General features: G+C 36.2%; 9 protein-coding genes across 17 annotated transcripts; 7 read left to right on the top strand and 2 right to left on the bottom strand.

The window, feature by feature from the left end:
* Nucleotides 1-15,139: 15,139 nt before the first annotated feature.
* Nucleotides 15,140-16,992, top strand: LOC18032929 (transcription factor JUNGBRUNNEN 1). The gene is made up of 3 exons (XM_024184976.1): nt 15,140-15,347; nt 16,056-16,366; nt 16,519-16,992. The coding sequence occupies exons 1-3, from the start codon at nt 15,140-15,142 to the stop codon at nt 16,945-16,947; spliced, it is 948 nt and encodes a 315-aa protein (XP_024040744.1). The 3' UTR covers nt 16,948-16,992.
* Nucleotides 16,993-18,486: 1,494 nt separating this feature from the next.
* On the top strand, nt 18,487-22,995 carry LOC18033246 (post-GPI attachment to proteins factor 3). 4 transcript variants are annotated; one of them, XM_006422143.2, is made up of 7 exons: nt 18,487-18,573; nt 18,842-18,936; nt 19,851-20,112; nt 20,217-20,413; nt 21,424-21,611; nt 21,972-22,249; nt 22,633-22,995. In XM_006422143.2, exons 1-7 carry the CDS (start codon nt 18,568-18,570, stop codon nt 22,642-22,644), a joined length of 1,038 nt encoding a protein of 345 aa, XP_006422206.1. In that variant the 5' UTR covers nt 18,487-18,567; the 3' UTR covers nt 22,645-22,995. The 4 variants fall into 4 exon arrangements, with proteins under 4 accessions (XP_006422206.1, XP_006422205.1, XP_024045545.1 ...); XM_006422142.2 differs by having other exon boundaries at nt 21,972-22,270; XM_024189777.1 differs by lacking the exons at nt 18,487-18,573; nt 18,842-18,936 and adding an exon at nt 19,278-19,587.
* A 664-nt stretch (nt 22,996-23,659) lies between these two features.
* Nucleotides 23,660-25,129, top strand: LOC18032749 (probable xyloglucan galactosyltransferase GT17). Its single transcript, XM_006422138.2, has one exon. It carries the CDS (start codon nt 23,719-23,721, stop codon nt 25,117-25,119), a length of 1,401 nt encoding a protein of 466 aa, XP_006422201.1. The 5' UTR covers nt 23,660-23,718; the 3' UTR covers nt 25,120-25,129.
* Nucleotides 25,130-27,861: 2,732 nt separating this feature from the next.
* LOC18032925 (probable xyloglucan galactosyltransferase GT17) lies at nt 27,862-29,956 on the top strand. The gene has a single exon (XM_006422137.2). It carries the CDS (start codon nt 28,318-28,320, stop codon nt 29,731-29,733), a length of 1,416 nt encoding a protein of 471 aa, XP_006422200.1. The 5' UTR covers nt 27,862-28,317; the 3' UTR covers nt 29,734-29,956.
* Nucleotides 29,957-32,317: 2,361 nt separating this feature from the next.
* LOC18031573 (elongation factor 2) lies at nt 32,318-36,651 on the top strand. Its single transcript, XM_006422136.2, has 4 exons — nt 32,318-32,413; nt 33,093-33,122; nt 33,212-33,299; nt 33,671-36,651. The coding sequence occupies exons 2-4, from the start codon at nt 33,120-33,122 to the stop codon at nt 36,109-36,111; spliced, it is 2,532 nt and encodes an 843-aa protein (XP_006422199.1). The 5' UTR covers nt 32,318-32,413; nt 33,093-33,119; the 3' UTR covers nt 36,112-36,651.
* A 2,083-nt stretch (nt 36,652-38,734) lies between these two features.
* Nucleotides 38,735-45,772, bottom strand: LOC18031959 (peptidyl-prolyl cis-trans isomerase CYP95). Of its 2 annotated transcripts, XM_006422135.2 has the most exons (5): nt 44,764-45,772; nt 42,133-43,051; nt 40,483-41,857; nt 40,278-40,361; nt 38,735-39,564 (listed from the first exon to the last, which is right to left on the bottom strand). In XM_006422135.2, the coding sequence occupies exons 1-5, from the start codon at nt 45,269-45,271 to the stop codon at nt 38,881-38,883; spliced, it is 3,570 nt and encodes a 1,189-aa protein (XP_006422198.1). In that variant the 5' UTR covers nt 45,272-45,772; the 3' UTR covers nt 38,735-38,880. The 2 variants fall into 2 exon arrangements, with proteins under 2 accessions (XP_006422198.1, XP_024044804.1); XM_024189036.1 differs by lacking the exon at nt 40,278-40,361.
* A 3,164-nt stretch (nt 45,773-48,936) lies between these two features.
* Nucleotides 48,937-54,142, top strand: LOC18031867 (probable plastid-lipid-associated protein 14, chloroplastic). 3 transcript variants are annotated; one of them, XM_006422131.2, is made up of 14 exons: nt 48,937-49,099; nt 49,389-49,700; nt 49,913-49,956; nt 50,046-50,124; nt 50,211-50,327; nt 50,544-50,726; nt 50,817-50,903; nt 51,465-51,571; nt 51,666-51,753; nt 52,020-52,100; nt 52,183-52,259; nt 52,667-52,802; nt 53,183-53,245; nt 53,415-54,142. In XM_006422131.2, the coding sequence occupies exons 2-14, from the start codon at nt 49,398-49,400 to the stop codon at nt 54,048-54,050; spliced, it is 2,001 nt and encodes a 666-aa protein (XP_006422194.1). In that variant the 5' UTR covers nt 48,937-49,099; nt 49,389-49,397; the 3' UTR covers nt 54,051-54,142. The 3 variants fall into 3 exon arrangements, with proteins under 3 accessions (XP_006422194.1, XP_006422195.1, XP_006422197.1); XM_006422132.2 differs by having other exon boundaries at nt 48,937-49,262; XM_006422134.2 differs by having other exon boundaries at nt 48,937-49,279.
* A 56-nt stretch (nt 54,143-54,198) lies between these two features.
* On the bottom strand, nt 54,199-59,696 carry LOC18031774 (splicing factor SF3a60 homolog). Its single transcript, XM_006422129.2, has 12 exons — nt 59,399-59,696; nt 59,197-59,310; nt 58,911-59,018; nt 58,497-58,639; nt 58,292-58,388; nt 57,904-58,068; nt 56,987-57,058; nt 56,405-56,563; nt 56,127-56,204; nt 55,473-55,604; nt 54,896-55,042; nt 54,199-54,643 (listed from the first exon to the last, which is right to left on the bottom strand). Exons 1-12 carry the CDS (start codon nt 59,570-59,572, stop codon nt 54,497-54,499), a joined length of 1,536 nt encoding a protein of 511 aa, XP_006422192.1. The 5' UTR covers nt 59,573-59,696; the 3' UTR covers nt 54,199-54,496.
* Nucleotides 59,697-60,254: 558 nt separating this feature from the next.
* LOC18031500 (vesicle transport protein SFT2B) lies at nt 60,255-63,396 on the top strand. Of its 3 annotated transcripts, none has more exons than XM_006422125.2 (6): nt 60,255-60,452; nt 60,546-60,599; nt 61,268-61,341; nt 61,799-61,880; nt 62,693-62,751; nt 63,003-63,396. In XM_006422125.2, exons 1-6 carry the CDS (start codon nt 60,354-60,356, stop codon nt 63,079-63,081), a joined length of 447 nt encoding a protein of 148 aa, XP_006422188.1. In that variant the 5' UTR covers nt 60,255-60,353; the 3' UTR covers nt 63,082-63,396. The 3 variants fall into 3 exon arrangements, with proteins under 3 accessions (XP_006422188.1, XP_006422189.1, XP_024037895.1); XM_006422126.2 differs by having other exon boundaries at nt 61,799-61,916; XM_024182127.1 differs by lacking the exon at nt 60,546-60,599 and having other exon boundaries at nt 61,799-61,916.
* The last annotated feature ends 2,546 nt before the right edge of the window (nt 63,397-65,942 follow it).

Below are 65,942 nucleotides of genomic sequence, written 5' to 3'. Positions count from 1 at the left end.
TGTCCGCATCTATTAGGTATCCCGTATATAAACTCGTGTGATTATGTAATTTTTGCGCTAAAGTTTATCGTAGGATTGTAATATTATGATGTTTGTGTAAGAAAAACAAACACAATGAGATAACAATTTATACAGTAGCTAAATAACGAAAACCAGCTATTGGAAATGACAAATGAAAACAGAGAGCAAAACTGAAGAGAAAGGAAACAGAAAAATAAAATGGAACCCGAGGCCTGCACATGGCAGTATCCTTAAAACAGATTTACCACCTACTGGAGTGTTTTAGGTATGCTGGTAACTGTTTCCCAGGATATAACAGGCACGAATTTCCGACTAAGCACATGGTGGAAATTCCGACAAACCACAACAGCGAACTCAATCAGAGAAAACAGACGACGAAGAAGGAGGAAGGGAAAAACAAGTGAGCTTTGTGCTGGTTTTTCGAGTGTCCAAAAAACAGAAAAGGAGGTGCCTATTTATAGTCATGTGAGTATGTAACAGCTTCTTTGTATTGAATTTCCGAATTCAATATATGTTATTAAATTGTTGTAGCAACCATTGAATTTAAACAATTCAATTAAAAAATTGAATTGCATAACAGCAAGAAATAATTGTAAAACTGTTACAACTCATTTGAATTCAAAGAGGTGTGAAACTGTTACACAAAAAATTCAAAAGAAAATTAAAAACGTGCCATGTAAGTTTGGGTGATTTTAGACTAAAATTCGTGTACGCAGGACGCGCGGGCGCACACGAGTTCAACCAAATCGGTCTTGGATTCGCACCCCCCTGCGCACGCGCGTGTGGAGAGAGACTCTATCCTTCTAATTCTTATTCATGCATGGTTAAGTGTTTATATATAAACACTAATCCCTAGGCTTCTTTTTCCCATGTGGGATAAGTCTCATTTCCTTTCAAATTTCCAACTTCAAGGGTGAACTTTGAGAGACAATTTCTCATTCACCCAAGCACCATTTTGAAAAAATAAAATTATATTTTTGAAGTATTAATATAATAGAATCTGAACATCACAAGAATTCTCACTTTCTCTAAGTGGGACCCACTCAAAATGTGCCCTCAAAATAGCATGATATGCTATTTTTTCAACAATCCCCCATATCTTCAAAATTGGCAGTAAAAATAGGAAAACCGCTAAATTTTGACATCAAAACCATTTTTGACTTTAATGATCAAGTTTATTGGATTGATACCTAGCACAGGATAGGTAGGTGTTATCCTTTGAACATTCCCTTGTAATAGTATAATTACTTTACTAGCTGATCAGTAGACGCGATGTCTTTGAACTATTATGCCTAGGGGTGGGCAAATTATCCGACCCGACCCGATCCGACCCGACCCGATCCGAAACATTTCGGGTTCGGATCGGATCGGGTGGTCAACAAAACCCGATCGGGTGAAATTGTCTCAACCCGATCGGATCATGATCGGATCGGGTTTCACCCGATCCGATCCGAAAACCCGATCGGGTTGAGACAAAAAAAAAAACTTGGGCAAAAATTACAGATTTACACTTACAATATCACACAGACACACACACGGCACACTCACATCTCACACGAGTACATGCATTGAATCAGTAACTTACACTCTCACAGAAACAGAATACATATCACATGAGAGAGTACAGACTCACGGATTTACAGTAATTCACAATTTCACATTTCACAAAGTATTCACCGCAACAAAACAATTCAGGAATTCAGTCAATTCACTCCAAACTATTCAGTATTCACTATTCACCGCAACAAAAGTTACAAAACAATTCAATAATTCACCAAGCAAACAACACAAGCAAAGCAATTAAGCAAAGTAACAAGTAACAACTCACAGTCACAAACCCTCACTCACGGTATCACTATCACAATTCACAAACCCTCACTGTCACAGTGTCACACAAAAATCACTGAAACCAGCAGCCGTCAAGCACAAGCAGGCAGCAGCCGTCAAGCACAAGTAGGCAGCAGCCAACCCACTGTCCCACGCTCATTCACGCCTCACGGAGTCACGGCCTTCGTCGCTCACCACTCGCAACAAACACACACGCACAGTTCACGGAGCTAGCTTCAACGGCCACCACACGCAGTCCGATTGAAGATCCACCCAGCAAGCTGCCTCCGATCCACTCGAGTCTCCACCATTGGCATCCACGGGTCACGGCTGTTGAGTGTTAACATCCGGCCACCACACCCATTCACGGTCACGCCTCACGGGTCACGGATCCAGCCTCCAATCTCAAAAGGTCTCTGTCTCTCTGACTCTCTTCACTCTCTGTTTTGGAATTGGAACTTGAAGGCTTGAAAGCTGAAGCCCGAATAAGCAAAGCAAGAGTGCAAGACAGCAAATCCGGCTTTTAAAGTTATTTAAGAGATGGTATATATTATATAATTATATATGCATTAATGATTAATTATAATTTTTATTTGTTATATGTTATATGAGAAATGTTAATTGTAATTTTGTATGTTAAATTGTTAATTATATATAATTATATATTGTTAAATTTTATCAATAAAATAAAAATAATATGGCATTAATTTTCTGTTATTAATTAATAATTGATTTTTTGTATGAATAGTAATGTTAGATTAAAAATAAAAAATAAAAATTATGTTACAATATAAATTATAATTGTATATGTCATATGATATGTGTATTTATAGAATAGTTTCAACATCAACAAAAAATTAACCATTAACCAATTTAATTGCAGTAGTTTCAAGTTTCAACTTCAATAAATAATTAATCAATTTAATTAATTGCATGATAACCATTAACCAATAAGTAAATATTAAGTGGCTAACTACATATAATGTGAGCATAATAAGAATTAAGAATTTAAGATACGGATATGTAATTAATATTATATTATTTTGGCCAATGGATAATTAGATATTATAAATTAAATAATTAGTTTAATTTCTTGGTTTTCTTTTATGGAATATGCATCTTGAATTCTTGATCATATATAAACATTATGGTGGAAAATTGGAAATATCGATTTCAAAAAGTTTCATAAAATTAAATTAACAATTATTTGAATCAATTTGTAATACTAACTATTAAGTAGATTTTTTTAATAGTCTTTTTGTGTTTTAATTTATGAATTAATGATTAATAATTATTTATTTGCATGTTTAGATGTCTGGACACTCAAGATCGAATTCAATAAGTGATGATGACAATCAAAGTGTTCAAATGGAAGGAACTCAAAAGGCAAAGCGGAAAAGACTAGCGATGAAGAAAAGATCTGCGACGTGGAATCATTTTACTTTGCTCGAGAACAATCCAAACAAATGCAAGTGCAACTATTGTGGTAGACAATATCAATGTCATTCAAGGCGTGATGGGATTACAAATATGAGAAATCATATACTGGCTTGCCTTGCATACAAGACATTCCGGGAACAACAAGAGGGAAGTCAACAAAACTTGACAACTGAGGGTGGGGAAGGAAATGCAAGTAATATGGTTTTGGCTAAAGGGTGGAGTCAAGACGCTTGTAAAAGGGCAGTCACCAAAATGATCATTATGGGTGAGTTGCCACTTAGTTTTGTGGATAACAAAGGGTTCAGGCATTTCTGTAGTGTAGCCATTCCACAGTTTGTTATGCCATCTCGGAGAACTGTTGGTAGGGATGTTATGGATTTATTTTTGGAAGAAAAGATAATGTTGAAGAGTTTGATTTGCAACAACAAACAGCGAGTGTCTCTTACCACTGATTTATGGACTTCTGTTCAAAACATGAGCTACATGGTGATCACAGATCATTTTATTGATAGTGATTGGTGTTTGAACAGAAGGATTATTAGTTTCAGTGTGATTGAAGATCATAGAGGGAAAACGATCGGTAAAAAGATTGTAGCTTGTTTACAAGATTGGGGGATAGAGAGGTTGTTTGCAATAACTGTTGATAATGCCAGTACAAATGATGTTGCGGTTAATTATGTGACTATGCAATTACTTGCTTAGATGAATGATGATGCAATTGTATTGGCGGGTCAGTATATGCATGTGCGTTGTTGTGCACATATTTTGAACTTGATTGTTGTTTCGGGGTTGAATGAATTTCATGCTAGTGTTGCCGCCATCCGGAATACTGTGAAGTATGTGAGATCCTCCACAACGAGGCTACAGGCATTTAAACAGTGTGCTCAACAAGTGAAATGTCCAAATGGAACGGTTGTTTTAGATTGTCCTACTAGGTGGAATTCCACCTATTTAATGTTGATGACTGCGTTGAAGTTTCAAGCAGCATTTGATAGAATGGCAGAGGTGGATAAACCGTATGAGGCATATTTTCTCGAGAAAGAAAATAACGTTAAGAGGGTGGGCCTGCTTGGACCTGAGGATTGGGAGAGTGCAGGGCGAATTGTGAAGTTTTTGAAGGTATTTTATGATGCCACATTGTTATTTTCTGCTTCTTTGAGTGTGACTTCTAATCTTTGTTATGATACCATTGGCTTAATTGAGAGCTCATTGACTGCATTAGAGGGAAGTAGAGATCCTTGGGTGGTGGCTATGGCTTATCAAATGAGGGAAAAATTTGATAAATATTTGGAGTCTTCAGGGAAGATAAATAAAATGTTAATTGTTGCCTCTATTCTTGATCCACGAGCTAAAATGGATTTTGCCAAACATATTTTTGAGATCATTTTTGCCAATGATGGTTGGAAAGTTGAAGAAATGACCAAAGCAGTGAAAGATTTGTTGAATGAGCTTTATGATGCATATAGTGCAATGTGCTCTAGTTCCACACCATCGATGTGTAGTGAGAGTGTTCCTAGCGGCAACTACGGTGGTACAAGTTATTCTCCTTATTTTACAACTGAGGTTGGTTTGCCGGAGGGTCCTAGTGGTGATGGTGATGACATTTTCCGAGTTTCTCGCCCTTTCTTTGGGTATGCTCAGAAAGTGTTTGTTCAGAATGAGGGCAAGAGAGTAGTATCTGAGGTGGAACGATATTTGAGTGACTCAGTTGAAGATCCAAGCAATCTTAAGCTCAATGTTTTGCTTTGGTGGAAGGTTAATGGATCAAAGTATCCGATATTAGAGAAAATTGCAAGGGATGTCCTTGCTGTTCCTGTTTCCACAGTGGCATCTGAATCTGCCTTTAGCACAGGGCGTCGCGTCATTGACGAATATCGGAGTTCTTTGACCCCTTGTATGGTTGAGGCATTGATATGTACCGAAAATTGGTTACAAGCTAAACTTTTTGCTAATCCTGTTTACAACCTTCAGGAAGATATTAAAGAGCAGATATTCCATATGGAGCTACATGAAGGTAATATTTTTCTCATACTTTATAAAGTTAAGATGTATTATAACTTTATAAATAGCATCTATATGTACTTAAGTTACTTACTAATTTCATTTTTTTTTATATTTTAAAGAGTTTGTAAGATCACAAGCTTCAACGGTGGAAACAGTGAGCGCTGATATGGGTGTTATGGATATTTGAAAGGTAATTCTTAATATATATTATTATTTATAATTTCATATTATATGTTTAGGTTGTAATTTACACTATAATAATAGACAATAGTTGTTATAGTTTTAATTTATAATTGTTTCATTTATTTTAGACACATTGAAATTGTTGGAATGGTATTACTTAGGAATTAGGATTATTATTAAATTTACTTGATGATGAATGCCATGAAATAAGCCACAATTGACTTATTTTTTTCTTATATTTAATCAAGTACACACATGAATTGGGCATATGTGTTTGTGTTTAATGTCCCTTTATTTGTAATGTGGCTTAAAGAAAGTAGTTAAACGGTTATCTATTATTTTTTCAATTTTTTCCTAAGGGATATATGCTTCAATTCTTCAACTTGGAGTAGAAGAAATTGAAGTTAAAATTTGTCAAAGTGCTTGCGAGGAACGGTGGAGCCGTGAAGGAAGTTGATCTAGATTTACATTTAAACTTTGTTGTGTTTTGGATTTTGGAACTTTGTCATTTGTGTTTTGGAAAATGGAAACTATTTAATTATGTTTAATTTTGTGTTCTAAATATTAATGTTTAGATTTTAGAATTGGACATTGCGCTTTGGATGGAGACTATTAAATTTAAACTTTGTGTTAATTTTAATTTTATGCTTTGTGTTAATTTTTAATTTTGAATCATTTGAATTTAATTCTGTAGTAATTTTCTTTTTTTGTTGGTTGAAATGAATGGATGAATGAATGAGGGAGGATAAGGAAGGTGAGAAAGAAATTTCTTAGTTAGCAAGGTGACAAGAGTGGAAGAGAAATGTCCTTGTTTTATAAAGGACATGCACGTTCATGTTGTTATTTCCAGAATGAAAATGAATCAATCCCTTACGTTTGCTGTGTTTGTCTTTTAGATTAGATAAAGTGTATGCAAAGTGTATGTAAATTTTCTTTTAAACGGTTGTATCTCCACTTCTCCAGAGGTCCCCATGGCAAAAAGCCAAAAAGAATTAAAAAAATAGAAAAAAAATGTTTCCTTATCAAGTATCAAGTATCAACGTGTGGCCCCATGATAAAATTAATGTGGATTCCACATTCCAGTCCACTGATTGAGTTTTGCCATTTGGTAGAGGGTTTTTTTTTTGTGATTTATTATATTTTAATATTAAATTTAATGGGTTTTATCTTTTACTATAAGACATTAACACTTATTATTGTGTCACATAGCAAATTGTTAAGGTTTTCTTTGAATTTTGAACAAACATGACCATAGGATAAGATTAAAATTTGTAAAAAATAATTCATTTTTTGATTGTGAAAAACTTTTGGACAGGAGAAATTCTAGCGTGATGATTTGGGTCTTCATAATCTAATATGAAACCACTAACAAATAATATTTTAACATATGTATATAATTTCTAAATTTATAAGTTATTTTATGAAAAGTCATACAATTTCTTTTTCCTCCCTTTCACTCTCTTCCCTCTAATTAAAGATAATTAATGGAGTAACTCAATTAAAATTACGTTTGATTTCCCAATTGCTAAATTGGCAAATTAATTAATTATAACCCGAATTAATCCGAATAACCCGAATTAACCCGAATCCGATCCGATTACACCCGACCCGAATTAACCCGAATTCATCCGAATAACCCGAATTTAATCCGAATCCGAATTAACCCGCATCCGATCCGATCCGAATTCCACCCGACTTTTTAACCCGATCCGATCCGATCCGAATTTAATTCGGATCGGATCGGATCGGGTTTTAAGTTCGGGTGGGATTCGGATCGATTTTTATCCAACCCGACTAACCCGAAATCCGATCGGGTTGATCCGAACCCGATTTTGCCCACCCCTAATTCTGCCATTAATGTAAACGATCATATACTACACATAGGTATTTCTCCTAACACTGTTGAGTTCTCATGGTTATGTTCGTTTTGGCCTTGGACATTTACCTGGTTCTGCGAGAGTTCCTAAGAGCTGAACCCATAATAGCTCCCTTTGAAGCGGCCCTACTTCTCTCTCACATAGGTGATATCTTAATTAAGAGTAACCCGCATTACTCTGCTCGAATTTTCCGACGCATAAGAATCATTAAGAGCCTAGCTCAACCTTATTCCCCACATGCATCTCTGTTTCATCATAGGAATGGTCAATGGGGTAATCCTCTCAAGAGAATGACCCCCACTGTGATCCAACTTTAAGAGAATGACCCCCACTGTGATCCAACTTTAGTCTTTAACAAATAGGTTGTCCTATTGAACCTAGATCTTGGAATCTCTAGTCAACTAGGTTGGGTTTTCCTTCGTTATTGACTAATCATTCTATGGGTTTTAATCTCATTCCCCTCGATGATTTTTCTACTAGCTCTCTATTTAACCCTTTGGTTAGCGGATCCGCAATGTTATCTTTTGACCTCACATAGTCAATAGAAATAACTTCAGTAGAAATAAGTTGTCTAATAGTATTATGTCTACGACATATGTGGCTAAACTTACCATTATACATATTGCTTTGTGCCCGGCCGATAACTGATTGACTATCACAATGTATACAAATTATAGGCACAGGCTTTGGCCACTTTGGAATACCTTCTAAAAAATTGTGTAGTCATTCTGCTTCTTCACCACATTTATCTAATGCAATAAATTCAGATTCCATTATAGATCTGACAATTACTGTCTGTTTAGAAGATCTCCATGATACAGTTGCACCTGCTAGTGTAAACACATAGCCACTAGTAGATTTTGAATCTTTTACATCAGATATCCAGTTAGCATCACTAAATCCTTCTAATACTTCTGGATACCTAGTATGGTGCAGTCCATAATTACGAGTGTATCGAAGATACCTAAATACTCTTACGATAGCTTTCCAGTGATCAGTTCCTGGATTACCCGTACATCTACTAAGTTTACTTACCGTATAGGCTAGATCCGGTCTGGTACAATTTGTTAAGTACATCAGACTGCCTATTATTCTAGCATATTCTACTTGAGAAATACCCCATCATCTATTTTTCGATAGATGAATACTAGTATCTAATTGAGTTTTAGACATAGTATTATCATCTTTATTAAATTTTTCAAGAATTTTATCTACATAATGAGTTTGACTTAGAATAAGTCCATTAGAAGCCCTTGAGATTTTAATTCTCAAAATGACATCTGCAAGACCCATGTCTTTCATGTCAAATTTAGACTTAAACATATTCTTGGTAGATTTAATCATGTCATCATCACTCCCAACAATGAGCATGTCATTAACATATAAACATAAAATGACATAGTCATTTTCTGTTTTTCTGACATAAACACATTTGTCACACTCGTTGATCTTAAAGCCACTTGTGATCATCATATGATTAAATTTCTCATGCCACTGTTTCGGTGCTTGTTTCAAGCCAAATAATGACTTTACCAATTTACAAACTTTCTTTTCTTGTCCTGGAGCTATAAAACCTTCAGGTTGCTCCATGTAGATTTCTTCATCTAAATCTCCATTTAGAAAAGCCGTCTTTACATCCATTTGATATATCTCGAGGTTGTACAAAGCTGCAACTGCTATTATCATCCGAATGGAATTTATTCTCGTAACAGGAGAATAAGTATCAAAGTAATCAAGGCCTTCTCGTTGCCTATAACCTTTAATTATGAGCCTAGCCTTGTACTTATCGATTAATCCATCGGCTTTCATTTTCCTTTTGAAAATCCACTTATACCCCAAAGGTTTACATCCTGGAGGAAGATCTACTAGCTCCCAAGTATGATTTTGTAAAATGGATTCAACTTCACTGTTAATGGCTTCTTTCCATAAAGCGCCTTCAGCTGAAGTTACAGCCTCTTTGAAGCTTTGAGGTTCACTTTCTAGCAAATACGTTAGAAAGTCTGGACCAAAAGATTTTTCTATTCTAGCTCTTTTGCTACGTCTGACCTCAATTTCTTGTTCTTATTCTTCTGATACTTCATCATTTTCTTCATTTTCAATTGTTGTTTTATGAAATTATCGCAATTCTCTCGATTCCACTCTAGAATTACAAGAAAACACATGTTCAAAGAACGATGTATTTCTTGATTCTATTATCATATTTTTGTGGACATCTGGAACTTTAGACTCATGCACCAAAAATCGATAAGCACTATTATTTTGTATATAACCAATGAAAATACAATCAACAGTTTTTGGTCATATTTTTACTTTTTTATTTGAAGGAACCACTACTTTAGCAAGACACCCCCACACTCGTAAGAATTTATATGAATGTGCTCTACCTTTCCATAGCTCATACGGGGTTTTATCTTCTTGCTTTCGGGGTATCTTATTTAACAAATAATTAACTGATAAAACAGCTTCTCCCCACATATTCTGGGGTAACCCAGAACTTATCAACAATGCATTCATCATTTCCTTTAAAGTTCGATTCTTTCGTTCTGTCATCCTATTAGATTGAGGTGAATATAGAGTCGTGACTTGATGTATGATTCCATTCTGGTCACATAGTGACATAAACGGAACAACATACTCACCACCACGGTCACTCCTTAATTCTTTGATTTTTCTATTAAGTTGATTCTCAACTTCATTTTTGTAGAGAATAAACTTTTCCAAAGCTTCATCTTTGCTTTTCAATAAATATACATAGCAATATTTTGTGCAATCATCTATAACGGTAATAAAATATTTATTACCACCTCTTGTTTGAATGGATTTAAAATCACAAATATCACCATGTATTAAATCAAGTGGTTCGGTGTTTCTTTTAATTATTTGGAAAGATGACCTAGTTAGTTTTGCTTCAACACAAGTTTCACACTTATGTTCAAATTAATTTGGAAATTGGGAATATGCTTCATGTTAATTAATTTACTCAAAGAATTAAAATTAACATGTCTTAATCTACCATGCCAAAGATTAGAAGGCTCAAGCAAATAAGCAGAAGAACTAGCTTTATTATTAATTGTTGGTTTCAGAGTCATTACATTGAGCTTAAATAGCCCATCATTAACATAACCCTTTCCCACATACATCCGATTTTTTGACAAAACTATCCTATCTGACTCAAACACCATTCATAAACCATGTTTGTTCAGCAGTGATCCAGACACCAAGTTCTTCCGAATTTCTGGCACATAAAGCACATCGTTCAGAGTCAGTTCTTTCCCAGACGTCATCTTCAAAATCACTTTCCCTTGACCTTAATCTCAGTCGTAGCTGAATTCCCTATGAATAGCTTTTCTCCATTGATAACTGCTTCAAATGAAGTGAACAACCCTTTGTCCGAGCAAACATGTCTAGTTGCTCCCGTATCAATCCACCATTCTCTCGGATTAAAGCCAACCAGATTCACTTCTGAAATCACTGCAGAGAGGTTTATGTCTGAAACATGTTGAGTGATGTTTTCCACCACATTCGCCTCTCGCTTCTTTTTAGGCAACATGCAATCCGAAGCCTTGTGACCCATCTTATCACAATTAAAATATTTTCCTTGAATTTTTGTTTGCTTCTTAGAAATTCCTCCTTTCGGACCCAATTTTTTTTTTTTAGGTCCATGTTCAACAAAATTTGCCTTTGCCATAGAAATAGCCCTCTTCTTTCTACATTTTTGTTATCTTCCTCAATTCTGAGCTTAACAACAAGCCCTTCAATATTCATCTCCTTTCGTTTATGCTTCAAATAACTCTTGAAATCTTTCCAAGTAGGAGGCAATTTTTCAATAATTGTGGCAACTTGAAAAGTTTCACTTAGATGCATCCCTTCTGCAAGGATTTCAAATAACATAATTTGAAGCTCTTGTACTTGACTTATTACAATTTTAGAATCCATTACTTTATAATCTAAGAAGCGACCAACAATAAACTTTTTGGTACCCGCATCCTAGGTTTTATATTTTCGATCTAAGGATTCCCATAGCTCTTTGGCTGTTTTCTTTCCTATGTATACGTTATACAAGGAATCACTAAGGCCATTCATTATATAATTTTTACATATAAAATCTGAATGGTGCCATGCATCAATTGCACTTGCAACTTGAATATCTGTTTCACCCTCTTTGGGTTTAGGAGCATCCTCGGTCAAGAACCTCGCAAGGTTCAACGTAGTTAAGTAAAAGAATATCTTTTGCTGCCAGCGTTTGAAATTTTGGCCATTGAATTTTTTTGCCCTTTCCGCATGATTGACAGAAATTGCCACAGAAGCTGGTTCCTTCACAACAGTTGGTGCAGCAACAGAAGATGAAACTGGGACATACGGAACATCATCAACGGTTTCAGTTGCCATCTCAATGATTGTTTAAAATCTATTTTAAGATTGTAAGAAAAACAAACACAGTGAGATAACAATTTACACAGTAGCTAAACAACGAAAACCAACTACTGGAAATGACAAATGAAAACAGAGAGCAAAACAGAAAAGAAAGGAAACAGAAAAATAAAATGGAACCCGAGGCCTGCACATGGCAGTATCCTTAAAATAGATTTACTACCTATTAGAGTGCTTTAGGTCTGCTGGTAACTGTTTCCCAGGATACAACGGGCACGAATTTTCGGCTAAGCACAGGGTGGAAATTCCGGCGAACCACAACAGCGAACTCGATCAGAGAAAACAGACGACGAAGAAGGAGGAAAGGAAAAACAAGTGGGCTTTGTGCTGGTTTTTCGAGTGTCCAAAAAACAGAAGAGGATGTGCCTGTTTTTAGTCATGTGAGGATGTAACAGTTGCTTTGTATTGAATTTCCGAATTCAATATATGTTATTAAATTGCTGTAACAGTCATTGAATTTAAACAATTCAATTAAAAAATTGAATTGCATAACAGCAAGAAATAATTATAAAACTGTTACAACTCGTTTGAATTCAAAGAAGTATGAAACTGTTACACAAAAAATTTAAAAGGAAATTAAAAACGTGTCATGCAAGCTTGAGTGATTTTGGACTGACATTCGTGTACGCATGATGCGCGGGCGCACACAAGTTCAACCAAATCGGTCTTGGATTCGCACCCCCCCTGCGCATGCGCGTGTAGAGAGAGCCTCTATCCTTATAATTCTTATTCATGCATAGTTAAGTGTTTATATATAAACACTAATCCCTAGGCTTCTTTTTCCCATGTGGGATAAGTCTCATTTCCTTTCAAATTTCCAACTTCAAGGGTGAATTTTGAGAGACAATTTCTCATTCACCCAAGTACCATTTTGAGAAAATAAAATTATATTATTTTTAAAATATTAACGGAATATAATCCGAACCTCACAAGAATTCTCACTTTCTTTAAGTGCGACCCACTCAAAATGTGCCCTCAAAATAGCATGATATGTTATTTTTTCAACAATTTGTTAGGATGAACTTTATACTTCGAAGTTGGAAGCTAACATGTGCACGGCATATATGTATGTTTTGGGAAAAATAAAATAAAAATAAAACTAAGTTGAAATGCTTTTATTATTGAGATTGTTTTGGGAGAAATTTTAGAATACATCAGAGGTGCCACGCTAGTTAGGGGTGAGCATCGGATCGGATTCAGATTGACCTCCAAATCCGATCGGGTGAAAACTTTACAAACTGATCGGATTTGATTCGGATCAGGATCAATCCGATCGAATTTCATTTGCAATTAATAAATATAGATAACTAAATTTAAAATAAAAAAATAAAAATTGAAAGGCAGCCCTAAATCCTTAAAATCCCAAATCAGAGTAGAAAGAATTGAAGAAGCACTTGCAGGCTGCAGCCGCACGAACCCAGCCAAAGAGTCGAAGAAGCAGTTGCAGGCTGCAGCCACACGAACCTAGCCAAAGAATAAGAGAAGCACTTGCAGTCGCACAAACCCAGTCAATCGCTTTGAGAAAAAGCCAGCTAGCTGTCAAGTCTTAAGTCGTGGATGAGCTGCACGGGTTTCAATTTCACTGTGGCTGGGTTCGAGTTCAAGATGAGATTTCAATTTCACAATGACTTTGTCTTTTATTCTAGTTTGCTGTTGAGAGCGAGTTGCTCGGGAGAACTTGATGATGACGCTTGTATATTGAATGTGAAGCAGTGGGGTTTTGATTTTGTCCTGAAAAAAGGAAAGAGCAGAAAAGAAGGTGAAAGTAAGAGTGGCATTGGCTTCGTTTGGTTAGATTCAAGATGAGGTTTTAGTTCGGGCTCAAGATGATGTTTCAATTTCACTGTGGTACCAGCTGAAGCCGCAAGCAAAAGTTGAAGTCCAAACCCAGCCACTGCATTTTTTTATTTATTGCATGGGTTTCCAATGGAGTCGGATCCAAAGCTTGTGAGATGCTGAGATTTTGACTTTCATTTTTTGCATTTCTTTTCCCCATTTGCTAGCATGCTGCATTTTTCTTATTTCTGTGATTTTAATTTTGTATTTCAACTTGAAAGTGACCTGAATTCATTTGATTTATTTGAGAAAATTTGAATCCAATTTCAATATGGTATTATCGAATTGAATCCGAATTAATCCAAATTCGGATCGGATTCAGATCGGTTTTGAGTTTGGATTGTATTCGGATAACGTTTTTACCAATCCGAACAATCCGAAATCCGATCGGATTGACCCGAATCCGAATTTGCCCACCCCTAACGCCAGTCATAAAACAAGTACATAATGCTATAATATGTATGCATTTATTTTGAAAAATCATAATGTAAGTGATGGTTATATTAAATTCTATTACACATATCATGCACACATCAATTAGTTGTAATACACCAGAAGTATTCTAAAATTTCTCTTGTTTTGGATATTGGGCAATGGGCATTTGCAATATTTTCTATAATTGTTTTGCTCCTAACTAACGTTTATTAACCATCCATCTATTTAATTATACTTCACATTAGTTAGTCATTTCATTTTTATAAATTGAACGTGGTTTCAAAGTTACATCATCTCATTCCGAGTAGAATTAATCAGATCTTATTTAGAATTTGGCTATATCAGCTCAGTCATTTAACTTGTATTAAAAATAGAAATTTAAAGTGACTTTAGATTTTTTGTTGATTTGATTGGAGTTTTTTGGAACAGGATTTGACAGTACAACCAAAGTGCACCCTATTGAACAGTAAAGTTTAGTTTTTTTTTTTTTATCTGAACCACGAGGTGGTCCTGAGTGGGCCTCAACTGTGGGAGGCACCTTTAAGCCCGTACCACAACCTAGACTAATCTCCGGTCGCACCGGGTTGGCCTGTAAGGGGTAAAGTGCTGGGCAAAGTGGTGACTCCATACGAGAGCGGAGCTTGAAAAACAGTTTTTAATTTGGGTATATATATCCAAGGGACACAGAAAAACAAACTGAAGTACTACTATAATAAGTTAATTAATTGCTTCCTTAACACCTAGCTTAATAAATAGTAAAAATAAATAAAAGATTAAGTAGCTTCGATAGAAAATATTTTTGACCATTTAAAAATTCATCAATATTACTTATTATATATAAAATGATGTGTAAAGACTTTTTCTAATATTCCTTTTGGCTCTTTTTAATTCATACATACATGGTCTTTTCCTTTAATGGCTACATAGTCAAGACGAACGACTTAGACTTGGACAAAAGCAACCAACTCTCCTAAGACTTAATAAAAAGCAATTAATGTTTCTTTCATGCTCAAGCAAGCTAATGGTCTTATATACTGCAGAACCAAAAAAAAAAAGGGTTACAATTAAGTGAGACAATAATAACGATGAACGGCCAAAATATCAAGATTGATCATCATTGTTACAGGGATGATCATGAAGCTGATGATCGTCAGCTTCCGGGGTTTCGGTTCCATCCAACAGATGAAGAACTTGTTGGGTTTTATCTTCGAAGAAAAGTTGACAAGAAACCGCTCAGCATCGAATTGATCAAACAGATTGATATTTACAAGCATGATCCTTGGGATCTTCCAAGTATGAACTACGTACTCAATTTGTCTTTTTTTTTTCTTTTTGGGATCAAATTTAAAAGAGCTTTTAAAGGCTTAAAAGTGTTTGTTCAACTCTTCTTTTTCCCCAATGTGTTCTAAATTCCAATCAATCTCATTTCAAATGAAGCTATTAATGGGTTTTTCAGAATTGATTTGATATTAACTTAGAGCTTATTTGTCTTATTCCTTAAAAGGAGTGGGGAGAAGCTTGCTTAAGTTCTTGAGTGCAACTTTCGGTTTTTCACATGAACTTTAATTACAATGATTAAGTTCTGATCAGTGGATCATCAATTTGAAGTTTAAGTAAAGCTTCTTTTCTTTCTTCTTTTCATTTTCTTGTGATTCCAACTTCCAGATTTTCATTTTTCTTGCCACACTTGCAAAGAAAGTCCGACGAACTATAAGATTCATGCTCTCTCATTTACCAGCATAATTAGATTATCAACCGAAATTACATGGTGGAGCCCCATCTTAAATTTATATATATATCCTTCACTTACTAGAACTTAATTAGGTTTAACACTTATAAAGAAATTTTCATTTACTTGGGGAAACCCCATCTTAAATTTATATATACTCATTTTGTGTCGGAGCATATATATATGTGTGTGTGTGTGCATGCACTCCAATCAGACTGTCCAGGATATTTCTTGTAATCATCTAATTTTGCTCTCTTTATCTCATAATGCAGAAATCAGTTCTACACCTGACAACGAAGGATACTTCTTTTGCAAAAGAGGGAGAAAATACAGAAACAGCGTAAGACCGAATAGAGTGACGGGGTCTGGATTTTGGAAGGCAACTGGCATCGACAAGCCTGTATATTCTGACGGAGGAGAAGGCCAAGACTGCATTGGACTCAAGAAAACGCTTGTATACTACCGTGGAACCGCCGGAAAAGGAACCAAAACGGATTGGATGATGAACGAGTTTCGCCTTCCTTCTGACGATCGTAGCGGCAACACTAATGTCACCAATGCTAAAACAACCTTGCCGGAAGCGGTAAGTTGAAAGTTTTAATTTTGTAACAGGGTTAACTCCATCGAGTGTTCAAAAGTTGAATAATCATGAAATGTTTGTGAAGACCTTACTACATAGTCTAGTTTGTGTTAATTACCTCTATTTCAGACGTTCATTTCTTTACGCGATTTCAGGAAGTATGGACCATCTGCAGAGTTTTCAAGCGAAATGTGTCATCCAGAAAGTACACAAATTGGAAGGAGCAATCATCGGCTAGACGTCAGTCATCAGTAACGGAGTTACCAAGCGCTACAATTACATACAGTACAGAATCTAACAATCAGGAAGAAGCTTACATCAGTTTTGAAAATCCCGGGATTCATCGTCATACCGATAATCTGAAGCCCACCGCCGTCCATCAGATCAATGAGATAAGCCAGTTTAGTAGTGTAGAGCAGTTGAGCGGCAACATACCCAGTAATCCTTATGAATCCATGGCATCATCTTCAAGCCACCCACATGCAAATGGAAATGATTTTCATGAATTGTTCACTCAAGAGAATTGGGATGAACTTAGGTCGGTTGTAGAGTTTGCACTTGAATGTCCAAACTTTTCTTTTTAAACCCGGACGGGACTAGTTGCAATAACAACGACAGAAATTATTTTATAGACTCAGATTAATGCGTTGTTTTAGGTTCCTATTTATATTTTTGTGGTCATTATCCTATTGTTGGTCACTAGCTCCATTCGAGTTTGAAGGGGGGGAGTGGATGTCCGCCTCTATTAGGTATCCCGTATATAAACTCGTGTGATTATGTAATTTTTGCGCTAAAGTTTATCGTAGGATTGTAATATTATGATGTTTGTTAGGATGAACTTTATACTTCGAATTCGGAAGCTAACATGTACACGGCATATATGTAAGTTCTTTTGAAAAAAAATAAAATAAAACTAAGTTGAAATGCTTTTATTATTGAGATTGTTTTAGGGAGAAAATGTAGAATACATCAGAGATACCACGCCATCCATACAACAAGCAAATTATGTTATAATATGTATGTATTTATTTTGAATAATTATAATGTAAGTGATGATTATATTAAATTCAATTACACATACCATGCATACATCAACTGGTTGTAATATATTAGAAGTATTCTAGAATTTCTCTTGTTTTGGATACCGGACATTTGCAATATTTTTTATAAATGTTTTGCTGCTAACTAATGTTTATTAACCATCCATCTATTTAAATATTACTTCACATTAGTTAGTCATTTCATTTTTATAAATTGATCGTGGATTGAAAGTTACATCATCTCATGCACACATCAATTGGTTGTAATATCCTAGAATATCTCTTGTTTTGGATATCGGGCATTTGCAATATTTTCTATAACCGTTTTGCTCCTTAACTAATGTTTATTAACCATCTATCTATTTAAATATACTTCACATTAGTTAGTCATTTCATTTTTATAAATTGAACGTGGATTAAAAGTTACATCATCTCATTCCGAGTAGAATTAATCAGATCTTATTTAGAATTTGGCTATATCAAATAAGTCATTTAACTTGTATTAAAAATAGAAATTTAAAGTGAATTTAGATTTTATGTTGATTTGATTAGAGTTTTTTGGAACATGATTTGACAGTACAACCAAAGTGCACCCTATTGAACGGTAAAGTTTAGGTTTTTTTTTTTTTTTCATGTTATTTAGTTTTTTCATGTTATGTATTTAGCATAAAAGTTAGTTAGTTAAGCACCCATAAAATAACACTCAGTTGGTGGGATTGACATTTCTTTGCCGTGAACAATGCAGAGCTGGTATCAATAGGTAACAAAGTTAAAAGCAAAATTTGAAACTCTTCAATAAACTCAAATGAACGATTATTTGTTTTCTGTTGAGTGAATGTGTCGTGTTATTGGCCACATTTCATCTCTTAACATGTTGACAGTTGCTGAGGATTGAACTGAAGTTTACATTTTGAGAGACATATCTTCCACGTTTTGGGTTACGAACGGCATTATAAACATTTTCGAGGGTATATTAGTCATTCCATGTACCAAGCATCAAAAATTGAAAAGATTACGAGATGTGCACTCTTTTAAATATATCAACGATGACTATCTAAAAAGGTACAAAAGAAAAAATTGAAATATTAAAAAAAAAAAAATTCTCTCTCCGCCATTGCTTGAGCTTGTAGCTGGGAGATTTGATTGGCCAAAAGCTGAAAGTTAATGCATGTAATATCATCTGTTCTTTATCATCTTTAATCACATTGAATTAATCAATCATTCAATTTTAATCTTCTCTTAACCGCAATTTTACTCACTCAAGATCCAACAATCTCTCATATTACTTTATTGAACGCATAGCTGAACTATATCTAGCATTGCCCTGTTCATTATACGAAGTGGGTAAACTTTAGTTATTTTACTTGTTAATTATCAAGTCCAAAGTTCAATCTTTTTCGTTCAAAGTTTCAAGCTTTTGTGTTATCTTGCTAATCAGATGGCGACTCGAAATTGGGTTGCTTTGTTTGTGGTGCTTTCATGTCTTCTTGGCGTTTTGGATGCCAGTGCTGGCGATGCTGATCCTCTTTACAGGTAAAGTTGTTGATTTTCTTGTAATTTTATTCATGTAATGTTTTATAGTGTTGTAGCTTTAATTAGGAAATGAATTACTGTGACTCGTGTACTGAAATTTCATTTGACGTTTTTGTGCTTGTGACTCTGAGTTCGCTCATTTTCAATTTCTAGAATTTTTGTGCTTCACTTTTCTCTTTGTATAGTTCCCTTATTGCCTTGTGTAGATGAATTAAGTCTAAAAAAATGGACTATAGGGATCAATAAAAGAGATGAATCAGTGGAAAAGTGAAAACTTTATGTATTCATGACATTCTAGATTTGCTTTGCCTCTAATTCAGTGGAAGCTGTAGTGAATGTAGATGCTTTGTAGATATAATTGCTACACTTTGAATCCTGTTTATTATACAGGTATTCTGAGAAGGCTTTGTAGTTTTGAGTTTTTGGTGCAGTCTTCTTTTAGAGAGACAGAGTGAGAACGAATACATATCTAGGTGCTTTGTCTTGTAATTAAATTACTGTGGTTGGTGATGGAGATGCTTAACACATGGTAATGTACACTTCTTGTTTTTGCATACTTGTTCTGAGGGCTATGCCCCAGTGCAGTTTCTCTGAAAGCAAGCCATGGTTGGGCAAATACTTCTACGTTAACTCTTGGTTTCATCAATTCTGGTTCGTTTCTGTGCTTAATTAAATGTATATGCTTGTTCTTATGTCTAATATCAGAACGTTGTAATGGTGTCTTTACAAGTAATTTTTTTCAAGTGACTCTAGTATGTGCATTTCTTATGGATTCTGTTGTTTTATGCTCTTTCTTGATATGGATAACAGTTGCCGGATTCTCTTATAATTCGATCTTTGAGATTCTGGTACGAGGATAATTTCATATTGTGGCAGAATTTCAGAACTTTAATTGTGACATGTTTGAATTTCAGGGCGTGCGTTAAACAATGTGAAGAAACTGGATGTGTTGGGCAGAAGTGTTTCCCACACTGCAAATTTTCTTCTGATGGTGCCTCCATCAATGGTCCATGGTACATGCAAGAACCTCTTTACTTGCAGTGGAAGAAATGGGATTGTCTAAGTGATTGCCGTTACAATTGTATGGTTGACAGAGAGATAAAGAGAGATGCACTTGGTCATGGACCTGTTAAATATCATGGTAAATGGCCCTTCATTCGTGTATACGGAATACAGGTTTGCTATTTACCAGCTTTTTACTTCATTGAAAACTTACTTTTGGAGCTTTCTTACAAATTCAGTATGGTTGAAGTATCTCGGCTTGTTACTTGTTTACTCAGGAGCCTGCTTCTGTGGCTTTCTCCGTTCTCAACCTTGCAATGCATTTCCATGGTTGGCTGTCATTTTTCATCCTTCTGTACTACAAGTTGCCTCTAAAACAAACGAAGAAGGCATACTATGAATTTTCCCCTTTGTGGCATATCTATGGGTTCTTGTCAATGAATTCCTGGTTCTGGAGTGCAGTTTTCCACAGTAGGTAAGCTTTTTACTACGTTGCAGTTTTGCGTGACAGATTCTATTGACTGCTGTATGTCAGCTTCATGTGCCCATCTGTATTTGTAGAAAGTTTGAAGGCTTAGTACAGAGGCCAGTTTTACCACTCAATCGTGCTGGGCAAGATTGCTTTGGTTGGCTTATTGCACAACAGATAAATTAATAGGGTGTTCAATTTTTTTTGGTCCTTAACCTACCTGTCTGGTATCTCACCCAGTTCCAGCTGAGAGTGTAAAACTGTCACGTGGTATTTGGGTTGGTGCAGACTAGATAACCACATTAAAATTGCCAAGAGTAGGAGTTCTTTGTTGTCATTGGTACTTGGGTTTATTTAATGTGCTGTTTTTGTCCTTTAACTTATTTAATGAGAAGATAAAGCTTAAAGAATATCTTGGAATAATAGATCATTAAAATTGATGTTATAGTTGAATCTACCTCACGATGTTGGGCGGCTGTTAAACCATTGACATATGGTTCTGAGGGGTTTATACTCAAGATCTACAACTCCTGATGCAGAAAAGTCAAAGATAATTGATGTGAGGTGAGTTAAAATGTGGTGTCAAAGCTCCACACTATTTGGTTAGTGATGGTCACTGAAGAACCATCTGTAGATCTACCCAACAAGTTACAAGTATGAGACCTTTGAGGTTAAAACCCAGTAAGAAAAATATAGACTGTGTTGAAGTAGACGATATCATGTTATGTGGAAAATCAGAGTTGGTCATATTAAAATAAGGTATTCGGCAGGTGAACACCTTGTGAGTATGTAAGCTTGGGAATTTTTAATATATTCAATTCCTTCATGACTCAAACCCCCACCTAGTACTTGGGAACCCAAAACTCTCACCACTATACTAGGGCCTATGCTGCTGCCCAAAATCTGTACAGAAATTTCATTTTCCTTTTATTCTTTGTTTTCCTATATGTATTTGGAGGAAGTTCATCTTCTAGTATATTTCCTAACTATTATAGTGATGCCTAATTGGAATGCAGAGATGTGGACTTGACAGAGAAGTTTGACTACTCATCTGCTGTGGCATTACTTGGGTTCTCGCTCATTCTGGCGATACTAAGAAGTTTCAACGTGAGAGATGAGGCTGCTAGAGTCATGGTTGCTGCTCCACTGCTCGCTTTTGTGACAACCCATATATTGTACCTCAATTTCTATAAACTAGATTATGGTATCAGACCTCTCTGTCTATATCTTCATTTCTGATTGATGCTTAAGCCAATCATTAGCCTATATCTTGGTAGATACATCACGTCATTACCCCAGGTCTCATAGAGCTAAGGTTGTCGTAACCACATAATGGTCAGTTTGTACAAGCACAACCCTTGCCTGTTTTGTTTACTATGGTATAAATATGCTGTATGAAGTAGTGCTATTGCTTTAGCAGTTACCTATATCACATAGAGACACCATAAAAGTCATTTGCTTTTCTTTTCTATTCCTTTTTTTTTTTCCAAAACCATTTTGATTGCAACATTTAGTCACATCATGTTCGCAATGCATATCTGACAAGATCCTTGACATTTTACAGGATGGAACATGAAAGTTTGTGTTGTCATGGCAGTGGCTCAGCTTCTCATCTGGGCAACTTGGGCTGGTATCACTCGGCATCCTTCTCGCTGGAAGTTGTGGGTGGTGGTGTTCGGAGGTGCCCTTGCAATGCTGCTAGAAATCTATGATTTCCCCCCATATTATGGTTTCCTGGATGCCCATGCTATCTGGCATGCGACGACTATACCTCTTACCTACATTTGGTGGAGTTTTATCAGGGATGACGCTGAGTTCCAAACTGCTAACATGCTTAAGAAGGCAAAGTAGCTTACTGAAAATGTAAACCATTATTGTGGTCTTCTTGTGCTCTTACCAGAGTACAAACTACAAGAATTACATCATTTTTTCCTTTCCTTCTTGAATTTGCTTAGTTTGAATTTTCATTCGGCTGAAAGACAATTAGTAGGCAGAGATGAGGTAGTGATTAAAAAAAATGTCAGGAAACTGATTTGATTCCTTTGTAAATGCAACTTGAATTCTAGCTTTATCCTTTATATTGAATTGTTTGACTTGGTTCTTCTATGTTCTCACATACTAATGGATTCATGGCATGTTTGCCTGCATGTCTGCTTGCAAATTTGCTTCAAAACTTTGTTTTCTTGATTTTGTTTAATCTAACAAAATCCTGAAATTTTTTGCAGGGTAGGCCATAAAAGCCAGTGCCGCGGCAATGGCTCAGTTATGCTTCCCATCTGGGCAATCTACGTCTGTCGCTTGACATCTCTCTTGCTAAAAGTTGCCGGTGTGATGGTTTTAGGAGGTGAGCTGGCCCTTCTAGAAGCCGGTGACAATGGCCCCTTACCAACAGTTGACGTTTGATAAGAGATGAAGCTGAGTTTCGAACTTCTTACCTTACTTGAGAAGACAGAGCAGCTTATTGTAAACAAATATGATTTCTGTACACTTGTGCTCTAGCCAAAAGAAACAACAGAAATTTCAATTAACCCCAAAAAAAATAAAAAAATAAAACGCTAAGCTAATTGCAGGCCCCAGCTCATTGGAAAGGCTGTCATCTTTTTGGTCTATGGTAACATGGGTTTGCTAATCGCAGTCTTAAGCTCATTGGAAAGGCTGTCATCTTTTCGGTTTATGGTAAAATGGGTTTTAATCTTGCAATTTAAGTCGTAAAGTTTTATAATTAAAGTATCTTTTTTTAGTTAAACCCGCGATACCTCTTGACTTGCACTGCAATAGTCAAACAAATTGAGCTACACTTTGTGCCATCCGTCATTATTTAGCGTATAAAATTTGTGTTAAGAAAGAAACTTGCATGTGTGTACTAGCACATACATTTGCGTGCGTGTCAATATCAGTATTCCATTCATTTTTTTAAAAAAAAAAAACATTTTCGTGGTGTTTAGGGTTGAAATTTATGTTTATAAAAATAAAAATACCAAAAAGGACTAACATGCATGCGCTAGCATGACAACAACATCATGATTCCATTCATTTTTCACAAAACATTTGATGGTTCAACTTCAACCGATCATGTCATTGCCGATTGTGATTCTCATTAGTCTTTCTATTACATCATGCCACGTATCTTAACCACATGTCCATAAAAACACCTAAGCCAGCCGGCAACACTTTCGCGTCTGTCTTAGCGTCTTTCTTATTTAACCTGTCCCCACCTTCCCACCAAATCTTAATTTTTCCCTTCTTGCTTGCTGCATTAACTTTCTTCCTCTTGTTGCTTCCTTTTCTTCAGTTTCTTCTGTTCTTGAACCATGCTTTCCAAAAAGCAAACACAGCTGCCAATTTTCATCACCAGCAACTCCCCCTTCAAATCCTCCCTCTTCTTCATCATTATCTTTTTAACTGCATGGTTTCTTCTCCTCTTCTTCTGGCTCCCACCCACTAACCCTATACACATTAATCTTCACAGAGCCTATCATCTCATCAGCAACCATATCATCAACAGTCACGTATACCGACAACCTTTCTCGGTTTACATTTACGACATGCCTTCTGAATTCAACCTCGGCCTCGTCAAAAACTGCCACCACTTAAATATGCACAGGGACATGTGTCCCCACGTGGCAAATCACGGCCTCGGCCAGCCGCTTCAACACGTTAATGCCGTTAGCCCCGCTTGCTGGTTTGCCACTAACCAGTTCACTGCCGCGATGATTTTCCATGCACGTTTAGAAAATCACCCGCTTCGCACGTGGGATCCCTCCCGAGCCACTCTCTTTTATGTCCCCTTCTACGGCGGCCTCCACGCGTCCAGTAAGTTCCGGGAGACTAATCTGACGGCTCGCGATGAGTTGGCCGTTAGATTCAGCGAGTTCCTCGAATCGCAGCCGTGGTGGCAGCGGAATAACGGGAAGGATCATTTCGTTGTGCTGGGAAGAACTGCATGGGATTTCATGAGGACAAAGAGTGGGCCCGACTACGGAGCGAGCACTCTCCTCAACTTGCCACGTGTGCAGAACCTGTCCGTGCTGGCTATCGAGAGAAACCCCTGGAGAACGAACCAACACGGCATCCCTTACCCTTCTTACTTCCACCCGTGCACCTCATCCCAGGTGCTGACGTGGCAGCATAGCATGAGACTCTCCAAACGGCCCCACCTTTTCTCTTTTGTAGGAGCTCCGAGGAAGGGTTCACAAAGAGCAGCTATTCGATACGAGTTGATAAAGCAATGCGGTGAGTCAATTCGGTGCAAACTCTTAACATGCAGATACGGATCAGGAGCAAGCAATAAGTGTTCCTCACCAAGTGAAATACTTGGAGTTATGAGCAAGTCTCAGTTCTGTCTACAAGCGCCGGGCGATTCATTCACGCGGAGGTCAACGTTTGACTCGGTGCTGGCTGGCTGCATTCCGGTGTTCTTTTCGCGGCACACAGCGTACACGCAGTACATGTGGTATTTACCTCAGGATGCGGAGGAATATTCCGTTTACATTAACGGCGAGAACGGGAATGCGACGAGGAGGATTGAAGATGAGCTGATGAAGATACCGAGGGAGCGAGTGGAGAGGATGAGGAAAAAGGTGATTGACTTGATTCCGAGAGTTACGTACAAGCATCCGAATGCGAGTGACGATGGCGAGTTTGAGGATGCTGTTGATGTTGCAGTAGCCGCATTGGCAAATCATGTGCAGTCAGTATTAAGTAAAGAGTAGGGATGGAAACAAACGGGCTTGGGTCAGGTTTTTTTAAGCCTAGGTCCAAGTCTACTTTAAGATAATTATGAGGATTGGGTTTGGGTTGGGTTTATTGTGGGCTTGTACTTTTATTTATTTTTTAAATTTTTTTTAATTATTGTAAATGTGAAATGAATTAATAATCAATAATCTGTTATAATCATATATAAATTTAAGAAAATGAATATTTCAAAGTAAAATAATCAATAAAGTAAATAAAAGTTTAAAAATTCATTTTTTTTAATACTAGATTCTCTAATTTAAGCACTGTTAATTAATTAACGTATAAGAGAGAGCTTAGTATTATAATTTTAGTTTTTTTGAATCATCATTGATTTATAAATTAAAAATATAAGTTTATTTTTTTATTTTAATCATATTATTCTAATTTATACATTTATTTTTTTAAAAGTTGTGGGGCTTTTTTCTTGAGCCCTTATCTAGGCCTTGGGCTAGACCGACTCATGCTTTTTTGCCCACCCTAGTAAAGAGGTAGTACTGCGATTAATATGTACTTGATTGTTATTTATTTATACACACACAATGTATAAGAAGGTAGCTAGTTTGTATCATAGTATATAAAGGGTTGATCTAATGTGTGTTGTCGAGTATCTTATGTTGTGTGACGGAATCGTGTTTCATGACCTCATTTGTGGGGTTATAGGGTCCACAATACATCCCACCAATGAGATCATGACATATCCCGTCGCATACCATAAGATATAATGCGCATTAAATCATAATTCATAATATATATATATATATACAGTGTGCGGGCTTATGTATTGTTATTTGACTTATTTCTTCTAGCTTTCACTTTAATTTTTATAGATGCTAGCTCCAAGATCCATCCTATTATCCATGATATTGATGGTTTGTTTATTTCTTGAATTAGGGAATGAGAAAGTATTTATTTACCAAAAATATCACGGAATGGGAATAATTTTGTAGGTGGGGCTCACAAATTTAAGAATGAGAAATGAGAATTTCATATGCAAAGATGGAAATGAAAATAGAGAATGAGTATAGGAATGATCTAATATTTTTACTCTTAAATAAAATAAAAGTTCTTCTTTTTACCCCTAATAATATTTGTAAATAAAATAACAAAAACAATTATTATTTTTACTAAAGATTTATAATAATAGTAATAATTGTCATATTATATTATATTATATATTATATTATTATTTTATAATAATGATAATAATAATAATAATAATAATAATAATAATAATAATAATAAAATTTATAGTAAAAATATTTTCTCTTTATTTTCTTAGTAAACAAGTATATAATTGTGACTAAGGACATTTTAATAATTTGAAACATTTCATTTCGACTACAAGATAAAATAAATAAATCAATAAGAATATAGACCATTACAATTTTGATTTCCACGGTTAAAATAAATAACTTATTCTAATTTAAATTCCTAATTATGATTATACTCCATGAATCTGATTTCACTCCATTCTGATTTTTTTGCCCATACGATTCCAACAAAAAAAAAAAGGCACCATGAATTCTTTATTGGTAAATCCAACCGACAGTCCAGACAAATATCCGAGGACATAATTTGTATTTTTCTATTGAAATATACCCCTAACTTGTAAGTAGTATCATCTTCCTCTGAAACTCGTCGCAACCAACCTCGTCTCCTATTCTCTCCACTATGGAGGAGGTTTCTTTGGATTATTTTTTTCCTTCTTTTTTTATCATTTCTTATCTTTCTCTCCATGCAAAAGCAAATCTTCCACGCAGCCTCAGGTCTGCAGTGACTTTTCTTCCACTCAACCTCCGGTCTGTGGTGCTTTTCTTCCACTTAGACGACCATGGTCCGTAGTGGCTTTATTGGATTCTTGTGTTTTTGTGTGCTGTGGTGAGTTGTTTTCTGGATCTAAAGTCCTCTAAATTCAGATTCAGAAATTTGCGAGGACAGGACATCATTGTGTCAATCGAAAGAACCAATTACGATGGTGGAGCGAGGTTGTTGTAAAAGAGCTTAGGAATTTCTTCTGGTGGTGCTCAAAATCATCCTTCTGTACATCAGTGGGTGAATAATGGCTCAACTGATTAGGCTACTATATATTTCAGTTGTGTATATTGATCCTAATGTCGATGAATTTGCTATAGCTGAATGTGCTGTTATGTTCTTTTTGTATTATTTGCTCTTGGCCACTTATCCGGTAAACGAAATTAAAATTGTAGTAACGCTATTTAATGTTGACAGACGCGTTAGTGTGATTCCTTTTTTTTTTTTTTTTCGGGTTAAAAGAATCACTTAAAAAGTTAACAAAAATAGCAATGAGAAGTACTTAGTGCCACACAATATAACAATAAAATAGCTCAAATTATATATAAAAAAATAAATTCATAATACTAAACTTCTCTAACATAATATAAAATTTCAAAAGCCTTAAATCTAGTAAAGTTGACTCTTTTTAGCTCTAAAATGGGAGATACATGTTAATTGTGTCGTAAGTTAGAAATTAGGAACCGAACTTTTTTAAAGTCACCAATGAAATTTGAAAGTTTTACAGATAAAATTTGAAAGTTTTAAAGTCACCAATAATAAAAATAAAATGTCGCCATTACGTACAGACAATAACCATACAAATAATAAAATAATCTGTCCCACAGTCCTTGCATGCATGTGCTGGCATGGACATTTGCACGAACGTTAGTGTCAATATTCCGTCCAATTTTTTTAATATGTTTGTGGTGTTTAGGGGCAATTTATGTTTATACAAAATAGAATTACCAAAAAGGACTAGCGTGCATGTGCTGGCTGTGGCTGGCATATACACATTTTTTTATTCCCCGAAATTTGCTGGCATATACATTTACGTGCATGACAGTGTCAATAGTACTCCCTTTCATTTTTCACATAATATTTGATGGTGTGTTCAGTTCAACTTGAACCGATTCATCGTCGTCACCATTTTTAAAAATTCTCTGTAGTCCTTCTATTACATGATGCCACGTATCTCAATCACATGTGCGGCGAGACATCTAAGCCGGAATGCACCCCTTCTGTCTTTGTCTTATTTTATGCCGTCCCCAGTCCCCACTTGCCCACCTAACCTTAGTTTCCCCCTTTCTTCCCGCATTAACTTCTTCCTCTTGTGCTCCTTTTTCTTCAGTTTCATCGCCATTTTCTTCTGCTCTTGAATCATGCTTTCCAAAAAGCAATCGCAGCTCCCAATTTTCGTCATCAACAACTCCTCCTTTAAATCCTCCTTCTTCTTCATCATCTTTTTAACTGCATGGTTTTTCTTCCTCTTCTACTGGCTCCCACCCACTAACCCTAAACACATTAGTCACCACCGAACCCATAATCTCATCGGTAACCATAACATCAACAATCACGTACGCCGACAACCTTTCTCCGTTTACATTTACGACTTGCCTCCAGAATTCAACCTCGGCCTCGTCAAAAACTGCCACCACTTAAATGTCTACACCGACATGTGTCCCCACGTAGCAAATCACGGCCTCGGCCAGCCGCTTGAGCACATCAGCGCCGTTAGCCCCGGCTGCTGGTTTGCCACTCACCAGTTCATAGCCGAGATGATTTTCCATGCACGTTTAGAAAATCACCCGCTTCGCACGTGGGACCCGTCACGTGCCACCCTCTTCTACGTACCCTTCTACGGCGGCCTCTACGCCTCCAGTAATTTCCGGGAGACTAATCTGACGGCTCGCGATGACTTAGCCGTTAGATTCAGCGAGTTCCTCAAATCACAGCCGTGGTGGCAGCGGGCTAAAGGTAAGGATCATTTTGTTGTGCTGGGGAGAACCGCATGGGATTTCATGAGGACAGCGAGTGGGCCCGACTTCGGAGCGAACACTCTCCTCAACCTGCCGCGTGTCCAGAACGTGTCGGTGCTGACCGTCGAGAGAAACCCCTGGAGGGGATCGAACCAGCACGGCATCCCTTATCCTTCTTACTTCCACCCTTCCACGTCATCCCAGATGCTGACTTGGCAGCAGAAAATGAGACTCTCCAAGCGGCCCAACCTTTTCACTTTTATAGGAGCTCCGAGGAAGGGCTTAGAAAAAGCAGCGATTCGAGACGAGTTGATAAAGCAATGCGGTCAGTCAACTCGGTGCAAACTCCTGACATGCAGTAACAGATCGGGAGCAAGCAATAAGTGTTATTCACCGAGTGAAATACTTGGAGTCATGAGCAAGTCTCAGTTCTGTTTGCAAGCGCCGGGCGATTCATTCACTCGGCGGTCAACGTTCGACTCGGTGCTGGCGGGCTGCATTCCGGTGTTCTTCTCGCAGCACACGGCGTACACCCAGTACGCGTGGTACTTACCTCAGGATGCGGAGGAATATTCCGTTTATATTAACGGCGAGGAGGGGAATAATGCGAGGAGGAAGAGGATCGAAGATGAGCTGATGAAGATACCGACGAAGCGAGTGGAGAAGATGAGGAACAAAGTGATTGACTTGATTCCGAGAGTAACGTACAAGCATCCGAATGCGAGTGACGACGGTGAGTTTGAAGATGCTGTTGATGTTGCACTCGCCGCAATAGCAAATCATGTGCGGTCAATTTTGGGTAGAGGATTAGTACTGTAATTAATTAATGTCGGTAGATAGCTATTTCACATAACGTAGGGTAAGAGTGGACCATATTGTAAATGTGCGGACCACTCACCCAATAAAATCCGTATGATATATAACGAGGCATCTAGTTAGTTTGTATGACGGTATAGATGGCGTTTGTGGGGCTTATGCCATGTTTATTTCTTGGGGGAGTCACTTCAGTTTATATAATATAAAAAGCCTGCGTTCCAAGTGCCAACGTATTGTCCATAACAAATATCCGAGGAAATAATTTATATTTTTCTATTAAATATGTCCCCAACGAGTATAATAAAATACTATGTAAGGTTGACTGACACGTTATAATGATTTTTTTTTTTTACTACAAGGTATCTTGGGGAGGGTCTCAATTATAGGAGATACCTTTAAGTCCGTACCACAACCTAGACTAGAAGTTTTCACTCGAACCGAGAGACACAGGTTCTCCCAACAAAAACGATTTTTCTGTGATTCGAATTGGGGAGCAAACTCAATCAAGTCACTTAAGGGGGCTCCATTACCAGTGGAACCAACACTTTGTTGGTGTTATAATAATCTTTTAATATTGTTGGAAACAATCGCATAAAAAATTAGCAAAAATCGCGATGAGAAATACTTAATGCCGCACTAGATTTTGAAAGGAAATTATATTAGATAGACGAAAACAAATTTATATGACTAAACTATCCTTAGCACAACAGCTCTTTAAGTCTCTCATAACTTTTTTTTTTAATCTCACCTGCAACTCCTCTATTTTTATATATGGGAAAATGAAAACTAATCTCTTTTGAATTAAACATTATCTCTGTCTCTCTGTTGATAGTATTTTAAATAGAGTTATAAAACAGTTGTAGAAATATATTTTCGTGTTGTGAAATATGTCCCTAGTTAATCACTGTAGGACCTTTGTAATATTAAATAAAAATTTTAGATATTCTCTATTATAATCTTATAATAATTTTATCTTATTTTAAAAAAAAATTAAATTATTAAATGTTTTAACGAAAATAATGGTTCAAAAGAAAGTGGCTTGGGATCTTGTCAGAATTTGAGATAATTTAGAAGAAATTTTTCTTTTTATGGAAACTAATCAGTGTAATAATCAATAAACAAAAAAAAATGAGGTTGAAAAAAGTGCAGGAGACGGAGGCATAATTCAGTCAACGAACCAAAGTTCATGAGCAGTGGCCACCCACTAGCGTGTTTGTGAAAGGGTAATTTTTAAAATCCTCCCCTGAGGTTTGGGCTTGTTGCAAGTAGATGGCGAGAATTGATTTATTTGTAAAAAACCCCCTACCGTCAGTTAAGTTTAACATTGACCGTTAGTTGACCGTGCAAAGACAATATTACCCTTAACAATAGTTTATAAACGAAAATAACTATAAAAAAACCAAAATTATTAGCTATTTTACACTTTTTAAATTATTGATATTTTCTTAAAGTTCTTATAAAAAATTAAAATTAAAAAATTAAAAAATCCTCCTTAAATTATTGATATTTCCTTAAAATTCCTACAAGAAAGATAAAATAAAAAATTTAAAAATGAAATAGTCATAATCTTTACCTATGATATTGTAAATTTTTAGAATTGACAAGGATAAAATTGTCAAAAAATAGGGTTTGTGCTTTTTGCACCAATAATTTTGATTTTTTTTTAGTTATTTTCGTTTACAAACTATTGTTAAGGGTAATATTATCTTTACACGGTCAACTAACGGTCAATGTTAAACTTAACTGACGGTAGGGGGTATTTTACAAATAAATCAATTCTCGCCATCTACTTGCAACAAGCCCAAACCTCAGGGGAGGTTTTTAAAAATTACCCATTTGTGAAATGTGAATGTCAAAAAGATGAGGGCAGTGTTGTAATTTTGACAGCTCAAGTGGACGGTAAAGAAGATAAAAATATGACGGCTTTTCTAACTTACCGAACCGACACATTTGTCCATATCCCAAAACTCTTGTCGTCTGACGACGCAGCGAGTGCAACAGTTGCTCACGCCTGCTTTTTGTGTTCTAGTGATATGAAAGTGTTTTTAACGTAAGTCTTAATTTTTTAATCTTCCGTTATATCTCATTAACTTTATCAATAGATTTAATCTAATTTTTGTACCCTCCTAACGTAAGTCTTAATTTTTGTACCCTCCTATAATCTCTTTCTTTTTCTTCAACATTTTATCTACCGTCCATAGTTATTAAAAAAAATTAATATTTCTTCATCATCTTCTATTAAGTATTGTAAATTAATTTCTTCTATCTTTTAAATATGTACACATGATAATTTATATATTAATACATAGTTTATTTAATCTAATTTTTTAAACCCAAATTCTTTTAAATTTTTTAATATATATTTTAAATTAATTATATATTAATAAAAATTATCATAGTGGAACTAATGAGGGGTCAAATTTCAAGACCTCTTTCAATATTTTAGAGCAAAAGATCCAAAACAAAATATATCGTAAGGGCCCAAAAAGCGTCAAGCCCATGCCCACTAAGGCCCAATGAGAAACCCTAGGGATAGGGTTTCACTCCGCATAAAGCGCATCTGTTAACAACTATAAATATTCCCACTTTCAGTGCCTCGTCTATCGAGAGCTCTCAAGACTAAACAGAGCCCTCTCGTTTTCTTTTGGTTATACCCCTTGCAAGCTAAACGAACAAACAAAAGGTTAGCTCTTCAAATTTGTCTGTTCATTATATTGCTTTTACCCTAATTCCTTTTTTTTTTGGGGGGAGATCTGATTTTGAACCATTTTTTATGTGCTGTTTCGTTCATCCTGATCGATTGTTACTAATTGTTCTGATTTGCTCGCTTTCACGTGATTGATTGCCAAATATGAGTTGTGACTCGGACGATTAGATTTTTTATGGTTTTTAGGTGATTTTAGTTTATGATATTTTTATAATTGAATTTAATTTACTGTAATTATTTTTACTTTTTTATGAATTTATGGAAGAGATATAGTGTTCTTATTTATTTTTAGTTGATGTTTTATTATGCGGATCGATCTGTGTGAATTTGTGAGCTTGTATGTTGATTTTGAGTTTCTTGAATTGTATATTATGGGAGAAATAAAATTATTTTTGAGGAAGAAAGGAAACTTGATCTTTCGTTTTTTTAACTTTTTTTAATTGAAATCTTTGTTATTATCTCAATCATACAATCAGATAATTAATCTGCTGATTAGAATCAAGCTGTAGAATTTGAACTATATAATTTTTTTTTTGGGTTGATGTATTGTGCTTCTTGTTGTTGAATATGAGCATAGTGGTATTTTATATGTCACATATTTCCTTTTTTATTCTTCTTAAGTTTTGACAAATTTTCTTATGGTTTTGGTGTACAGCTTGCCAGTTTTTCTTAACAAGTCAAGATGGTAAGTGCTTTGCAGATTTTGTGTTCTTTGAAGGTTTACCGAATATTATTTTAGACTGTTTTAATGGAGAATATGGTTGATGTTTACAGGTGAAGTTTACAGCTGAGGGACTCCGTAGGATTATGGACTTCAAACATAACATCCGTAATATGTCTGTGATTGCTCATGTCGATCATGGTATGAACTGAATGGTTTTTCATTTCAGATTTTTGTGGAAATTTGATTTTTTTTTTTGTCAATTAACTTGGTATCTAGGTGACTTAATTTTGTAGAAATATGTTCTTTATGTTGTTATAACAATTTCTGTTTGTAGCATATGCCCTTTTTTGGGGGGATCATTCTAATACTTCATAGTGTTATTTGTGTTTTGATTTTCATTTGATAGTAAGAGTGAAAATTTCTATTTTCTAGTTTTATAAATGAAAAAGCTCCAAATTGTATGCATTTTGTAATGTTGCTCTTCAATTTTTCTCACCCTACAGTTTTTTGATTTATTTTTGCTCTTCATTCTGTTGGTTCAATGGCTAACTTGCATTTTTCATCTCCAGGGAAATCAACTCTTACAGACTCTCTTGTGGCTGCTGCGGGTATCATTGCACAAGAGGTTGCTGGTGATGTGCGTATGACAGATACTCGTGCTGATGAAGCTGAGCGTGGTATTACAATCAAGTCTACTGGTATCTCTCTCTACTATGAGATGACTGATGATGCCCTGAAGAGCTACAAGGGAGAACGTAATGGGAATGAGTACCTGATCAATCTTATTGATTCCCCTGGGCACGTTGACTTCTCATCTGAGGTGACAGCTGCTCTTCGTATAACTGATGGTGCCCTTGTTGTGGTGGATTGTATTGAGGGTGTCTGTGTGCAAACGGAAACTGTGCTTAGACAAGCCTTGGGTGAGAGGATTAGGCCAGTCTTGACTGTGAATAAGATGGATAGGTGCTTTCTTGAGCTCCAGGTTGATGGAGAGGAGGCTTACCAGACTTTCTCCAGAGTGGTTGAGAATGCTAATGTCATTATGGCTACCTATGAAGATCCACTCCTGGGGGATGTTCAAGTATACCCTGAGAAAGGAACCGTTGCTTTCTCAGCTGGTTTGCATGGCTGGGCTTTTACTTTGACCAACTTTGCTAAGATGTATGCATCAAAATTTGGAGTCGATGAGTCTAAGATGATGGAGAGGCTCTGGGGTGAGAATTTCTTTGACCCGGCCACAAAGAAGTGGACAACCAAGAACACTGGTAGTGCGACATGCAAGCGTGGTTTTGTTCAGTTTTGCTATGAACCGATTAAGCAGATTATCAACACTTGCATGAATGATCAGAAAGATAAGCTGTGGCCCATGTTGCAAAAGCTTGGTGTCACGATGAAGTCAGAAGAGAAGGATTTGATGGGCAAGGCATTGATGAAGCGTGTCATGCAGACCTGGCTTCCTGCAAGTAGTGCACTTTTGGAAATGATGATCTTTCACCTTCCCTCTCCTTCCACGGCCCAAAAATATCGTGTTGAGAACTTGTATGAGGGTCCTCTTGATGATCAATATGCTAATGCTATTCGGAACTGTGATCCTAATGGTCCTCTTATGCTCTATGTATCTAAGATGATTCCTGCATCTGATAAGGGTAGGTTCTTTGCTTTCGGTCGTGTGTTTTCTGGTAAGGTGTCAACAGGTTTGAAGGTCAGGATCATGGGTCCAAACTATGTTCCTGGTGAGAAGAAAGATTTGTATGTTAAGAGCGTCCAAAGGACTGTTATTTGGATGGGAAAGAAGCAGGAAACCGTTGAGGATGTGCCTTGTGGTAACACTGTGGCTATGGTTGGTCTCGATCAATTCATCACTAAAAATGCTACCTTGACTAATGAGAAGGAAGTTGATGCCCATCCCATCCGTGCTATGAAGTTCTCTGTCTCACCTGTTGTTCGTGTGGCTGTCCAGTGCAAAGTCGCTTCTGATCTCCCTAAGCTTGTTGAAGGTCTTAAGCGTTTGGCCAAGTCAGATCCTATGGTTGTCTGTACAATTGAGGAGTCTGGCGAGCACATTGTTGCTGGTGCGGGAGAACTTCACCTTGAGATCTGTTTGAAGGATCTGCAGGACGATTTCATGGGAGGTGCTGAAATTATTAAATCTGATCCTGTTGTGTCCTTCCGTGAAACTGTCCTTGAGAAGTCTTGCCGCACTGTGATGAGTAAGTCTCCCAACAAGCATAATCGTCTCTACATGGAAGCCCGACCTCTGGAAGAAGGTCTTGCTGAGGCCATAGATGATGGCCGCATTGGTCCAAGGGATGATCCCAAGGCTCGATCTAAGATCTTGTCTGAGGAGTTCGGCTGGGACAAGGATCTTGCGAAGAAGATTTGGTGTTTTGGTCCTGAGACCACTGGCCCTAACATGGTCGTTGATATGTGTAAGGGAGTTCAATACTTGAATGAAATTAAGGATTCTGTTGTTGCTGGTTTCCAGTGGGCATCGAAAGAAGGTGCGCTGGCTGAAGAGAACATGAGAGGTATCTGCTTTGAAGTATGTGATGTTGTTCTTCACGCTGATGCCATTCACAGAGGTGGTGGTCAAGTCATTCCTACTGCTAGGAGGGTCATATATGCTTCCCAGCTCACAGCCAAGCCCAGGCTTCTTGAGCCTGTCTACATGGTCGAAATACAGGCTCCCGAGCAGGCCCTTGGTGGTATTTACAGTGTTCTCAATCAGAAACGTGGTCACGTGTTCGAGGAAATGCAGAGACCTGGTACCCCCCTTTACAACATCAAGGCTTACCTTCCCGTCATCGAGTCCTTTGGATTCTCAGGCACTTTGAGGGCTGCAACGTCAGGACAGGCCTTCCCACAATGTGTGTTTGATCACTGGGACATGATGTCATCCGATCCACTGGAGCCTGGTACACAGGCTGCACAGCTTGTTGCTGATATCAGGAAGAGGAAGGGCTTGAAGGAGCAAATGACACCACTATCTGAGTTTGAGGACAAGCTGTAAACATTTCGTCTTGACATCAAGGGTGAGATTGCGCAGCTTGTTGCTGATATCAGGAAGAGGGAGCAAATGACACCGCTATCCGAGTAGAGGACGAGCTGTAAACATTTCATCTTGACATCAAGGGTGAGATTGCGCAGCAATATTTTTTGCTGATGCTTATTTTTGTTTCAAAGTTTTTCAATATCCTCATTGTGTTTAGTAAAGTAATATTACTGTTGATTGGGTTTAGTAACCCTGTCTCTGTCATCTAGGTTTTAAATTTTACAATTCACAGCTTTTAAGGTTTGATGTTCTGTCATGTGTTTAAACTAATTCTGGCCGACGTTGGTTGATATATTATTATTATTATTATGATATTTTTCTTGTTCAGTGTTGTGTTGTTAGCTATTTAGGTGTCTATAATGTTTTCTGTGGATGTGTCTCTTTGTGATCTGATGTGGTGGATTATTTTTGTTCCTTGATATATTGTATTGAGAGGAATGGATATACAAAATATTGGTTCGATTCTTTTGGAACCCTAATGGTATGAGAGTTATGTGACACCCTGCTGTTATGCAAGTGATGATTCTTAATTTATATATCGCAAAGGTTTTGTTCTTAATTTTGTTTGTAAATCTGCAGTGGTGAGAATTGATGGCATGTTGTCATTGTGGAATTTGTTAAGAATGGGATTTTAAATTTGCCGGACATCTTGTATAGCACAGTTTGAATTTTCTACCCTCACATGGTAACGGAGGGATATCCATCGGATTGATTTGTCGGCTCAATTGCTGCTCCTATCGACTACCTCATTGATTTCATGAATATTGAATTAATTTTGGGTTAATTTTGATGATTTGTTTTTCAAGCAAGTTGGAGCAGAAGTATTCATGAATAATTCTTTTGAGGGTGTTATAATTTCGAGTATTCGGACTTTATTTCGTGCGTTAACTACAAATAATTCTGGTAAGATGAAGGATGTCAATTGACATAAATAAAAACCTACTTGAAACATCATCATGTTTCTTATGTACGCTTTAAAAGCTTTCTTCTTAAAACTGCTGCAACGAGAGTCGAGATGTCCCATTTGACAAGAGCATATTGACATGAGGCCAGATAGATGTGTGTTAATAATTATCAATGATTTGTTCATTTTCTTTTCTAAAGAGGAAATATTAGTTAATTTCAAAATTATTGTATACGTATTTAACTGTGCGGACAGATGATGATGTGTTTATCAGTTTTTGAAGTCGACTGCTCTGAAAAAAGAAAAGATCCAGTGGTTATAATTTCCAGCGCAAGTAGCGAACTGACCATAAATAATGTAAATATTTCATTTCCAATGGGTGGTTGCTCTAAGAGTATTTCTAAAAGATTTTTTAGATTTTACTCTTCAAATATCAATTTACTTACGGATGTGGTAAATAAATGGATGGAAAAGTACAATCTCCTCCAAAAGACTCATCAAATAAGAATAAATTAATATTATTTTAATCAAATCTTTTCACTATTAAATTGAATTGCTGTTATGTTTTTTAAAAGAAACATAAATAATAATTATTACAGTTTTCTCTTTTCAATAAATAATAATAAAATATTAATAGAAGAGGGAGAAACTCACTCGGCAATATTGAAAAGTGAGAAATAAATTTTATTTGAAAAATTTAAATTAACGTGTATTTTAAAATATTTAATATTAATATAACTCTTCAAATAAGAAGTATAATTTTATTTGAAAAGTTTTTTGGAGATGACCTAAGTTGGTGCATTTACAATAACAATTGCCATTATGAGTTGGTGCATCTTTGAAGTATATCAAGTACTCCTGGGATCCAACGTAGTAGTTGTGGGTTAAGCCCTTGGGCAGATCGTAAAATAAAAATTGATATGTCAGAAAAATTTCGGTGAAAAAATAATAATTCCCCTCATGAAAAAAAATACATATTCACATATCTAACAACCCCATGATTTCATGTGATCTCTGTCATTAAAGAACGTATTAACTAATAGTTCTCAACTTAAATCATAAATTGTAAAAATGGAGATGCCAAAGAAATTATAAAACTTAAACCAACTCCGTAACACGTAAAGGAACAATAACAATATCAAAGGTACGTCTCCGTGTGTGAAATGTGGACTGAAATAAGGATGGAGTAAGAAACAAGAGGTCTACGAATGAGACAAAAAACTTGGATAGTGTTTGCACATGGCGAGTATCCATATCAAGTTAGAAAAATTACTTTTTTTTTTTTAATAAAGAAAAATTACTTAAATCTAAAAGATTAAATTGTATTCAAAACAAGTTTCAACAAGAAAAAATCAGCATTTTTTAAGAAGTAATGCTATACTTATTCAGTTATCAACATTAACCCCAATATATATTTAACTAGACTGATATAATATCTTACTTCCATTGTTCGAGTTGTAAAAATCATGTACTGTGTGTTCTAATCCCAAAAGTCTCAAATGTATGAAATGTAATGCATGTGTTTATAAGGTTCGCTAGGCCCAGAGTACAAATGCACTCATACGGAATGTGTTGGTGCATAAAAGGAACAGCCATTTAAATGATGTTACCTGAACTTCGCAGAGTAATGCCGTGGCCAGAGGATCAAGCAAAATGAACACTGCAGCTTAAGTGAGCTAAAGGTAATAAAATGAGAACCCTAATTCAAGGACTCAAAAGAGCAGATTTCCTTTTATTTCTTCATGAACGAAAATGCAACAGAATAAAGGAAAAGCAAAAATGAGCAGAAATGCATTAAGAAAAACATGGATATAGAAATTGTCTCAATGTGTACTTTCAGGAGAATGATGTATCCGACTTAAAATTACCGACTCAGACTCATTTGAACCAGGCATTAATGCCCCAGTTACTTTAGGAGAACCTTCAGAAAAAAATAAAGGACCAGTAGTTGCATCAGCAACAGCTTGCCTTTCCACGGCAGAGTAGACAGAGCTATTGCCTTTGGTCTCGCTTATCTCATCCATGTTGTCACCATCAGTAGGAAAAATGGTGGCAGCCTGGGTTGCATTATTAGGAGATAAGTAGCGATCGCCATCTGCATCCGCTGAGATGACCTTCTCAGAAGTCACCCCATCCACCTTATCCCCATTAAAAACCGGTTCAGTTTCTTCTGAGCTCTTGGGAGTAGAATTTTGACCAGCCTCTTTCAAATTTTGGGTATGAATGTCATCTTGCACCACCTCATAGGGAGTTGAAACTAGCTCCTCCTTTGTGTCCTGGACTTCAGCTTGTGAAACAGCTTCAGGTCTGCTTTGATCTAAAGTTACAACAGAAGCATCTGGCATGTCCGTATCAGAAGCCAAGACCAACTTCTCTGTTTTTTCCAACTGACACAGAGTGCCCTGCTCCACTTTCTCACCATCAGAAGTTGCAACAATATCTAATGTTCTACCATTACTCAAGCCACTCATCTGCACCCTCTGTTTCTTGTAATGGCCCATAGCCCTCTGCAGATCAAAAATCAGTGTGTCAACAAAAGAAAGATGCACTAAACTTTCAGGTCCTGTTTGACTTAAAAGCTTCAAAAGTTTATCATGCATTTCAACATTGAGAACTTATTCATACCAGCTACTAACAATACTTAGCAGCATCATAGGAAAAGTATTCCAGAAGAAAGCAAAATATCTAAAAATAGAAAGTCCAGCCCAAGAATTCATATCTAAAAATGAATTAAGTTCACCACTCGCTCATTTGTGATAACAGCCAGAAAATTTAGTCCATGACTAAAACATGGCATGTTTGCATGCCATGAGATCCTTTTAAAGTAACGAAAATGAGAACCACAGTACTGGCCAATGGCCGTCCCACACCCTAACAAAGAATAAAGTAAATAAAAGGAAAAGAGAACTAGAGAAACAACATTGGTAGAACATCATTAATACTTTCAAAATCTGAATATGCTTTATATCCAAGTCTCCAACAAAAGAAAATGCACAATCAGCTATATGAACATTACAAGAAAAGCAATTGCACAACTAGAAGAATAAATCTAATGATTGAATCAAGTATCCTTCAGTCATTTATCACCACAATCACGAATAACTTTTTAGGAAATAGACAGTACTCTGCCTCTTCAATTAACTCCATCAATTTGTGTCTCACTTGTAAACGAACTCAAAAAATACAATGGGTCTACACGCCTTGTTCATCATAAATTTACCTGAAATATAGAATCATTTGCCACAGGAAAAAGTGGAGGACTTAGCAATGTTTTAGAACTTTTTGAAACTGCCCTTCCACCATCCTACCACATAGACAGCAGAAAAAACATATGAGAAAGACCAATAAAAAAGTAAAATGTGTTTGTGTATAGAGAAGGAGATAGAGAGAGAGAAGAAGAAACAGAGTTGCCTTGGATAACCTACCTTCAAATTTACAATTATAGCAGTGTCTTTATCAACAGTTGCAGTCTGATCCAAGCCAAGTAAGCTCATACACTGGCTATACAGATCTGGACCAGCAAGCTCCATTGAAATGTCAAGCTTAGAAAGATAAGCATGGCAACGCTGAGTAAAATTATCAGCACCAGACACTTTAGAAGGATCAGGCATCTCATCATCAGCAGTTATGGGTGAAGTTTTAAACGATTCTTCTGCAGAACTAATGGACCTTGTTTCAATGCTTTTGTCCTGACCCTGATTGTTTTCATGCTGAGCCTGTGGACCTTCTTGCCCAGCCAACTCATCATCCGAAGGGGCTTGCATAGGGTGATCCTCCTTCTGCGAAGTTGAAGGCAAGTTCATATTGGCATCACCATTTTCTCCTTTCCACACATCTGCCGAACTGGTTTCCCATCCCCGCCCATTCATGGGATGCCTATTCTGGTCCCAGTCAGCCCCTCCAAACATATGTGGTTCATCCCTAAAACTGCCATTATTTCCATCCCATCCATGCAAGTGAGGAGGGCCTGACCCATCCATCATATTCTGCCACCCAAGAGGGCGTAAATGACCACTGAACCTGTCAGCATCATGGATATGATAAGGAATACCAGAGTGATTCATTTCCATGGGGGGTCTAACAGTAAACATAGATGGAGAGGGGAACTGTGACATCATTGCTGGATAGCCACCATGAGGTGGCCCATGTTGAAAATGCATGAAACCATTTGGTACAGGTGAGGACCAGTTTGGGGCACCTCTCCACGCATTTCCTTGTCCCCTTCCCACACTCGGGTCACCACTCCTCCGGTAACGGCCACTGATGTTAACTCTGCCATCTTCTTCAAGTGAACCCATAAAAGAAGGGCTGCCAACTCCAGCTCTGAAAGCAGATGATGGAGGCAATGAAGAAGATGAATTGTTCTGATTGGTTCTATTGTAATATAATAAATCCATTTGGACTGACTCATCCATGAGTTGCTTTTCTAAAGGTGACTCCCGAGTTAACCTGTCCTCAGTAGCAGACAATTCTCTAGGACCAATACTGCTCCTCCGTCCTGTTTCTTCAATATCAAGACTCCTCCGAGTACCATTTCTGTTCGTGTATCTACGGTCAAGACTTGTTGAAGACGGAGATCTTTCCACCAAGCCCATGGGTGAAGCTTTTGAACTTGCAGACCTCTCAACTGTTATCTCCCCCAAGTGGCCATCTTCCGTTTTCATGGATCTTTCCATAGACCTATACTTAGAACCCCTCTCCGATACTCCTGAAAAACCACCAGCCTCCTTTGATGAGATTGCTTTGGACCTCTGTTCTATCACCGAATCTCTGTATTTCGAATCATCCTGCTTCATATGTCTGAAGCCCATTTTCGAAATGTTATAACAAACAAAAGAAAAAAAGGACAAATGATGAACATTTTATATCCATAAACACCAATGCATTGACAGTGAATTTAGAAACCTGACAAAACCTGATTACCTGATCTAAAAACTAGTAAGTTCACAAATACTCAATGTTAAAATCATTAAGGGAAGGATGTCAGAGACTATACTTCATGGAGATAAACTAAAAATTGGCTAACCATACATTTTTTTTTCTCCATATTAAAAGCATTTAACATAAAAGGATACCTGTACTCATCTGTGCAGCCATGTGAGCTGGTGCTGGGAGAAGTTCTCCGTCTGTTTGCCTGACGTGACTGAGATCTTCCTCTATCTCCATCTGACTCAACTCTATTACCACTCAAAGATTTAATTTCCATGTCAGAATAGGGCACTTTGCTGCCTCTAGATTTAACATCAGTGCAATCACGCTCATCAGGTGAACTCTTCTTTCCCCTGCTATCTTTGTATTTGAAAGTTCGGTCATCAAGATGAGAGTCATTGTCAACATCTCTCTCACGATCATGGTCAAGATCTCGATCTCGACCACGGTGTCGGTCCCGTTCCCTATCTCTTTCTTGCTCCCGCTCCCGGTCACGATCTCGGTCCCGGCGGTCACGGTCCCGATCCCGGTCTCGTTCTAGTTCCCGATTCCAATCACGGTCCCATTCACGATCACCATCATGATCACGATTACGGTCGCGACCATGGTCATGATCATGATCACGGTCTTCATCTCTTTCACGATCACGACCAAGATCAACGTCACGATCATGGTCATAATCAAGCTCTCTATCACGGTCACTTTCTTGAAGCTTATATTTCTTTTGCCTAGTTTCTGTAGCATCTTTTTCATCCTTCAAGTGCTTATCATCAGATCTACTGTTAGTATGATCTCTACCAGGACGATCATCTCTCTGCTTGTCATCTCGGTGCCTGCTGTCCCTCTCCACATCTTCCCGATACTTATCCCTATATCTATCATCCTTATGCTTCTCATCTTTGACCCTTCCATCATTGGCAATATCATTCCTCCGTCTATCATTAACATCTCCAATATCAACCTCGTGTTTGTCCCCATCACCAGAAGAATCTCTCCTTCTCCTGACACGTCTCTCAAGCTGGTTCTCTGATTCAGGACTTGGCAATTGATCATGCGTATTTGAATCTGCAACAAGACAGCAAACAAAATTTAAAGCAGACTATCAGAAAGAAAACTAACTGATGAAAGATCATTTATTCTCTAAAGCAGTTGACTAACAAGCCTTTTGTCTCACTTCCATCAAAGCAAAAACATCGAGTCAGTATGAAATGCGAGATAGGCAACTAAAGAACTAAGTGGACATTTTATTCCCACTAGCATCACAGAGGAAATTGCATATACAAGAACAAAAGATTATGAGAAGATGATCAATGTAATGCAACCCACAAATACGCATATAAGAATATCAAACATAAATGTAAAATGAGGATTCACACACAAACTACAAATCCTAACTAGTTCTCACATTTTCCATAACAAAGAGAAAAGGAACAAGGCTTACCATTCAATATTCAAGATAATGCCAAACACAGTCATCCATGCAATACCTTAAAGCTAATAATTCATTTTAAATTTTGCAAAAAGACTAAAACTCTAAATTACTTGAGAAAAATTCCTAGCAAATTTTATAGGTATGAATATATATCTACTCTATGCTCCTCAATCAGGGAAGGTAAGGGCATATTAAGTACACGAGAGAAGTAGACAGAGGAAGGGAGAACCCAGACGCAGACTCAATTGAAGTAAAACCTCGCATGATATTTCCCTTCTCTTTCCAACTATACATAACCACTAAAATGAAAGAGCTGAAATCACTCAAACTTCCTTGTATGATGATATTTCAAGTGTTTGGACATGGCTGAAGCTGCTGCATCATTTAAACCAGTTTGATCTTTGCCAAAACAGATAGGCACTCATACTACAGCCAAAGTAATCATGTGGCTAAATGCCACTAACCTTTCAATTCAGCCAAATACACCCAAATCAAATGTTTTGAACAGCACATTTGGCAACAAATTGCCTTGTTAATAGAACCAAAACCCCCATGTAAAGGAAAAACACATACTTCACATGTAATAGTCAATTAATTGTTTTATGGCGGTGCATTTATTTGTTCCCCGAACAAGAGATAAAGTTGCCTCAAAAACATAATGAACTCCTTACATTCTAAGACGAAGATAAAGAGTGGGCAGCCGTATTAAGAATCCATCTTACACATATGCACATATTCTATATTTGATATTTTAAATATATATATATATATATTGCAACATATAATCATCCAAGACAAAACTTCTTATTCCTCACTCAAATCACAGACACTTATTAGCATTATAAAGTTTTTAACACTCTTTCAAATATTCCAGTTTAACAAGATAGGTATAGTCTGTCAAAACCAACTCCTCTTAGAGACTTTTCAGATCCCAACATTCTGGCGTGCTCTTCTTGGTCCTAGTGCTCATAACACATATATTTACTTAGAGTTTCCAAAGTCTGCAACATTCTTCCATTTTTCCAGACTCCACTAGATGACAAACTTGAAATAAAACTATGGATTAGGGAATTTAGTTAAAACCCCAAGCCAATTATAAACCCACCCTTTTTATCTCATTCACTAGCAGATAAAGTCAACATATCACCTTTTTTTCCACCACAAGAAAATCAATTATCCTTTTCGTTTCTACTATAATTGCTAATAAAATCAGGGTTATCACTAGTGGGAAAATCAGTTCAACCCATAAAATCAGTCAAGTGTCAACATAAGATAAACAACAAAATCAAAAAACACAAGCATGTTTATACATGCATGACTTTGCACTTCTAATCAGTTACCTTACCAGTTTTATCGTTTACTGCACGAGTGCGCTCTTCACTCTCGACAAATCTCTCATTCTTGCCTTCTTTCCCCTTTCTTTCTTCTCTACTCTCCTTTCGACTCGATTCCCTGTGCTTCCCCTCACTCTTAGACCTCTGCTCCTCAATATCATCTCTCCTCTTGCTCTTTGAAGACTCACTTGACCCTTTCGATTTCCTCGAACTCTCAATTCTCTCGTCCTCACCACCGCCGTTCCACCTGTCACTCACGCCGTCATCAGAACCCCGGTCTCTACGCCGCTTCGAAGACAAACTATACTCGTCAGCATACTCGCCATTTCCCGAGCCAAATGCGTCCTTGCTTTCCTTCGAATCGAGCTTCCGCTTATCGCTCTCCTTCGAAACCCTAGCACTACTGCCGTCGTCTTTACCCTTTCGTTCCTTGACGCTCGAATCCTTCTCCGAATCTGAGTAATCTCTCGCTTCCCTCGAACTATGCTTGCTCGATTTGTGCCTCGAACTTCGCGTCATCACTCTAACCCTAACTTAAACTGAAACCCTAATTCCTCAAAATCGAACACTCAATTCAAAAAATTAAAACCCCGACTCAACTGAATCCGAAACTCAAAACCATAAATTCGAATTAAAATGCGAGGACTTGGAGTTGAAAAGTATAAAAATTTAAAAAAATTAACAAAAACAAAAAACGACGTCGTTTGAAATCGCCGGAGATAGGAAACGAAGTTGAGAGATTGGGATCGAAAATGGGGAAAATTACAAGGAGGCCACAGAGAAAGAGAGAGAGATTTGGTGGGATTAGTAAGGATAAATGCGGAAGAGCGTGTGATATTGTGCGTGTTTCGTATATTGTTCTCTGCGGGGGGCTTTTTGTGTTTTTTGTTTATCGTGTTGGGAGGAGTTAATGAGACTCGGAGGAGACCTGGGGGTGGTGCGGTTGCTTTGACGAATATGTCCTTAAAATTTGTATTATTACGGTATCGTCCTTCTTGTGCTTGGGAACTCTTGGGTTAAGACGATAATTATGATCTACTGATTGGCTTGCGTTAAAAACTCCTATAAAAATGTGACACGTAGGAACAAGCGTGTTTAGCAATAATCACGTGTCGTAGAGGCCAGATGTAGTTTTGGGCCTAATCAAATCAGGTTCGTACGTTTATATGTTGAATGAAATTGGTGGGACCTTGACCTGTTTAGCTTCGATGAGAAGGAGTCCTCTTGATTTCACACTCCCTGTACGGCTGTACTTACTGTCCGCGGCAATAAACCATCATTTTTAACAAATAAGTCCTTCTATGTTCTATCTTTCTTTTTTTATTTTATTTATTTTTCAAGACAAAGAAGTGTAACTTAATTAATATAAATACAATTTATAGTTAAAATATTAACAAATGATGGTCTTTAATTATTATTCTGGCGCAAATAGTGAACATAATTTTTTTAAGAATTTTTATTTGACAAACACAATCAGAACTTAATAAAAATTTAAGTTGTTTTCTAAACTTTTTTTATATAAATATGATGTTTGGGGTGAGAAACATCATGACTAAGCACGCGCGAGCAGAACGTGCTCTCCGCAGCTTAGAATTTCTCCTCGAGAAAAGTCATCCTCGATGAGACGTGTGGCTGGACGCGTGAGTATAGTTGACTTGAGGAAGTGTGAGGAGAGACAAGAGTCAACAAGTGGTTTTCCTCCAAGGGGTTTGGGCATGAAGCCTATTCAATGGCAGTTGTATACCCACTTAGTCACAATTGTGTAACTAACCCAACAATGGTCGTGGGGGAGAGGAAGCTGATAATTCCGACTGGGTATAAAAGCTTTAGAGAGCAAAGGTAAAACGGGTTAGACAATTTTTCTTTGATTTCATTATATACACTCTCTCATTTTTCTCTCTAGATAATTCTTTCTATTTATTTTTCTTCCTTTTTGAGAAAATTAAACTTTCTAATTTTGAGTTGATGTAATTAAGCCAGGAATTTGTGGCATGAGTTTTTTCAAAAGAGACTCGATTACTGGCTTGAGCGTCTAAGGGTTTTCGTCGGAAAAACATCTGGCCCCCCTCTAATTGGATATTGTGAGTGCAGGTGATCCAACTTAGCGAGTTTGTCGTCGAAGTTATTTGCTTGAGTGGGATAGCTGCAGCCCTGAATCGTTTCCCCCAACAAACAAAATTTAAGCGTTGACGCGAATACATGATCACAATTCTATCAACCAAATTCCTACAACCACATATGAATATTTTAGTTCCGAGTTAAACTCATTTTACTTTGAAAGCACGATGACTTCATGCCAGCAGCATAGTACCACATCCTTGAAGAGTTTCACTTTTGCTACCATCTCCATCTTGTTCTAGATCAATTTGCTATTTTCCTTGTATTTAAGAAACTATCGTCTATTTAGACTAAAAGGTACTACCTATGTTGTATAATTTAGAATTCAATCCAATAAAATATCCATACTTTCACATATCCTAGTCATTTTGATTTAACATGTGTTTTTTTTTTTTTTTTTGAAAGGGATTTAACATGTGTTTTTGAAACCCCTTGATTCTTGATTTGTTGTCAGATAAAAACAAAAATTATAAAATAATACATATAACCATACATAACTAAAGATGGCCAATGGGCCAGGCGGCACGTGGCACGGCACGTGTCCGTACGGCACAGCACGGCACGTGTCCATACGGCACAGCACGGCACGCACGTGGGCCGTGCCAGGCCTAGAATTTTAGGCACGCGGGCCTTAAAACACGGCACGATTAGAGATGGGCCAAAGCACGGCACGCGAAAAAACACGTAATAAGCACAGTTCATTAGTGGGCTAGCACGCGGCCCGTGAGCCATTAATAGCACGTGGGCCAAAATATATATAAGTAAATTTTTTTAACAAAAAGTAAATATAAAATGTTATGAAATTAAAGTACAATATCTTGAAATTAAATGCTTTAATATATTTTTTAGCATAGACTTTTAAAAATTAATTTAAATCATTAAATCTTAGTTTAAATAATATTCTAATATTTTATGTTTATAATTTATTAAATGAATAAGTAAATATCATGATTTTAATAAATAAAATTATAAATATCATGATTTTAATAAATAAAATTATAAATATCATAATTTTATTTATGATATTTATTAAATGAATAATGTTATTTATGATATTTAATTTTATTTATGATGTTTATTTAATTATTTATTTATGTTTATAATTTATTAAATGAATAAGCAAATAATTAAATATCATGATTTTAATAAATAAGGTTATAAATATCATACATTTATAAATTATAAATCAAAAATAATTTTTTTACAAAATTAATAATAAAATATTTTTCATATGAAATATTTTTCATATTAATATTAAATCATAACTTAGTTAATTGTGATTAATAAACATTTTTTTCGTGCTTGTTATTCGTCAATTGATCGTAGTTCGTGTTTTGTAGTTGTAACTTGTAAGTTGTGACCTATGATTTGTTATATTAATATTTCGTAGTTATGACTTATTGTAATGATTATTCGAGGATTGTATTTTTAATTTTAATTAATTATTATTATGATCTATGGAATTAAATTTATGTATTGTTGTGTTATGAATTATGATTGATTATTGTGAAATAAAATATATAGTTGTGAAATTGTGATAAACTAATAATAAAATGTTAATTGGTCTCTTAATAAAAATTAATATGATTATGATTGTGAATATTATTATTATTATGTTGGTTGGCTTAAAAAAGCACGTCAGGCACGTGGGCTTAAATAAAGCATGCTAGGCACGTGGGTTTTTTTAGGCACACTAAAAAAAAAAAAAGTTGGTGGGTTTTTTTTGGGCACGGCTCATGGCACAGCACGAGCACGGCACGAGAGGGCTCGTGCCGGGCTCAACTGAAAAAAATGTAGGCACGGTACGGCCCACGAGCTCTTGTGGGCCGACAGTTGGTGCCGGCACGGCCCATTGGCCATAGTTATACATAACCAAGAATATACACCTGTCACAAAATCCTTAAAAATCAGCAAGAACGGGGGCATTTCAAGTAAAGGCTGGGCTAATCAATGGGCCTGACCCGGAAAATGTATCCCAACACATGCTTAGATAGACTCACTGAAGAGAAACGTGATTGAAAAGAGAAGAAAAGATATTTGTTGGCATAAGAAGGGGGGACGACGTAGACATGAGTAAAACTCATGGCGCAGCACTCCAAGCGTACACTCTCACGCAATTCTCACACGCTTCCTTCTCTATATAAACCACCTCTCTATCTTCTCCATTTTAGTCCCTCTTCTATTCCTCATTTCTCATTTCTCACCTCCAGAACTTTCATAGTTTTGCATGTAAGTCCCCATTATTTCTCGTCCCTCCTCCCTCGTACGAGCTACAGGCGGCAAACCAAAAAGCACGTTTCCTTATCTTTTTGGAAACTATCGTGAACCTCCTTACTTTTTCGTTAATTACAAAGTAGACTTAGATTTTCTCAGAATTCGTCAAGATTCTTTCGTAAGAGACGATTCTAGGTTCTAGCAATGTTTTTTTTTTTCCTGGAAGTTTTATTAATTTTTAACTAGAAGTCAAATCAATGGAGCTAAAACACTTGTAAATTTTGATCTTTATTTCTTTATACAGGTTTGATCAATGGCGTTATGTGGAATTGGTTTGAGTCAAACTTTGGAGGGTATCGACAAATGGTGTTTAGGCGGGAATTTCTCGACAAGGTTGATGGTGCACAGACATTTCAATTGGAAGACTTCTGCTAGAGCTCAAAGGAGAAGTTCTGCAATACAGTGTTCATCATCGAGGAAAGTTGTTTCTGAAGAAAGTGTTCAAAATGAAGCATCAGTTTCTGTGGATGACGAATCAGATTCTGGGCATGTTATTAGGTTCAACATGGGTGATTTCAAGATTCTTGATCGTGTTAGCATTGGTCTTTCCGGGCGGGTATGTATCAAGAATTTAAATTTGATAGCGAAGAGTATGCTTGTAACGTTGTGCTTCTGCTTAATTTTCGAAAGTACAGCTCGGTAGCTAGGGTGTGCTTTTCAACAACCCACCCCATTTGTACTCAACAGCTAGTGATACCATCCCGATTAAATATGATGATGGGGTTTGTATTTTTTGTATGATCTAATTGAAATTGGAACTTGTTGTAGGCTGATGAGGTGGTTTTCGAGGCCATTGTGAAGGATTCTAACAGGTGAGTGTTTATGTTTTGCTTTTTCTTTTTTACTTTTAAATGGTAGAACGTTAGTTACAAGCTTAAGATATGGTATTATGAAACTGCAGCCCTTTGCATAACACAAAAGTTGTGCTTCGGCAACTTATTTCTGTACAAGCTCAGCGTAGAGGAAGGCGGGCGATTGAGGTATGTGCATTGTTATACTTAATTTTGTACTTATTTCATGAAAGTTCAATGTTGGCATAATTCATTATTGTTGGAATGTTATGTAGGTTCTGAAGAAGCTAGTTCGTCGGAGACTTATGTACCATTCTTATTCAATGCAAGTTCATGGTTATGTCTCTTCTCATACAACTAGTGGCCGTAGCTTGTTTACACTTGTTCATGGAGTAAGTCATTCCTTATGTAAGATGTATTTTCTTACTATCCATTCAGTTTTATTGTACACGTGATCATGACAAGTTTCCTTAAAAGAATTTTTAGATTGAAATGAGGCCTGATGGGATTGTCAGATTTATCAATAAATTTACTTGGTTCTTTGAAATGCATAGACTTCTACCAAAAAAAATGTAAGTTGAGCATTTTTCATGATTCCTTTTTAGCAGTATCATGGTAGTTTTTCTTTAAGACATTGGCTTCAACAAGCAGACTGGCTTCCAACTTTAGAAGCTACTCTTGTATTGGATGAGGAGTCTGTTAGGAAGGTGGGAGATGATTCAATTGGAGGTCCTGCAGCCTCTCGGCAGCTGCGGCTTATTCGATTACTGATGAGGGATCTTCTAATTGGAGTATGTTTTATATTAGCCGGTTGTAGTGGCTGTACATTTTTGCTTAGCAGTTGGTTACTTAACAGTATTTTTGTGGTTTATTTGCTTCAGGTGAATTACTTGCATAGTCATGGACTTGCCCATACAGAACTGAGGCTGGAGAATGTACACATAAGCCCAGTAGATAGACATATTAAAGTAAGTACCAATTTTTCCTGAATTTCTCTGGACAATTAATTTAGCATATGGAGGTTATGATAACTATGCATTCATTAAGGGATTCATTTGGTCTAGTTCCCATCAGGAACTCTTGAACATGTTTTATATGAATTATGCTATGAATGTCTCTTGTTGTTGCTAGTAGTGTTGTTACCATGACCCTTAAAATATGAGAAGATTTCAGGACATATTAAAAGAAAAAAATATGATATACAATGTTGAAAAGCTGTTATGGTGTACAACATGGCACAGTTCATGGATTAATTGGATTACTTAGTATGCTTATTAGAAAATGATATACATATAAAATAATAAAAACTAAAAAACTGCATGTATGCTTAACAATTTGTACAGTGGATGTTGGTTGTTGTGAAAAGGTCTTGCAGGTCCTGAGTGAATTAATTAAAGTAGGAGATACCCCAATGTGAATTAACTGGGTTTCATGAGATTCTGGTCCAAGTTTACTTTACACTGAATATATTCATTTTCTAGTTTGTACCATACTTGCAATTTAATAACTTAAAAAATTGGCCTTAATAGGTAGGAATACTAGGAAATGCTGCTGATTTTTATGAGGATGGTCCAAACAGTAGCTCACCGGACAGCAACATGGACAGGAGACAAATGATGATTGCATTTGATATGCGGTATGTTGCAAAATTTATGACTGAGACTTAATTTGTGCTTTAGCAACTTAACGAGGACTTCTTGAGCTTATTCTATTTTATATTCAATGTAAAGATGTGTTGGATTCATGATGGCAAAAATGGTGTTGCGAGAACTTATGGATCCCTTAATCTTCACGAAGTTCAAATCATTTCTGACAAAGGTAGTATCTGAAAAATCTTTCTACTTAATTTGAGCTTTTAAATCATATAACCCAAATATTAACTCAATGTTTGGACTTCATTACATCTGTAAACCTAACTGAAAATTTTTATGCATTGATTTGATAAATTTTAGAAATTTCTACTTTTCAGGACATTACTTTTGATGTGTGTGAGCAGCTGTATAATATATGGATCTGCTGTATGTGACCCTTTGCAATAATATGAAGTTGAATTAAACCATATTTCAATTTGTGTGCAAGGATAGGGAATTGACCCTTCATGCTTGCGTGAATTTCTTTTGCAAGTCCTCAATAGGAATTCTTCATCTGGAAATACTGGATTTCAGGTACATTCTAGTCCTTGAATAGAGTTTGTTGCCCTGATTTCCATCTGCTGATTATCTTTCAATTTATTGCTTTTTTTGGCAGATACTTGATAGGAATTGGGGAGCAGGTTGGAACCTTCTCTCTTTATTGCTAGCAACTAAGCCTTCCAAAAGAATAAGGTATACTGTATGTTATAGCACAGGAGAACTCTTTCTTTTTGAAAGTAAAAGCAAATGATTACATAGTTTATGCATATTTATAACCCATTTGAGCTTAAAACCAAATTTGAAGTTTATTTTCATCAAATATGGATAATGGGTTGCCAACAATTCACATAACACTAGTTTCTTGAATAGCTAAAGACGGAGAATAATTTCATTGGCATGCATACTTTATACATGTAATGGACAAAGACATACTAAAAGCAATGCAAGATCATGACTCGCCAACGATTGTGTACGATATTAATGTCTCCGTGCTTTCAATTTTTCTTTAAATTTACATATTTTCACCTTTGATCGGATATTGAAACAGCTGAGAGATGATTTTATTGATGACAATCCACCATTTTATTTTTTTTTTGCAGTTGCCTAGATGCTCTTAGACACCCATTTCTATGTGGACCTAGATGGCGAGTGGACCCATCCATAGATATGATCAGATGGGGGCTTGGTTCAAGTGCAGTGAGAATTACAGAGGAGTATATTTATCGCCAGCCTCAGGTATATGTGAATTTCCTTAGATCATCTCCAAATAATTCCGCCATCCATGCAGTCTCTCTTGTCGTACCTTTCAATTCACTTTTGAACCTTGAACTAATCTGTGTTTAAAGGATCAATAGTTGCCTATCCGATAATTTCATTTCACCTGAACTTTGAAAAATATTCAAGTGGCTTCACCAGTGTCCTGTTGCTAATTTTTCTTTACTGCCAACCTTGGTCCAGGCAATTAAGTTCTATTGCAGGCAACATCTGCTTTATACAGAGTTTAGAGTTTCTGTTAAGTGTAATGTGGCACTTTGTAGCTAGAGAGACATCAAGTTTCAAACTAGGACCTTTTTCAGGTGTTAGAAAAGCTGATTTGTGATATCTTCATGTTTTAGCGTGCTAGGCTTGCCTACTTCGTGGAATTAATGGAGATGCTGAATCCTCACTCAAAGCCAAAGGTAACTCTTCAAAGAACTTTCAGTACTTATCAAGATTTCATCTTTCAATCTTTTGGAACTTTATTTAGTGTGCCTTCTACAACTTCTAAATATGAAGCTTTATGTTATTTATTTACTAAAATTTGATGATCACGAACTTATTGTAATGCTTGTTCTTTGGAACATGCAGAATTGGCTGGAGTTCCTGCCAGGAAAATGGCGTATGTTGTACTGTACTGGCAGACACATAGGACTGACCCTTCGCCAGCCTCCCGCCCGCATCCTAGTTGGTTATGTGCGCCTAACAGTTACAAGACCATCAAAGTCCAACACCAACCTTTCGTTCACATCAGATATCAGCTTCACAGTCATGACGGGTCGGGAATGGCCCCATGACAAGACCGGTATCACGGGGAAACTGCAAATAAACTCTTTATTCAGATTGATGGCTGGAAGAAGGCTATATATAAAGGAAGAAAAGACTACACCAGGATTATTCTCAAGCCAGTCAGATGCTCAGAATTCTTTGGTTCAGAAATTATCCGGTAGAAAGTGGAGGAAAGCAGTTCCCTTCAAGGACATCCCGTCAAGCCTTTCGGTGGCCAAGCTTGTTTCCGGAGATATTGAGTTGACTATGAGCCTAGGCCACCCATTAAATCACAATGTTGATGCGGCAAAAAATATTGTTCAAGAAGTTAGAACTCAAATTCCACCTGAAATGTTCGATCTGTCAAAGTTTGTGTGTGGAACATATGTTGACTCTAGGTTTCTGGTCCTCCGTGGAGTGAATGGATCAGCATTACTGTTTACCAGATCTTGGTCGTGAATAACGACCATACATACTTGTATTAACTGCTTGTATTTGCAGCATTCAATCTTTACATATGGTAGTGAAAATAAAGAACTGATACAACTTCAGCCACCGCATCGAAATATAACTGGCTTTTCAAGATCCTATTGTCATGGAAAAACAATTAATTGGAAGACCGTATAAAATTCAAAGAGAATTGCAAGAAGATACAAATTAGGGATCCACGGCTACATTTAACTGCCACAAAATGTGCTAAATACTACAACAAAAATACAGCACCCATCAAAACTTTCACCTTGACCGTTACTGATTGGGCCAAGCCCAGGTTTTTACAGTTTTGTCTAGCAAGCTATTATGTCTGAGCCCTTGCCTCGCATCTTGATCTCATGCAAGTCTCTCAAGCAATTGGTGAAATGAAAGTCGAGCCCAGTAATGGCTTCTCAAAGATAACCACTAATTTCTTAAATCAGTCCTTGGCGCTGCAAGTCGGTATATGTTTTCTTATTGTAGATGTTACCCTCTTTGTCTTCATATTCTTCTTCAAGCTCTGGGCGCCACTTGATCCCTCCTTGCCTTTCTTGTATCTTCTTCCACAGTTCTTTGGCTTCCTGCATAAACAAACCAGTTAAAAGTCAAAAGGTCTATCAATTGATGTTGTTACCATATATAATATGCTTCCACAAGCTTATTGATCATTTCTAGTTATAAGTCATAGCCATTGGTATTGCTCTTATTTATCGAAAAGCAAAAACTATGAACATAAGTCCCAAGGATAATCAAATACAATAACCCCTCTTGCCAGATGAATTTGAAAACATCAGTTAACTCTGAAAAAGATAAAAAATAAATTAGAAAATTACCTCAATTGATGTGATCTCATTGAAGTTTTTGGTGTTTGGAATACCAAGGCAACGCATCCCATGCTGATGGCGCCATTCCTTAAAATGCCGCTCAAACGCCCTACGGCCCCAATAGCTGTAGTTTCCGCATATCTCACACTTAAACTCCTGGATTCATCAAGGAAATCAGAAACTTTAGTGATATAATGAAAGAGGGGAAAACAGGAAAAGAATCACCATCTCGTGAGCCAAAAAGAACCTCAAGAAATTGAAAGCAGAAAGGAGCCTTTTGTTTCATAAAAGAAATAGCAATTTAACAAATCATAAAGAACCCAAACAAAGATAAAGAACAAGTTGGTCCTCTGTGTCTCATTGTCGATGTAAAACTATGGCATCCAAACCAGAAGATAAGGAATATGTCACATGTGACACGTTCATTTCTTGTCTGTCGCCTTTAACCATTCAAAATATGGATATGAATTTCAGAAATATTTTCTTAATTGAGCTTAAAGTGTAAGCATAACTCTTCATAGAAAACATTAATCCACAAGAATCCCAAATCTTGCAGGAGATTATAACAATTAAGAGAGGAAAATACCTGACCAAGACCATGAAGCTTGTATAGCCAGTAGGGTATAGGCTTCCCATCCCAACCCATTGGCAATTTGAGGGGATTGTAAATCTGCTGCTCTTCATCGTCACTTTCAGTGTCAACTTGTGTCTCCTCCTGCTAGAAATGTTAAAAAACAAGCAAAATAGGCTAATCAGAAATCATAACATAAATACCAATTTCATATTAATAAGTGCACATGCAGCAGCAAAAAGCATGGTTAGTAGGCAATCGAAGCCCCTCCCACTCTGATAGATATAGTACACTACTCACTCAAGACAGTAGCCAAAAATTTTGGTCTTTTTCTTAACGAACAAAATCCCACAGATATCGTTTCTCAAAAGCAAAACATTCTCACAAAGTCCTAGGTCCAGATTTCCCCCCAGACATGAATCATCATAGTGTAAAACCTCATACATTTGATGGACGAAGTGAACCTCTAATGAGCTCTATTTGAGGATGTGGATGAAGAGGGGAGTTATTGTCAAAGATGTATACTCTCATCTGTTAATAGCATCTCTATTTAAGTTTGTAACGAAGTGTTATAAAGTCACGATCGATTGTAAAGAAGTTTTATAAAGTCATGATCTGTACAGGCATTGACAATATTTAAAAAACTTTAATTAGAAACTATTAACTTACTTCTTCTCGTTCTGCTTCCATTTCCTCATAAGTCAGTGCCTGTTTCTTCTGGACATTCTGTATTGTTCGCTCAATTGTCTGCACGAGCCCAAAATACCATTGAATGATAAAGCAGTCACCAAATATTGTTACAATTGTAAACATTAGCAGCCAAGAACAATTGTAAATCATGCACACTGAAAATGTAACGCAGATTAGACTGACACAAACAATAGGTGGGTGGTACTTGCACCTTGGACCAAGAAAAAAAGGACAACTAATGAGATACATGTGCTAACCTCACTAAGTAAGTCACAAAGTTTTTTCATTTTAGCCTCCATCAGGGCAATGTCTTTTAAATTGCCAACTTCTTGGGTTGCTGGAGCCACTCCATTTTGTTCCTTTCCACGTGCGCCCTTCGCAAAATGTTTCTTGTCCAACTTGTCTAGAGGAGTGTGCTGCACCAAAAGAAGAAAGAAAAAGGAGCAAAACGATGAAGGAAATATGTCAGTTCAGATATCTGATACAGACCATAGGAATTTTATGTGCAAAGGAGAAAAGACAACGAAGGAAATAGGTCAGTTCAGATATCTGATACAGAGCATAGGAATTTTATGTGGATAGTACCTAATTTAAAAATGTCATCAATAATGTCAGAAAAGTAATGCTCCATTTACTGTGCATAATGATATTACCAAATCTCAAAACAATGGCACAAGGCAAAGCCTCTCTTTACCAGCGTATTAGTAATGTCAAATGAAGAACATTATTTTAACTAGTGCACAATTAGTGGATGCACTTGCAATTCAGATATTTTCTTTTCTCTTTATCTTTCCCCAGAGATCTTAAATCTTACGTGACGTAAAGCTAGAAAGTATCACCTTTGTAAGGAAAAGCCTCTCTGCACGTTGCTGCAAGGTGCCACCACTCTTTAGTCCTTTTGCAGCCAATTCCTGCCAAGTAGTGATGAATAACAACTAAGTAAATTCAGAAAAAGGAAACAAAGCAATAGCATATAGTTTGAAATTTTATGGACAACACAATGTACAACTAAAATAAAAATATGGTGAGATTATAATCCTATCTTTCAAAGTGAAAAAGATACCCATTTCAATTAACAGTAACAATAAAATTATGATTCAAAATTCTAACTCTTTTAGGCATAGTGACCTCATTTTTAACTTGCATTCAAACTCGTTAAGCTTGTACAACATTATTTTATGGCAAAAGAACCAGTGCAAATCCTTTTTTCACATACTGGATAACATAATTCACCCCAAATGAAGTGCAAAATTTTCATATAATTAAGACTTAACATTCCATATTCAGATTAACTAAACAAAAATTACACAAAGAAAAGAAACAACAAAAATGCCAACCATTAAAAATAACATAAATGACAAATCCTAATTTCTGCATGCTTTTAAGGCAGAAGAACCATAACTCTGCTTAAGCCTTGTTTGGTACTGCAGTTGGGTAAGTGTAGCCTAAAAGCTACAGTTCTAAAGTGTTTAAGAAACACTTGCTATTGTGGTTTAGAAGCTAAATTAATTTTATCTGACACTACTCTTTTTTGGTATTGAGTGCTATGGCTTACAAGCTACAGCTGCTATAGAAAAAAGGTTGTAGCTGTGATATAAAAGTTGAAAATGTGTGGCAATTGGCAAATATGTCCTTGGCCCTTAATCAGACTCCACCACTAACAGCTTCTGGTCACAAGAATGAAAAATAAACTTTGTGCAACAAAGGTCATACCCACGAATAATGATATGATTAACTAAAGATTAGGCAGCCTTACCTCCTTTAACCTTTCAGAACCCACTTCCATTAGCTCTTCAACTGTGCTGTAATAGTCAAGATCTAACTCACTATGCTGTGCAGGAACATGCCCATTTTCTTGACCCTCAGTTTCCCATCCCTGTAGAGTGCTAGTGACCCATTGCTCTTCAAAATCAGCCACAACCTACCATGAATAATTCAGACATAGTGAACAAATCACAACTAATACCAAGAAAACAAAATTATGCTGATAAAATCTCCCTTGAAATCCACACACGTACATAATAATTCCTTGTCAATGAATATAGAATAAAGTAACATCAGAGATAATAAAGGCTATCTTACAATCTAGATTAAAAAATTTGAAATATAACTAATAAAATAACAATATGTCGCATGAAACAAACCTTTGAGAATATTCTATCGAGATCTTGGAGTGGCTCTGTCCGCTGAAAAAAGTATATTAAATACTCCAGTAACTTTTCAATATACTCCCTGTATTGCCTGCAAAAAATCATAATAGATGAATCAATGCAAATGCAGAAGACCAGATTACCAGTCAAAATATCGACAAAAATTTTAGTAAAAGAAAGAACAGATGTGAAAAGTTACCTAGTCATCTTCAATTTGCGAGGGATCTCATGTGGTCGTGAAAAAACATCAAGGTAAGCTGAATATTCAATTTCTTTGCCAAATTTAGAGTTAATATACTGATTGTACAATTCATGCAAGTCTAAGTACCGCCCATAGGCTTCCTGAAACAAAATCCCATATAAGGTAATGATGAGAAAAATAGCTAGGAAATGAAAAAAAAAAAGTAAGAATACAACAAAAAAGAAAGTGGGTATCCAGTTATAAAAACTTTTTTAAAAAATCCACAACTGACATTCCACTCAACCGAACAATCCACCTCTAAAACCACGGCTGGCAAAGAAAGTTTTGCTGTCTTACAAATTTTCTAACACAACATAAAACTAGTATTTATCTCTCCACAACATTGAGTTCACAACAAAGACCACTGTTTACCTCTCCACTGAACTCAACCAAAGGCTCTTCTTTAAGCAGATTTTCATAATCCTCACTAGCATCAACAGCAACACGAGCAGATGGGTGCCTTCTATGGTACTCACGAATCTGCACATAATTGAACATTCTTCACTAATACTTTGAACAAAATTATACATTTAATTACAATCGTCAACTTCAATTTTTTTTTTTTAAAAAGAACACTTCTACTGAACCTCACATGAATTAAACAATTTTACCAATGATTTTGATTCTAACTATAAATTTAAAAAAAAAATCTACTTACCTCTTTTAATCTATCGTAAAATGAACTAAATACATTAGTTCCGGTAGCAGTTTGGCCTCCAAGAGCAGCAATTTCATCTTTCCTAGCATTGTCTTTATCTGCGTAAATCTCAATCTGAAATCGAACATCAAAAAAAGATATCGTTTAGCTTCGACGAATAAGGTAAAAATTTAATTGTTACTCTTTGGTTTAGAGAACTTACCAGTCTCTCCGTTGTGTCGGTGATTGTGTCGATCATGTTACGAACACGGTGGCTCTGAACCAGCCGATCCTTGTTCGAATTTGGCTCAGTTTGTAGGTCCTTCACAACGAGCCGCTCGAGCCGCTCCACTTCTTCGTGGGCCGCGCGTGTCACCTCTAACAGTGTCGACGACATTGTTTGCTCCTCTGCGAAATTGCCGATACGGAGGGGTTAGGGGTTTTCAATTTTGTATTGCTGAACGTCTGAATTAAAATTTGCAGCCAACAACACAAAAGAAAAAAAAAAAGACCCGTTTAAAGGGGAGACGTGAGCTCGTTTTGTTACTTATCTAGTAAAACTTATTTAAATAAAAAAATAAAAATTTTATGAGTATAATTTTTAAAAATTTAATTTTTATTTAAAAAATTTTATTTTTTTAGTTATTAATAAAAAAATTTATTAAAAATTTATAAAATTATTTCAATAAATAAATTTTTTAAAGTTACATTATGAAAATAATAAAATAAATAATTAATATTTTAACATTTAAAAATAATTTTTTAACTATTATTTTTTAAAATTTAAAATTTAAATTTTTATTAATAAAAATTAAATAACTTATTTAAATTTTAAAGATTTTATTCAAAAAATAATTAAATAATAATAAATATTATAATAAATATTTATGGAATTAAATAAAACTTGCCATTATTAAATAAATCATAATATGGCATAATTACAAATAATTTAATATTTATCATTTAATATTTACTTAAGTTGGTAGTTAATTGAACCGACGTGTCGGTTATATATTATCAAGCTGTACGATTTGTGGGTTACATTAAGTAACGCTCTCCCAAGATTTTAAAGCAGAATCACTTTTGTACAAACAACTTCATAGGAAGAACCGAGTTTTCTTTTCTAGTTTCGCCCCAAGAAAAGAAAAATAAATAAATAATTGACAGTTTGAGATTGAATGTGGAAGCTGAAGCAGCTTGTAGCTGGAGATGAAGAGAGAGAGGAGAGTTTCTTGGAAGATGAATCAGATGGGATTTGTTCACTCTCTTACACACAGGTGCCTGCTTTCAACATTTCCTATTTCAATATTTAGTCCACAAAATTCATTTTTTGGTTCACAATTGATGTGGGACTTTTTTAATTCATACAGAGAATGTATGCATTTGCTGCATGCTTGCTTGCTGGCCTGGTCTGTATGTTCTTGGTATGACCATTTATGCTCTTTTCATTTGCTTATTTTATCAAGAAAACAAATGGGTCTTTGTGTTTATATGAAATTTTTATTATTTATTGTCTTAGCTTTTTGGAAGCAAGAATTTCTTGTGAAGAGCTGAATTGCTGATAAGCAAGCCACAAAGCAGATCGCTGACTACATATTAGATTCATAATAGTTGATGTGCAAAACTTATAGTGTGCTGGATTATGTTCAGAGCTAGCAATCTTAAGTTAGTGTATAGAAATGTTATTGGGTGCATATCTCTGATACTCAAGGCAGAGTTATAGCTTAGGCAAGATAGTTGTGTAGTTCCCGGAAGCAGTAATGTTCCGACTAGGAGATCTATTTTGCCTCAAAATAAAACAGAAAAAATCTTCGTATTGTGGGTGCTAATTGGTTCAACTAGTAAAATCGCCTATTATGGTACGGGAGGTAAAGTTGTAAAATTTAGTTTGCGGGGACAGAATTTTGGAATGTTATAATGAGAAATTGCTATGATCAAAGTAAAAAATGCTGGATTTAATGGAAATTAACTTCTCAAATTTGCAATGTTTAATAGAGTCATGTGAATTTTTTAGGTCAGTTGATAAGTGGACTGAAATTTTGAAATTTGGTGGTTCTACTACTTTTTCTCATAACTTTGGCTTCTTTTGCAGTCAATAATTGTGTTTGTCAGGCCCATCAAATTTGCAATATTATTCACCTTTGGCAACTTGTTGGCTGTTGGGAGGTATGTTCACTGGTTTACTTAATTGACAGATGGGCTTTACTGATTATATAGTCTTCTCAATGTTACTTCTACTGAGTCTGATATCCTAAGTTTTGGACCACAACAAGTTTATTGGTCCTGGTGATGACGGCATCACTCATGTTTGAGGACCATGGTTTTTGTAATATGAGAAACTGTACTCCTCTTTTTCATTTTCGTGCTTATGCTGAAGAAAATCAAGTAACTGGTGACTGATTCTAGCTCGGGATATCATGAAAAAAGAATAAAAATAATAAAGAAAAGAGCATTGTGGTATTTAATGATCAATTTTGGACTTTGATTAGCTATTGAAATTTGAAGGATGATTTTGTAATGTTCAAAAGGACAATCATGTCTCATTTTCAGAATTGGTTTTCTCCTGCAATGATGTTCTTCCCAACATTTCTCAGATTCTAATTCTTTTTCGATCTTTTGGCAGCACAGCCTTCGTTATCGGGCCTGCTCAGCAAATAAATATGATGTTTGATTCTGCCCGTATTTATGCAACAACTGTTTACCTTGTATGTGTTTTGATAGCTCTCATTTGTGCTCTTTTGGTAAGCTTGAAATCTTGACCCAATGATGTGAATTAAATGTATAAACTTAGGGAAGTTTGGTGGGTAGCGAACAATGGGTAGTGTATAACTTGTGAAGATGGTCCATGCTTAGGTATTCATGTCCCCTAGGCACAGATTATCCTGGTAAAGCACTTGGCTCTTCTGAATCATTCTCATTTCCCGTAACTATTTAGCAAATGACATGAGTTGGTTCTGTTGGTTTCATCTTAGTTTATATCTACCAAGAAGCAATTTAATGGTGAATCCTGAGTGCTGATCCTTCTTTTCAGTAGATATCAAATTTTCTTTAATACCTATTTTGTTACTTTTTTCTTCCTCGAGTAATTAAGCTGCTGGAAAGTATTAGTATCACATGAAATTTAAGAATTGTTTATCTGTAAAATGGTGAATCTATGACCTTTTCTTTTCTTTTTGTGCACCAAGAGGTCCTCGTGATCCTCCATATTCTACTGGAAAATTTATACATCTCACTCTGACACAAACTCACTCGCAAGTTTATTGATTCTCTGAAACGGGACTAAATCTTGAAAGTTACTGAACTCAGTAAAGCAGTTAAAATGTATCCCCACCCTTCTTCTTGGTGTACATTCATGTGTTAGCACCTGTGCAATCCCTGCAACCAAGTTTCTTTTTCCAGCTTTATTTCTATTGGGGCTGAAGGGTGGGAACAACTTTGTCATCATTCTGATGTTAATGATGGATTTCACTTTAGCTAAAACAGTTGTAACTATTCATACTATATTTATTCCTTGCAGATCCATAGCAAAATTTTGACAATACTTGCAATTATTTGTGAAATCTGTGCCCTTCTCTGGTAAGTTTGACTTTTGCCTTCACCCATCTCTGCCCAAATCTCAAAGTTTGTGGAAAATCCTAGGGATTATAAGCACATTATGTCTTGATTTATTTTCAGAACATCTTTTTATTCTTCTTTTTCATACTTTGATGCTTGGTTTTCGACAAATGACTTCCCTTGTGAGATACTAGGTTGCACTTACAAGTTTCATCTTATATTTGTTATTCTCTATCCTCATTACTCTTGCTTTTTTGTTTGAACTATTGCAGGTATAGTCTAAGCTATATTCCTTTTGCCCGAAGAATGATATCTGAACTGATGATCCGATTATGTGACACAGAACTCTAAGACTATTCAAACTCATTGGAGATTCATCGATTGAGACACTCAAAGAATTTTTGGGTCCATATCTGTCTTCTTTCCATTCCTGCTCCCAGTTGAGCTATTGGAACACTTTAATTCATTGAACTTTGTTACTACGATGCTGATTTTGTGCTAATAAGTTCTGCATATTTTCCAGTTTCGTGTAGTTTATTTTTCTTGCATTTATGTGTGGTAGCGGGATTGGTTTCTGTGCACTCAGCTTTGAAACTAAAGATTTCGTTGTTGGCACAGACTGGTTTTATTGAAGCTGATTTCTCTCTTCCACTAAATTTGGTTAAAGCTTTGGCAATCATCAATTTGAGCTCCTCTTGTATTCAACTGAAGCTGGTCCAGTCTGAGCAAATGATTTGCAAAAAGCTTGACGAAAGCATGTATTAAATGCAACTTTGTCATCCATTATGAGTCGAAACTTCTGCATATCATTGGATTTCCTTCGGACTGAAAACCTCACCAGGCCTATTGGGGCAAAATGATTTTGAAAATTGGGCCATTTTGTAATGGACTATCAAAAGGCAATGGCTGTTCATAGTTGTGGCCAGAACCATGCTTTCCATCAGCTATGGGCAAAAGTAAGTGGCCTTTTAACGGATATCCTTATGGGTAACACAGAATTGAGGAAAAAACTCAACAGCCTCTGCATTTTAAACAAACCCATTAAACCCATGTAATTTCATTCAGTAAAGCACATTTTTGTCCTTCTCTCTCTCTCTCTCTCTCTCTCAATATCAACATTACAATTTCATGTATCAAAAATCTACTCAAATATAATCAAGCAACTCTATCACGATTGAATATTTGCACCTAAAATAAGTTGGGTCAAATGGTTCCCTTCAGATGAAGTTTATTATATTAGAATTTACTGTCAATGAAATTGCATGATAAAAAGGTCCACCTCTATTGGTAAGTAACAAGATTCTTAGGACTTAGTCTTGAATTTGAATCTTAATAAAAATGGGAGTGTTAAATGAAAGGAAAAAAAAAAACAAAAGAAAAATTGCATGATGAAAGAGAAAGACGGATGAGAGAATCAACTGCGTCACCAATGGCCAAACAAAAAGCGTTGACAAAAGCTATTACAATCTCCAAATTTACACGCCATGCAAATACCACGAAGTAGTAAGGTACCCCAAAACGTAAATGGTGAGACATGTCCTGTAAAGTCTCTGTTTGGGATTTTATGTGTAGGGTGTTGTTAAGTTACAATTAATAGTAAAAAAATCAATAGGTTTTACTATCATATTATTATTTTTACATATTTTAGATGGTTTTAAGTTACATTAATTATAAATTAATAAAACCCCTATTTGAAATGAACTTTACACCAAAAAGCATATGTGAAATCATCTTCCAAGTTTCAACTACCTTTTTCAATTTATTTTTTTAATAAAATTTAATAATTTTAATAATAATTTTATTTTAGTTACCTACCTACCCCCAAGTAGAGAAATGTCCTTCAACTACCAAAACTTGTTTCCCAAGCCGACGAAACTTTGATTGAAATATCAGAAATTAAATCAACAAACAAGCAAATCAATGTCAAGACAAAAGATCTGTCTGCATCTCTGAATAATGCATGGAGGCTGAAGCTATGGGCCAAGTCTGAGGTGACAGTGTTTAATAATTTCTGTCCTTGTAGGCTGTAGCTTATTAAAAGCTGAAGCAAAAGAATGAGAAAAAGAAAATTGTGAGCATTCACAAATTATTGATCAGTCAATTAATGATAATTAATCCAACATATCTCACCAAACCAACATACACATTTTTTTTTAATGCCAACGAAGGTTGGTGTGTTAAAGAAAATCTGAAGTCCACAATCTTGAAAATGAATATATTCAAAGATCACCATCACAGTCGTGATACACGAGCCATTCCTCAACGCCAATGCCCTACTTTTACAAGATTGCTTTTTGAATTAATAGCTTGGAAGAAAGTTACCATTCAAGGTGTGTGCCTACAACAACTACAGAACACCAGTTGTGCTCACACGTCAACTACTCCTTGCTCTCTCCGTTGAAAATTTGAAGTATTCCATTGCTGACATCTTAAGTTTTCGCGCAATATACAAAAATATATTATAAGTGGAGGGTCACGAATGAAATTTGAAGAGGGTAGCCGAAAGTCTGAACTTTTCAAGGGAGATTGTGACTATTTGTGAGGGCTGAACCATACAGCCGATGCATAGTAGTCATTTTCAACAGTGCTTGTTGAGTTGGTGTGAGTAGTAGTTTACATCATGATAATGAATGAAAATGAAGTAGAAATTGTTCACTGTTTTGTTTTCTTAGTGAAAGTAAACCAATGAAACTTCACTTAGAATCTTTTTTTGAGCTACCCAGAAGCAGCAGCGATGGTTCATCAACTACTTATAACAAAACCTACCACTTCTTAATTTAAAAATAGCCAACACCCACACCATCTATCCCACTCCCGGCAACAAAATTAGCACAAATATTTTTTGCTTTGTCAAGAATGTGTACTTCTTCGGTTCTTTTTCATGGTATATGCATCTGGAAATTTTGATGAAGAAGCTTCCCTACTATTTATAAGCTCACTCCCAAGAATTAAAACTATTTTTGCACGGATTTTTATTGAAGAAAAGAGAAGCTTAATGAAAGCTCTTGTTGTTATCTAATTTTTGACCTAATGGGAGAACATTTACTCTTCACACATCTCAAAACAAATATATTTTGACTTCTTCATAAGATTAATGCAAACTAATCTTAGTTATAATCTAAAAGTTTAAGTTCATGAACTAGCACCCAATAATATTATCAACATGTATCATGTTTAAGAAAAATAAATTAAATTAAATTATAAATTATTGG

The sequence above is a fragment of the Citrus clementina genome, unplaced genomic scaffold (genome assembly GCF_000493195.1).
Source record: "Citrus clementina cultivar Clemenules unplaced genomic scaffold, Citrus_clementina_v1.0 scaffold_9, whole genome shotgun sequence".
Lineage (NCBI taxonomy): Eukaryota > Viridiplantae > Streptophyta > Magnoliopsida > Sapindales > Rutaceae > Citrus > Citrus x clementina.
The sequence above is the reverse complement of the archived record's forward strand: the minus strand, read 5'-3'. Positions and strand labels throughout refer to the sequence as shown.

Excerpts from the sequence above, each read along its gene's own strand:
- LOC18032749 (XM_006422138.2), top strand. The coding sequence starts at position 23,719 with ATGCTTTCCAAAAAGCAAACACAGCTGCCAATTTTCATCACCAGCAAC.
- LOC18033246 (XM_024189777.1), top strand. The coding sequence starts at position 19,463 with ATGGTAATGTACACTTCTTGTTTTTGCATACTTGTTCTGAGGGCTATG. Across the intron at positions 19,588-19,850 it reads TCTTGGTTTCATCAATTCTG|GGCGTGCGTTAAACAATGTG; the intron begins GTTCGTTTCTGT and ends TTTGAATTTCAG. Across the intron at positions 21,612-21,971 it reads TTTCTATAAACTAGATTATG|GATGGAACATGAAAGTTTGT; the intron begins GTATCAGACCTC and ends GACATTTTACAG.
- LOC18031867 (XM_006422131.2), top strand. The coding sequence starts at position 49,398 with ATGGCGTTATGTGGAATTGGTTTGAGTCAAACTTTGGAGGGTATCGAC. Across the intron at positions 52,803-53,182 it reads ATATTTATCGCCAGCCTCAG|CGTGCTAGGCTTGCCTACTT; the intron begins GTATATGTGAAT and ends TTCATGTTTTAG. Across the intron at positions 53,246-53,414 it reads ATCCTCACTCAAAGCCAAAG|AATTGGCTGGAGTTCCTGCC; the intron begins GTAACTCTTCAA and ends TGGAACATGCAG.
- LOC18031774 (XM_006422129.2), bottom strand. The coding sequence starts at position 59,572 with ATGTCGTCGACACTGTTAGAGGTGACACGCGCGGCCCACGAAGAAGTG. Across the intron at positions 59,019-59,196 it reads TTTACGATAGATTAAAAGAG|ATTCGTGAGTACCATAGAAG; the intron begins GTAAGTAGATTT and ends AATTATGTGCAG. Across the intron at positions 58,069-58,291 it reads TCGATAGAATATTCTCAAAG|GTTGTGGCTGATTTTGAAGA; the intron begins GTTTGTTTCATG and ends TATTCATGGTAG.
- LOC18031500 (XM_006422126.2), top strand. The coding sequence starts at position 60,354 with ATGTGGAAGCTGAAGCAGCTTGTAGCTGGAGATGAAGAGAGAGAGGAG. Across the intron at positions 61,342-61,798 it reads AACTTGTTGGCTGTTGGGAG|CACAGCCTTCGTTATCGGGC; the intron begins GTATGTTCACTG and ends ATCTTTTGGCAG. Across the intron at positions 61,917-62,692 it reads CTCTCATTTGTGCTCTTTTG|ATCCATAGCAAAATTTTGAC; the intron begins GTAAGCTTGAAA and ends TATTCCTTGCAG.
- LOC18032925 (XM_006422137.2), top strand. The coding sequence starts at position 28,318 with ATGCTTTCCAAAAAGCAATCGCAGCTCCCAATTTTCGTCATCAACAAC.
- LOC18031959 (XM_006422135.2), bottom strand. The coding sequence starts at position 45,271 with ATGACGCGAAGTTCGAGGCACAAATCGAGCAAGCATAGTTCGAGGGAA. Across the intron at positions 43,052-44,763 it reads TGCAGTAAACGATAAAACTG|ATTCAAATACGCATGATCAA; the intron begins GTAAGGTAACTG and ends GTCTTGTTGCAG. Across the intron at positions 41,858-42,132 it reads GGCTGCACAGATGAGTACAG|ACATATGAAGCAGGATGATT; the intron begins GTATCCTTTTAT and ends AATGGGCTTCAG.
- LOC18031573 (XM_006422136.2), top strand. Across the intron at positions 33,300-33,670 it reads GATTGCTCATGTCGATCATG|GGAAATCAACTCTTACAGAC; the intron begins GTATGAACTGAA and ends TTTCATCTCCAG.
- LOC18032929 (XM_024184976.1), top strand. The coding sequence starts at position 15,140 with ATGAACGGCCAAAATATCAAGATTGATCATCATTGTTACAGGGATGAT. Across the intron at positions 15,348-16,055 it reads TGATCCTTGGGATCTTCCAA|AAATCAGTTCTACACCTGAC; the intron begins GTATGAACTACG and ends CTCATAATGCAG. Across the intron at positions 16,367-16,518 it reads AAACAACCTTGCCGGAAGCG|GAAGTATGGACCATCTGCAG; the intron begins GTAAGTTGAAAG and ends ACGCGATTTCAG.